This window comes from Frieseomelitta varia, unplaced genomic scaffold (genome assembly GCF_011392965.1).
Source record: "Frieseomelitta varia isolate USP_RPSP 00005682 unplaced genomic scaffold, Fvar_1.2 scaffold_978, whole genome shotgun sequence".
NCBI lineage: Eukaryota > Metazoa > Arthropoda > Insecta > Hymenoptera > Apidae > Frieseomelitta > Frieseomelitta varia.
The window spans coordinates 48195-120283 of record NW_025110787.1 but is presented as its reverse complement, the minus strand read 5'-3'; the positions used below and the strand labels follow the sequence as shown (position 1 = coordinate 120283).

Sequence of the window (72089 nt, the reverse complement as noted above, 5' to 3'; positions counted from 1 at the left end):
CGCTTCGATTTTCTCGTTTCGAAAAGATTTCACGTTTATGATGCGCGACAATGTAACATCGACTGAGAAATTTTTAAGTGACAGGGTGTAACGAAGCAGACTGGTAGCAACTTGGGAGGGGGATGGAAGAGGTTGAAGAGGAGAAGGGGGCGAGTGAACAACTACGAGAACGTAACTTATCTGCGACATGCAGGCGGTGCGCGTGCGTTTACTCGTGTAAATCGTTCAGTTTACCTTTGCGTCGGTTACTCCGTCTTCTTTTCGACGCTCGCGGCGTGGAAGCTGAATGGAGAGCGAAAGGGGTACGTGCAAACAAAGATACGTGACGTAAGTGCGACGCGACCGAACCCGTAACAAGCTGGCTGACTATCCTTCTGGAACTCTTCACGCACGTAGCTCGAACCTCTGACTTGTTGCTCCTCGTCTTCCTCTTTCGAGAACGATGGTTCAAAAATTCGTTCTCACCTTGAGTGACTTTTTTGATTTATTCGAATAAACGGGGGGAAATCCCTTCTTCGTTGTGCAAAAAGAGGAAAAAGAGATGAGAGAGAAAGTAACAAGAATGAATATCGCAGGGAGAATTAAGGATTAGCAAGATAAATTAATCGAGGATAGATAAATACAATAAAGTGCTCCAATTTCGTCCTTTCGAGCATTGTTCAAAACTGTTTCAATCTGAAAAGAATTGGCCTTTAATCAATGTTTGATAAGAATTCGCAGAAACAAAGAAAAAAATTAATGTGTAAAAAGATGCATTTTTGGATTACTGGGAAAAGAGTATTTCTCATTTTTAATTTTTCCCTTAGTTCCAGTGGGAAAAAATATTTTATCGATCAATGCGTATATAAACAAAATTGAAAATTTATAGAAAAATCGCACACAAATTTCTTTCTGCTGTGAATTGCAATTATGTCTGACAACTTGCAGCATTTATTAACAGAGATAAACGGGAGGGGACGAAATTCGGGCACGTTGCCCTGATAGTTACAGAAATAAAAATATTAGGACTAGGATATCAGATAGATTGAAAGCATAAATGCGGCAGAGAAATGCAGTGAAACAGTAAGCAAGGAAAAAAAGACAAAAGGAAAGGAAAAATCATGGATGATGGTTTTTTTTCAAGCGGTGGCTCCGAAATTGAATTATTCCCACTGAACAAAGTAGCTAGAGTTCGAGACTCAATTTGAATTTGGACAACAGAAAACGTGCGTATCGTTTGTTTAAAGATTTCATTGCTGGCGTAAGATTCGAACGCGACTAGAGCAAGAGGCACGCGTGGAATTTCTCGCAACTAATAACCGAACGCGGCTCTAATTAACCGAAATCGGCTCTAGCCGTGGCAGCATGAAGAGAAAAGTAGGTCGAGCCTCGTGCAGAAAGTTCCGTTAGCGGCGTTACATAAAAGATTTCTACCTATTACCGCTATAAATAGACCTAAATGCGCGGGAATCGATGGACAGAGGAAGAGAGGCGACCTTGCCGCGTCCATCTTTGCAGATTTCTCAGAAAAAACCATGATCGTCCCGATCATCGATCAACGTCCCGAAACCATGCAACGGGATCGAGATACACACCGCGTAAACGGGACGATCGATCGATATGATGCGATTCTATAATCCCGTATAAAGAAAAGGATGACACCTTCTTCGATGGAGATAGATCGAAACAGAAGATTGGAAAGAGAATCGAGGAACTTTTAAATAGGAAGTTCTATTTGAAACATGGATCGCAGAACTTTTCTTCACATTACAAATCTGTATGTATGTGTCTCGATGAGAACAAATGAACGATGAGATAGAACTTGTCAGAATATATAAAAAATAAAAAGTTTTCTATCGGAGGAACGACATGGACAATTTGTTCCTTCAATATTCGCGGCGGGATAAAACTCGTAAAGTATATAGAAAATTTTTCCGTCGATGCAGCGGATAATTTGTTCATCTGTGTTTGTAGCAATTACAATAACACTCGAAAAGCAATAATGGATCAGCCGTTCTAAAACGACCTGTTCCCACGGAACATTTATTATACAGATTCTGAAATATCTATTCCGTGAGAACGCTGTTCGAAGTTGTTCCCAAGTGTAATGTCTCTTTCTATATAAAAATTCCAATTGTTCTCCATATATATTTTTAACACATAAAATATGTTGTCAGAGTTCGAACAGAATTTTTCCTAAAGACAGAGAACAACCTGTCAACTTCGATCTCCGGAGGAGGAAATAGGAATTTTCAGCGTTGATCTTTTGTTGTTTTTCCTCTCGTTCGACAGATTGCGAAGAAGTTGCTCCTCCGTTCATGAATGATATAGCAATTTTTTGCTACAGCGAGGTTCCGCGATTGCGTTTCTTATTCATCCTTGACGGCGTTTGTTAAATAACGAAGTGAGAATCTCCGAGAAAGAGCCGGTGCCTGAATAATTAAACGGTTTGTCGTGCTCACTGTCAATATTGTATCTTTCGTTATTCATCGCGGCTCGTGCAAGTATGTCAACCGTGTTTCCGTGATTGAAGCTTATAAGAGGATGCCGGCAGTGTATTCTCGAGTCATTGAATTATGCTAATGTCCTGTCCCTCTCTTGCGCGCAATCAATTTGGACTTTTGTTTTTTATCGGACAGACAGTCTGTCAGCCAAACACAATCAACTCCCGTTCGAATTTTATCGAGCGGCTCGCGCGAGAAAAACACGACGTTTCTGCCGAACGTACATACACACATACATACATACATACATATACGTATATGTTTCATTTCGTAGAAGCAGAGAGCAAGTCGTAGTTTCTTGCGTACTCGTTACTACGTCTCGCTGTTCTTCCGAGTATTTGCAGGTACTCGTAACGAACAATGTCATCGAGTCACGGTCGTGGGACAGACAGACGAGCAACAGGAAGCGCTCTTCCCGTTTTTGTGTTGCCAGCGTCTCTTATCGCGTACTCGGCGCGATCTTGATCGGGGAACGATGACACCCGATGTGAATTCACCGAATTTTATCACCGAATGTTGTCAAGATATGCTTGTCGTAAACTCTCGAAGACGATCACAACTCCGTCACGCCCTCGTTAAATTCGTCGCCTTCTACAAACGGAGGAAGGGAAACGCTTTCGTCTCGTTTAACTTCTCTCATCTTGATCGAACGTTGCTCGAAACGCTTGGCGTTTGCAATTTTTGTCAATTTTAGTATATCTTTATATAATAATCTATGTTGTTAATATCAATTTAAATTTCACCTAAAATTAATATAACATTTAATATATTAATATAATAACAATTATTATATTATGAGTAATTATAAAATTATTAAATTAATATTAATATTAAGTAATTATTATATTAAATATATAATATAATAATTGTTATTTAATATAATTATTATATTACAAGTAATTAAAAATTATTAAATTATATTAAGTAATTACTATATTGAATATATAATATAATTGTTATATATAACAATTATTTTTATTCTAATAAAAAATTTATAAATTATCAACTTATAACATAAGTTTGACCGCTATTGCTGGCACTTTAATTTATCATTATTAATTTTAATTCCCCTATTTAATTATATAGAATTTTTTGTTATATTTTATGTTATGTTATTGTTATGTTATGTTACATTTTATCATTATTAATTTTAATTTCCCTATTTAAGTATATAGAATTTTTTATTAATTATATTATATATATATTTAATGTAAATAAATTATATCACAAAATATTAATTTAATTAATAATTCAACAATAATTATTCAGCTTGGCGTACAAGAAAAGAAAAAAGAGAAAAATTATCAGACGGGGGCAAACTGAAGGCGGAAACGATTATCTTTGATTGTAACCCGCCTTATCGGAGCAGCCATCGGTTTAATCGCAGGACGATCACGATCTCTTTACGCGACTTTGCAAAGTCGATTCGTTACGTCTGGCGTCGATCTTGCCTCTATCGTGGCAAGGAAATGAGGAAGAGAACGCGAACAGCGACAATTATAAACAGCCGCGGCGATATTAATTAATCGATCGGTTGGCAACTCGAAGGAGAGTCAATCGCGAGGCTCCACTTCCAAGATGCTCGGCGACGGGATCGATCGTCCCCGAGGTGACTTTTCGCGCGGCGGTAAAACACGGGAGAAAGGAAGGAAAAATGGAGAAGGAAAAGAGGCGAACAGGGTGTCGAGGAAAATGAGACGAGACTGGTGGAGAAATCCTTGAGCGCCCCTTGAGCAAACTCGATAACATCGGTTCCCTTGAGTGTAAAATTAAAATCACTCGCTGGCGAGGCCAATATTAGCTCGTCCCGATGGATCTTCTCTCTCGGCGAGAGAAATTTATAATTCGACGGAGGGGAGAGACGCGTAGACGCGATCGGTCTAACTGCTGACTATGATTCTGTTGTCCCTTGTTCGTTGCCTCTCTTCTCGCCGCGCAGACTGTTACGTTACGTCCAGCCTTGCGCTGAAAAAGTGACAACGTCACGTTGTTTACTACCGAGTAAGAGTACCGTCATACTGTTTCCGTGTCGGGCTAACGACAGAGGTAAAGCACACAGGTGTATGTTATTTACACACTATCGATCGTCTCGCGTTATGTCACCGTCTCTCGAGTTGTGCCACCTGGCAATAACAAATTCCAACGCCACGTTCAATCGAGCAGCCTCTTTAGCAAAGATGACCGATGGAGAACGGCCACGAGGACCGGGGAATAATGAAAGCAGGTGTTCGATAACCCGAGATAAAATGATTCCGACTCCATCAGGAAGCTAATCTCGGGAGAGTTAATCAGTACCTTACGAAGGCCAAGGGACGGCGAGCTGACTTTCGAGACGGTAAACTTATTCCGCGGACGTGCCAACTTCAAAAAGAAGAGAAAGAGAGAGAGAGAGAGAGAGAGAGAGAGAGAGAGAGAGAGGAGGCATCCGTCTAATTACTGACTGGATGAGAGAGGCCCGTGTTCCCGTGGGACACACGGTGACAAGAGGGCAGCCGCTGTCCCCTGCAAGGGAGAGGGATTCGATTCTCTCTGCGTCACCTTCGAGTCCATCTAGCGCCGCGTCTAACTAAATTCTCCCTGGCCAGACGAGGAGGCTTGTTTTCTTTCCGGGAGGGAAGGGAAGGGAAGGATAATTTATCGGGCCGCGTTTAGCCAACTAGTAGAGAGCCGGTAGCGTGGCAAAAAACTTTCGAACGTAACTCGACGGGAGGGGGATTCGTGCCGCTTCTGTCCAACTGATAACGAAGACGTCTTGGCGTCTTTGCGCGGCTGGAGCGAATAGATAAAGGAAGAAGAATGCCTTCTGCCATCTCCCGCGAACCTCCAACTTCCTCTTGGTCAGCCTCCGACTTGGTCCGGTGCTCCGAAATTTCTCTCCGCTCCAGTTCGCCGATAGAAACGGCCGATAGGGGACCGTAGCTGCGGATCGACCCTTGATCGTTACGTAGCTGCAAACAGATTCTTCTTTTTCCGCTTCGTCGATCGGAATCGAAGGAAGAAAGAGGGAGCGAGCAAAGAGAAAAAAAGAAAAAAGAAAAAAATGGAAAAAACAGTGCCAGAACCTGTTGAACGTTACGATGGAATAATCAATTTAGAAAGGATTGGACGATCGTCGGGAATGTTTATCGGCAAATGTTTATCGCGCGTGGTTACATCAGCGCGAAAATTGTTTCCGATTCGAAACGTACATACGTACTACGCAGCATCGTGTGTAGAAATCGCGTAACGCAAGGAATTCTGTTTCGTAAGAGAGTTCCCGCTTCGGGGGGGGTCTGTCCTTGCCAGGTATTTCGATTGATTCTCGGTTATTTGATCGGCTCGAAGAAACGCCTCGCCTAAACGCGGAAAGTTAAACCTCGGAGAGGTTAAAGTGTCAAAATTTTCTTGTCCCTCTTCGCGTATTCGCGCGGACATTTCTTTCTTCTTCGAGACTTTCATCTTCCGGTTCTCATCATCGTCGTCGTCGTCGTCGTCGTCGTCGTCGCTGAAACGCAATAATTGTTGCGTAACGCGATTCCCTCCAGACACAATACCGTTTCCGAACGAGTTCTCTGTGTGTACACGTGTACCGCTCACCCGGCCGGATAGGATAGCACGATTTATGCAAAGTAACGAGCAAATTAGATAATGTTTCCTGAACGATAAAATAATAGTGCGGAGCACGTAATGCCCTGGTAGAGCAAGGATTCATTTACGTGCGCCTTCCACGACGCCGTACTAATGGATACGTGTGGCATTAGCGTCGTTGTTAATATTAACCCTCCCCCCTCCCCTCCCTCCCACCGGACTGCACGGGAATTTAAACGGCGATGACGTTTCATTTACAAACAGAGGGACGGATGGAACGAATGCTTTTACATACTGTTTACTAGATAATCACACCTGTACGAACCTGGACACTCATGAGCACGTGTCCTTAGCAGCTGAACCATCGAAACGCCTGTACGATACGTAAACGAAAGCTCGAATCATCGAAGAATCATCGTCTCGAGGCGTATGGAACCTCGAGATCAACGTGTGCGATGTGTCTCGTCCGATCGAGAGAAAAATGCCTGCTCGTGCACGGAGTTACGTTTCGTAGTTGTTATCTAATCGGGGCAAATTTGTCGGTTTCGCGCGATCAATGAACAATCGGCGAGCACGAAGCGAGGTGTCCAGTCGATTGTACGTGTTACATGTGATTACGGCGAGGTTTAATTAAGCGCGTGCAACGAACGACGCGAAAGGAACCTTGACACGCGGCACTCGGTTCCGTCTGGTGTTATGCGCAAACAGTTGGCCCCGTTTCACCGTTTCCTGTGTGTGCGTGCGTGTACGTTACGTTACAGGAAATGGAATCGTCGCTGCCGCGTTTCTGCGACATTCGCCGAGATCCATCGTTTCAGCTTTCCGAAACTGTGGCACAACGATCGCTCGACTGTTGTCGAAAGTGTGCCGGGGGAAAATCGAGAGAGACTCGAAGGGGAGTGTTTCCACGTGGAGATAAATCTAAGTAGATAGAACAGTGACGGTGAACCTTTTCGAGAAGTAGGTCAAATTTTGTTGCACGTGGGTCACTAAGTCAGTGGCGTCACTTGGAAAGGGGGAGAGGAAGCATGGTTAAAAACTACTTTCTTTTTGGTTCTCACTTTTATAATCCTCTAAAAAGTTCACGTTTCCTTTTTGTTTTACAACTTTTACTTTTGCAAGTGAAGAGCAAAGAATAAATCTCGACGTCAAAAAATTGATATAAAAGGGGTGACATCATGCCCAGTCACCACTGCACTATACATTAGATATATATATACTTTATTTCTTAATACTTTTCATCGTCTGTTCTCTCTTTTATTATATAAAAACCTAGCAAAGCTACCCATTCTGCGAATGGGATCTAGTGTGTTTTTTTACTGATTGTTACATGTTATAAAATTTTTTGGACACAACTAACTCGTATAACATTTAAGACTTAAAATACCTAAAATATGTATACATAGTCAAGTCGTAAATCCTCCATAAAATACAATTATGCATTTATTTATACACTTTTAATCTCTAACCGAACACTTGTAATTTTCTAAACATTTTTTGAAAAGAGGGGTTTGAAAAATAATTAAAATTCTTTCATATATATGATAATAAGTTTATAAAAATCAACGCGTGGGTCATTTGAAAAGCCTGCGTGGATCAATGTCTGATCCGCGGGTCATAGGTTCGCCATCATTGAGATAGAAGGAATTCGTCATTGTTGCGACTTACTTGCTGCTGTACTCTATTGTTACGATTAATAATTTTGCTCCTGAAGTATGTCTTACAATTTTTACAATAGCGCAAAAAGGATAATTAGCAAGAGAAGTGTCTAGAGTTTAAGATGCATTGCAGAACAAAGCAATGAATTTAATTTTAAGGTATTATCTTAACAAACAGGTTTTTAATTTCAAAATTAATTTAAAACAAAGCGTTTTGTTCCAAATATTAGTATTATTATCTATGTACTAAATAATAATAAATAATAATAAATTATATAATAGACTTGGAATACTTATTATATAAATTATATAAACGTAATGCTATACTGAATACTAATAAGTAACATTTAACGTTTCAACTTTTCAACTTTTTATTTTTGTAACAAATTTTACAGCGTCTTCTTACCGAATGTAGTCGATCTTAACAGACAATCACGCCGCACGGGATAGGAATCATCGCGGTATATCCGAATCGATATAGCAAAACGCTTTTCTTTCACGAGTCAAAGGGATTAGTCGCGCGCAATTTCTCGGTACGAAACTCGCGGCGAAACAATCCCAAAGCGGGCGTAATCGAAAATTGAAAGTGACAGGAGCGCGCCGTGTCGCAGAGAGACGAAAGTAAAACATTTCACAGAGTTTCTGCGTGCGGAGGAGAACGATCAGATTAGGCGGCCGTTAGCACGCACCCAGCCACGGGATTTTTGATAAAGACGACTTGAAATGCGGCGCGCGTCGCCGTGATCGACGCGCGCGCACGGTTCCCATACGGTGTCGCGTGCAAATAATCGACCTTATTTACCCGCGGTGCGTGCACTATCTCCAGGAAGTGAGCCATACGCCGCTGCTTTTCCACAGATTTGTGAACTGGAAGGGTTAGATAACGATATCGACGATCCCTCCCCCCCTGGCGCATGCCGCTTTTCACCGCGATTATTTCTTATTTTCGTGCCAGCGCCACCCCCCCCCCGACAACGAAACATCGACCATGCTTTTTTTTCTCCTCTTTTTTTTTGTTTTTTTGTTTTTTTCCTTTTATTATTATCGCGTTCGTACGCTATCGTACGTTTTCATTCGTCGCCGGCACGGGTCGCGTTTACTCGCCCGAAAATGCAGAATCGTTATCGCGAAATGTATAATTTCCACCGGCTGCGCAAACGCGGAAATTTTCTCGTTGCGTTTATTCTCGTTTAACCCGAGCGAGATAAATTACCGCGCGGGGCTATAGACGTCGAACAATGAAACCAGGAGAGAGAAAGAGAAAGAGAGAGAGAGAGAGAGAGAGAGAGAGAGAGAGAGAGAGAACGTGGAAATGAAAAAAAATGATCGGGGGACGAAAGGAAAGTGTTTTCGACGAACGGAATACCGATCAACGGGGCGGGTGAAAACACCTGGAGCGAATCGGGTCGTGCCGGGGGCACGGGCGATTACTTATTTGCTCTGTTAACGAAGTTTCCACGAGGGGGGCGGGGGCGAGAAGTCTGGCGTGGCTTTAACGAAGCTCGCCGGCACGTACGGCTCGGGCATTAGCCGGTGACGGGACAGGCAAAATCGAAAACACGATGCACTGTCGTCGGTGCCGGTCACGTATTCAACCGCATTGATCGCCCCGTTCCGTCGGTAATCTTATTGCGTCGTCGTTGCGGCGTACGCGGAAAAAACGCCGTGGAAACGGACTGGTCAGCCGGAAAAATGCCAATTGGAAACACCCCACGCTGGAGGGAAAGAGGACTTCGTTACCCGGCCTCGAGTGAAACAAAATGGCGACAGCCGCGTTTCAGTGCATAGTCGCAAGTTGTTAGCGCAAAAGTATCAAACATACTTGAGAAGTCTTGGATGGCGAACCTATGACCCGCGGATCAGACACTAACCCACGCAGGCTTTTCAAATGACCCACGCGTTGATTTTTATAAACTTATCATCGTATATATAAAAGAATTTTAATTATTTTTCGAACCCCTCTTTTCAAAAAATTCGTTTAGAAAATTACAAGTGTTCGGTTAGAGCTTAAAAGTGTATAAATAAATGCATAATTGTGTTTTATAGAGGATTTACGACTTGGTTATGTATACATATTTTAGGTATTTTAAGTCTTAAATGTTATACGAGTTAGTTGTGTCCAAAAAAATTTTGTAACAATCAGTAAAAAACACACTAGATCCCATTCGCAGAATGGGTAGCTTTGCTAGGTTTTTATATAATAAAAGAGAGAACAGACGATGAAAAGTATTAAGAAATAAAGTATATATATATCTAATGTATAGTGCAGTGGTGACTGGGCATGATGTCACCCCTTTTATATCAATTTTTTGACGTCGAGATTTATTCTTTGCTCTTCACTTGCAAAAGTAAAAGTTGTAAAACAAAAAGGAAACGTGAACTTTTTAGAGGATTATAAAAGTGAGAACCAAAAAGAAAGTAGTTTTTAACCATACTCCCCTCTCCCTTTCCAAGTGACGCCGCTGATTTGGTGACCCACGAGCTAGTACTAAAAAAAATAATGAACAAAATTTGACCTACTTTTCAAAAAGGTTCGCCGTCACTGGTCTAGTCTGTATTTCCGTATTGGACATTCTTTCGATTGTTTCCCTTTAACCCCTTCTGACATCTATAGACTGGTTTAACTTAGTTCGATTCGCTGGAACGAAAGGCGCTTATAAGCGCTCGCTTGCCATTGCTCGAAACAAACTATAGGCGGCTATAGGCAAATGTTATCGACAATAATTGCAGTAAAGCTCACGTTGGGTCAGACGTAAGTGAATTCTAATTCAATTACACGATTACACATCTTTCCGTTGGTCGTGCATTATTTAAACGTGATTATTTTATAGTTATTTCGCTTAATACTCTTATGATGTAAAGGTGTACTAATAAAAAGGCACAAATGTATAGTGTGTACAAAACGTAATAATAACGGGAAGAAGGGAGACACATTACGAACGTTACGTGAAGAAATGTGATGTAGGATTGTGTATTGACCGACGTTTTTTCGGAATTGTATCACACTTTATTAGATATATTATAAAATAAAGCTCTAAAGGTTGCTGTTAAATTTTTAGTACGTGCACTACAGAATACGAATGAAGAAATAATATTAATCGGTTCGATACAGTGTTTCGATTATATCGGTGCTTTAACTTCATCATTTTTAAATGATCTACGGCATTTGATTGGCTAGATAAAAGTAGCATTTGATTGGCTAGATAAAACATGCTCGCGAATCTCTATATTTATCAAATTCGCGAATTTGCTCTCTATAGACTGAAGAAGAATTTGCTCTCTATAGACGAATAAAAATTGTCACTATCAATTAGACAAAACTACAGTTCACAGTCCATTGCCGTCAAATTAAACACATTATGGAATACTCAAGAAACGAGACTCGATCGAGTTCGAGAAACACAGCCACGAATAAAAATGGCAACGTAGTCGTCACGCGAATATCTGCGCTCTGTAAAATTCACTCTTTCCCCCGGCTTTGCAATCGTCGCACTCGATAATGAGGGCGCGAATTGTTTCCACGTTGGACCGAACGCGAAGGAAACTATATCGATTAATCGCGCCGTTCGTGGAACGTCGATAGTTCGTAATTAATAAAGTTCCGGGGGTACTTTTGCTCGTAGGGGAGCGTCGTTCGTCGTGCTTTGATTCAGAGTGACTCGGTAGACTCGTAGCTTCCTCCCGTTTCCGCGGAGACTCCCTTTTTGCGTGATACTTCGATTCGAAATATAGAACGAATGCGAATTCTGGGTCGATCGGAAACTACCCGGGCACGGAGTTTCCATTCATCGCTATAAATATGAATGAACATCGCCGGGCTGCCGTTGAAAGAGTCGACGACCTTTTTTCGATTTTCCACCCGTGTGTGTGTGTGTGTGTGTGTGTTTGTGACGCTTATATATAGCTCCTCCTTCCTGCAGCGGCTGACGAACGAACGGAAAAAAATAAAAAGGAAAATTCACTCGCGCGGGACGATTCCTCTTTTTTTCCGAGGATCGATCGACTGACTCGAGCCGGAAGTCCAGTTTTGAACAGCTGTTTTCTAGGGAAAGGTTCTACTTTTTACTTACAGTCAGCGAAAATGCATTCGACTCGACTTCCATGTTCGCGACTTTGAAAGACCTTGCCTCACCGTTCGTCAAATCTGTCACGCGAGAATGACTGTTCGTACCGTAGAACGAAGGACGCGATGAGAACGATTTCGTAAGTTTCGTGTCACTCTGTAATTACCACCGTAATTCGTGAGACGAATCCCTCGAGGCACAGTTTTAATCGAGCAACAGGCTAATTCTGAAGTTCAGACGACTTTTGAATTAAAAATCTGACACGCTAGCTCATTCCCGGTGGAGGAGGGACGAGAATTACCAAACAAACTGCGCGTCGCAGTCAACGAAACTGCGACACCGGACGATTTCTCGGACACACAGTCTTGGCGTTTCCTCGAACGCAATTTGCCGTAATAACCGTGTACATGCGGTAAACGACGCATTCCCGTCCCCGAGGTTTGTTCCATGATTACAGCCGCTTACCTAACGCGCCGGACTTGGCGCCGGCGGAAAATTCGAAATTTTACGTAACCATTTAATCACCGGGCAATTATACGCGATGCAGGGGACACGCGCTACGTTTTTTCAACAATTTGCCCGATCACGGCAATTTTTTAAAATGTCGCGAACACGCGGCCGATTACGCGCGGTTCGTAATTACATGTTCGTCGGAACGTCGCTCGTAGCTCGGCCACGACTTGACTTTCGACACGACGCGCTATCGATCTTATCGCCGTTTGGTTTTTCACGTTTGGCCATCGGGCAGCCGATAGTCCACCTCTTTCCACGTGGCGTTCCAACGTAGGAAAGAATGCCTTCGACCGTGTATTCGCTCTTCGAAAGTATTCGCTGGCCGTCGAGCAAGGCGAAACACAGTTACGTGACACAGTTATGTAATTAGGATTCGCCAGCAACATTGTTATTGTAAACACGGAAACAGCGTGCGCGAAAGGACTGTCCCGTCGTTACAACCTATGATTGGCTGGAACGACGCAGCTTTTCTTCTTTTTTTTTTTTTTTTAGTACACTTGACATACATTCAGGATAGAAAGATAGACGAAAGAAAAGACCTGATAAGTAAGCGTAATATATGAAACGTCGTTGCATTCTTAACGCGTTGACTGCCACGCACTTTTTACATGGTACGTTCAGGGGGCCACAGTATAATTTCTATTGTTCTTAGCATATAATGGTAAAATGTACAATAATATGATGAAATAAAATCACTCTTATAAATAATGTGTTTATTTCGCTAGTGGTCACCCGTCTATGACCATCAAGGTAAGCTCCAGTCACCACCGTGGCAGTCAACGTGTTAAGAAGATTCTTCCAGTAAAAATGACTTCTTCCAAATGACTATTTTCTCAGCAAAAGCATACGCTCTAAGCGAACATCTAGTTTATACCGATTCTACGAGTATAGACAAGACTTTATCAAATACAATGAAAAAGGACAAAAATGGCACGATGAAAAGAAAAATGTAACCTGGATTGTACTCTCTCATTGTGACCTCAAATGCAACTTTAAACCTACACGAAAAAAAAAAAAAAAAAAAACAAAAATCATCGTTGCGTTTGCGTTTCTTTTATCACAATTTCTGATAAGTTACAATCAGGTGCAACTAATTTCTAATTAAACTATAACTGTGTTAAGGTCATTCACGACTAGTGTCGATCGTGCACCTTTGATTATGTTCCTTCTTTCCGAAGGACCACCCACTGATGTAGGAAATGAAATGAATTTTTCGTCTCCTTGATGTCGATTTTAAACCTGTACAAAAAAAAAAAAAATTCTTCCAGTTTTTACGACAGTCAGTCCGACCGCCATGATGGTGTCGTCAAAGACGAGCACGAGGGAAATTCTTCGAGGTAACTTTACAAGTTTACAAGTTTATCCGATAAAGGAACTCGAAATTAATTAATTAATTAGCGAAAGACAATTGGTCGCAGTGAGATATCGAAGGCAACTCCATTTCGACCTTTGATCGTGCCACCTGAATTCGAGCGGCACTCGCATCCAGGATACCTGCGGTATCACTCACCTATAAATAACGACTCCCGTGGAATTTCTCGTGCGTCACCGCGCGTTATTTACATCGCTGCCAATCAGATACGAGCGCCTTTCTTCCGAGAAGTCTTAGCGCCATAATGCTCCAAGAACGCCGAGCGCGTCAACGCTTTGTTATTAGCGGAATTGCCAGCGGGATCGCCTCTCTGTTCAATTGCGGCGAACACTCACGGCGATTAAAACGCGTCGCGGTCGTCCGTGTTCGAGAGGAACACCGCTGCGTGGCGCGTACCGAACTTTTCTGGCACATTTCCTTTGCCTTTTTGACACTTCGCGCACTTCTCTTCGTTTTACGTAACGTCCAATACGTCCACGATTAATCGAATAATCGCGAAGGTCGATTTCTCTCTCTCTCTCTCTCTCTCTCTCTCTCTCTCTCTCTTTTTTCATCGATTGGAAGAATTTACGCTCGATCGAGTTTCCAAGTTTTTCTTCGACCATTCGATGACGAAACTTCCTTTCTTTTGTTCGCGAGAAGTTCCGACATTGATACATTGAAATTGAGTGTCACGAGGATTAGACGTGTTGCATTCTGAAGTGAATACGAAATCGAATCAGCCCCTCTGAAACTCGTCGTAGGCACCCGGATTTAGCGTTCGTGCTCGTGACACCGTGATTCCACGTCCGCGCCGCGAAAGCGTAGCAATTAAACGACGTTCTAGCCGCCTGCGTGTTCCCGTTACCCTCGGTGTATATTTACAACGTTGCGTAGAGTCCTCGCGAAAGGAATCAGGCATTGTTCGACGCACACGCGGCATTCACCTGCCGCTCGTGATCTTCTATCGGGGCGATCATCGGGTTATCGGTCATCGACACGAGCCTTGCCATCCTTGAAACGTTCAAACGCGGCTGATTCAATTGACCGCGATTTAACTTCTTGCTGAACTTGTTTCCTTTCTAGAGATAAGATTCGCCCGGGATTCTTTCGTGCACGGCGAACGTGGACATCGTCAAAATAATAGCCCTCTTGCCCTGGCAACTGGTTCGCGGACCATAACGAGTGACCGAACCGTATACAATAATTCGTCGCTTTCTTCTTCTTTTGAACACTCGTCGATGTCATGATGTCGCTAGGATAGAAATTGTCGAAAAGTAATAAATTTATTATTTGTTTTGCCTGGGTTATACTTAGATATACTTAACACTAGAACTACCGAGAAGTAATGTACAAAATTAGAGTCAAAGAAATTAGAATACAAGGAACAGGAAAAGATTTATAATACAGACAGTGAGCACGAGCGTTTATTTATATATTTTACAAAAACCACTCGAATTTCTAAAAAATGTAACTGTAAATTGTAAATCCGCAAAATTACTCTAAAAAATCATAAATCATTTTGACTGCTTTGATAGTTCTAGTGTTAAAACTGAGAAAATGTTGCAATTTGGAACAAAAAATCGTAATTTATGGCACGGACGGGGCTTAGTTTTATATTTCTTAACAGAGAAAATGCAGGCACCGGGTCTACATCTCAAACATCTGAGAATTGTAGAATTGACAACGAACGGACTTGTCATAAATCTCGGTAGGGCTTCGAGGTCCATGTGATCTTCAAGGAAAATGAAGGTTTCACTTTCCTTTTACTCGCGCACGGTATTCGGTATCCCCTTGAGAGACAGTTTTCCTGGAAGGGGAGATAGACAAATCTTCAAGGCGTAGAGGATTTTTTCGTCAGATACGAAAAGACAATCAACTCGAGAACATGGGAGAGCTGAAAACACATTCCTCAACACGTCGACTTAAGGCAGCTCGGTCCCACATTGTCGTGGGTGGTCCTTGAAGCATAAGGAATTCGTTCGCAGTGGACTCAAGTCGGACACACACCAGTGCGATTGTAAAGAAAGTCGATAGTATAATAAAATTCACGTTAAAAGCTGATCATAAAATAATAGATACACAGGGTATCCTCCAACCTTTTAAAACCTGCGAGATCCCTAGAAGAAATAAGGGATTGCAACCTGCTATAAATGACACTCGGCAGTACAGACGAGGTCAATTGGATTCTATTCGAGCTATTGTTTTTCATGTAACGTCAGACTGTATAATCGTACAATCGTATAATTTTATAATCATACATGGTGTTTCGTAACTTGTAGGGCCCACTTCGGGAGCTGATTGTACGCCTAAAAATAATGAAAAAAAGTCATATAAACATATGTCCTATCTGTCTTTGTTTATGAGATATAATAAATTTTATAAACATAACAAACTCTAGTAAGCTTTAGTTTTACCACGGATGGTATATTCAATTTTCATAATAATCATAATTGGGATGAAGAAAACCCACATGTTATTGTGCATTCAAGANACGCGTTTACACGAAATATTAGAGGAAGTTCCAAGTCGATATTAGATTATTCGTATGCGGTTTATGCATGATGGAGCTCCGCCGCATTTTAGCCGAGTGGCTAGGCAATTTTTAAATCAACACTTTGCAAATGAATGGATCGGTCGTGGAAGTCCTATTGCATGGCCTGCTCGTTCTCCGGATTTGAATCCATTAGATTTTCACTTGTGGGGACATTTAAAATCTATCGTATACGCAACATCGATTGAACATGCTGAAATACTACGAAATAGAATAAAGCAAGGCTTCCGACAAATTCGAGAAACACCAGGAACTATAGAGAGAGTAACCAGATGAATGACAAGACGCGTGCAGGCTTGTCTTCAAATACAAGCTGGTCATTTCGAGCATCTTTTGTAAAAGTAATTAAAACAGAAAATTCATTATATCTCACAAACGAAGACAGATAGGACATACATTTATATGACTTTTTTTCATTATTTTTAGGCGTACAATCAGCTCCCGAAGTGAGTCCCACAAGTTACGAAACACCCTGTATATATCTCTTACATGATATTCGCGTCGCGAATTAGACTTACCATTTGGTCCATCGAGTCGGATCGGATTAGACTTGACAAGCTGCGTGGCATTCGACCACTCGATAGCATCTAATCTGAAGAATGGAGCCTGCACGATCGCGGTTCTTTCGCGCTCTGGACGCGTAAACAGCGTTACGTTAACGTTAATTACGCCTTTTGACCCGTTTAGCTTTCACCAAGTGACACAATCGGCTGCAGAAATTCACTGCCAACGGGGGGCTGATGCTCGCCGATCGTACGGCAACACGGCGTTTCACAATGTTTCCCAAGCGAGAGAGCCGCTCTATTCGCGTTTATCCCCCTGCGAGTAATTCTCCGTGGCTGACACGTCGCGGGTTTACCGGCGCAACAACGTCAGCTGCCGATTTCCAGCCAGCGGATACTCGGGGGCCGGCGCGATGCATCTCGCCGGATACATCGGCGATCATCGGCGAAATTCCTGACGGCTGGACAACGGCCACTCGATTCGAACAAGTCGCTGTCGAGCTTTGATAATAAGCCGAGCGATTCCCCTCGATAGGATTGGAGACTCCGGCCGATCTGGGGGGGGATCGACCGATCCGTTTGAACAGATGCGAACGTTTGAATTGGTCCTGGAAGTTTCTTACGATGCATACATATGTCGGTATCAAAGCAGAATAGGTACTTGCATCCAGAGTTGGGTGCATTTCATCGATTGAAGTCTTTTGACTGATTGGTTAATGTTTACGATTAATGAAGCTAATCGTCGTGAAATCAATCGACAAGTAAAATCGATCGTTGGTTAAAGGAAATTAATCATTAAAAAGTTGGCGATTGATTTCATCGATTAACAGTGTACAACCTTCACTCGGTAACTTTCAGAAATTTGTTAAATAAACAAGCAATGATCAAAAAAAAAAAATAAAATAAAATAAAATAAAATAGGCATCAGTGAGAAAATGCTAGTTACGCAAAATTAATTACGTAAGTAATTTCGCTACAAAAGAAAGTTAATCGTTAATGAGGTGATCCGACTGGCGATTAAAATTGAAAGGGACCTGAATAATCGTGAATAATAATTGATGATTAAAACAAGAACTTAACTCTCAATCGCAATTAACGACTGTAGGAATTTAATCGACCACCTCGATAAAGTTGGAATGTAATCGTTAATCGCGATGAAAGATTATTGGGAATGTTTCGTCAGTCGTTGAGATTTTTTTGCCCAACTCTGCCATTCGAATACTTAACTCTCAGGTTTTAATTTTAGATTTTTATTTAGACTTTTGATTACAATTTTTTAGATTTGTTTCGAACACGTGACACGACGCACTGGTTTGCCAATCTTTCGCGGCCGTTGGAACAAAAATTTGTCAGTATCAGTGCGTACAACAGAATAACGGCAATTAGAATTTTAAAAGTGGTTCGTTTTCGTAATGGAGCCAAGGTCACTTTGCGTTCTTCGTAAGCAAGATCAGATATCTTCTTGTCCCATTACGTTGCACAGGGGACGTTGGAACGAGCTCGGGAAGCGTATAATTTCATACTTTTTGTCAACACGGTGCTATCTTTACAATAATGGAAATTTAATGTTCACCTACTTTGCTACGTCGTACAAATTCACTAATAATCGCTTCTAACGGCCTATGTTTACGTTCTGTAATTCGAGGCTTGACGTTGTTTACGGTGTTCAAAATTAGAATGCGAGAGAAAATTCAGTAATTTCAATTCCCATTACCGCGGAAATAGCACTTTGCCAGTGAAGATACAAAATTGCATGCTTTCTCGTAATTTATTAGAGAACGTCTCGACTTTCTCGTAATTTATTAGGATGTCTCGACGGATGTAACGAACGAAACGAAAAAAAAAAAAAAACAAAAAAACATCGGACCCCGTTTGAAAAACGCAAGTTTGACCTCGGTTTCGCCACGAAAACGAACTATTTTTAAAATTCTAATCGTCGCTGGTTGTCGTATTCGCTCGATACATTGCTTTTCGTCAGATCGAACGCGAACGAACTGAAAAATCGTGCCTCGCGTTGCGTGCATGCCGATGGAAATTTCACAAATTCTATTCCTGTACCAAAATTTGTAACAATGTCCGTACGAGAGTGATCCCTCGGTTACGTAAACGTTACGATCGCCGAGAAACAGCCGAATCAGCAGAATCACCGGGACGACTGGATACTCCAATTATCTCGCGCTCTTGTTGCCGAGGAACGACGTTGCGCCAGTGATATTACGCGATTCCGCCTCGAGAGAAAATACTTTCGCCCATATTTCACGTCGGGCGTCGATAGGTGTGCCGTGACTATCCACGGTGACAGACACGACGGGTCGACTATCGTGCTTGCTTTGAAAACTCCGCTGATAACACCGACGATATCGTTTTCTCCGTTACACCATCTTGCGCAACGTTCCGCTGCGGGATCTGTACCTGGGTGTTTGAACTGGCGGCTTTCGATGTCCGACGAGCAACTTGCCCTTCAAGCTGCAAATGAAAGGAAAGTACAAAGTACAAGGATTCGACAACGCTTCAAGGGAAAGTAGGGTAAATATGTATTTAGCTTCGTGAACTAAAAAAGAGAAAAAAATTCTTGACTGAGATTGAACGAGAAAATGATGAAAATTTTTTTGGAAAAAATTTTTCGACTCGCGAGAAGATAAAATTTTCTGGATTACCACCCTTAGCGGTGGATAAAAGTGAGTACTTATTAAAAAACGTGCAAAATGCAACAAGCAAGTTATAAAATTTTTATTTTCATCAGTTAAAAAATAGTGAAATTATTTTTAACAATTTCAACAAATATAAAGTTATAATTATTTTATTTAATTTAAATATAAAGTTATTTAAAATAATTAAATATTAAGTTATTATTATTCTATTTAATTATTATATATAAAGTTATTATTATTCTATTTCTCGTTTTCTGTCTTATAAAAAAAATTATGTTAATTACTAGTTTAGGAACTTTTACCGTATTTGTAAAAATTTAAAAATTAACATAAATTTGTAAAAAATTATGTTAATTGCTAGTTTACCGTATTTGTAAACATTTTGTATTATTTTAATATATAAATATATGTACATTTTAATTAATAGAACAAAAATCGTAGATAAAATGTTCGTCATTCTCTTCGACACTTGTACATCCATAACACATAGTGATTAGAATTCGGTTCCCATAGCCAAATATCCAGTTTTGTCCCTAATATGTTAATTCGCTAAACATTAAATATTTATACTTCAGTATGAAATAGAAAGGTTAGGTAAAGCGTCAAAATACTTTATAATATACTATAGAATACAAATATTAAATGATATTTAACGAGATATTATGCTGTTCCTCGTGTAACGCATTCTCAAGCTTTTTTAGTGAAGCCGGAGAAGGGAATCTGTTTCTAATTTTGCTTTCGAGACTATATATTCAACCTAATAGAGACTAGAGAATCGAGAAAAGATTTCGAGAACAAAGTAAACAAAATAAAGAAGATGTTTAACTTCATTTTCAAATTCTTCAAACCAAGATTTCACAATCGTAGCTTCGACCATGACCGGAGCATTGTCGCCTTTAAAAAAAATACCGATTGCACCATTTTGATTGCTCAAAATGTTTAGACAGCCATTGGATCCGAGATGGAGCGTAATCTCAGTGCGAGCTAGTTCAAGGCGAACAATCGCAATGTACGCGTATCGTACGAAGTGTTTCCACTATTTCGTCTATCTACAGATGGTGCAACGAATGGCCGAAGAAAAAGGAAACGTCGTCTTAAAATAGGATTTCGACTCGCCGATTCCTATTTCGTCCGCGAACTTTGGTTCACGGTTCACGGTAGGCATCGCTCGAAACTAGACTCTAACTGGATTGATGGCCGCGTGAACTTCAACCGCCTGCCACGCGCCTGCATTTTTCTCCCCTCCTCCTCCACGATGTGGAGCGAACCTCGCCTTGTCTGTTGACATTCACGCGCAATGCCCCGACTTCGCTCCGTGTTTCGACGACAATGACTCGCGGTTGCAGCGAGCTGCGTAGCGGTTGCGCAATCGTGGGAATCGCGAGCGCGATAATCGTCACGAGGCAACGACGCTCGCCGGGTTCGGTTGTGTCGGAACGCATCGATCGATGCGTCGTCGCTCAAGTTGCGTAACATACGTGACCAGAGATCCATGCATCGCGCGACCCAGTGTCAAGGACCCGTACGATTCACCGATCGTTCGTCTTTCTCCTTTCCTTGCAGGTAAAACGTGCAATCGAACAATCGGAGATGACTGTTTTGCATATCCGTGATTGCATCCGCGGAAATCACGAAAGTCACACCCGAGCATAACGATGCTAGAAGAAAAATGTTCATCGAGCGGCAGGGTGGCCGGCTGAATCGCGACAATTAACCAACGATCTCGATCTCTCGTATCGGTGGCCGAGCTAGGCGCGCAACGGGGTTAGATAAACATAATCGTACTTGGGTAAGAACGTTGCCCGGTTATTGCTGTTGATTACCAGGTGCTCGTAATAACCGGCGCGCGGATCCGTTGCAGATAAGATTTCCGGATGCAGCGGGACAACCGGCTATTACAGGAATTAATGCGCGGCTGAAAACCTGATATCGGGAGCATCGACAGCTGCTCTCGTTTGTAATACCGCCGGACCCACGCGCTCCACGCAAGCGCTGCCAATCGTCGCTGAAACGATCGCGACATTACACAACGTCGCGTAATCGTGCCGCTGCGCTCGTGCCGCTTTCCAATCTTAAAGAAGAAGCTTCCTGCCACGTGCCGTGGTGACAAGCATCGATGACGTTTTCGTTTCTTGATATCTCGTCGACGATCTACTTTATTAGCGCTAGTTTCGCGGCTGAGAGAACGATTTGTTTCCCACTTGTTTATCTATTTATTTGTTCAACCCGTTGGTTTTTCCCCAACGAAAGAGAAGGATGATAACGATAAAACAACAAAATTGTACATTGTAAATTTTCAACGTTCGCGAAGGAGGATGCGTTGCTTTACGTTTCCGGTCCAAGATTGAGAGATCTGATTGTGAGAGACCAAAGTCTTTAATAATTTCGTTAGGTATATTCGAAACGCTGGATGTAAGGATCACTTGGTTTCGAATTAAGCTCGATTTTTTTCGTTGGTAAGGGGAGAGAAATCCCCGAGACATCTGGAAATTGCTGACAGAAGAAATTCCTGCAATAAACATTAATTTCAGCATCGTTAATTCAAGTGCGGAAAAAGCAAAAGACCAGGAGAAAAAAAAATTCAACGTCTATCCTCCAGAGTTTCCATCTGAGAAAGTGATCATTGGTCTCTCAAACTTAAACTGATCTAAGCTAGAATTTGCGTCCCGAGTGATGCAATTATCTCAATTGTGGGTTATATATTATAATATTAAATATTATATGGGTTATATATTAGAATATTAAATACTATATGAGTTATATATTACAATATTAAATATTATATGGGTTATATATTACAATATTAAATATTATGTGAGTTATATATTACGATATTAAATATTATATGGGTTATATATTTCAATATTAAATATTACAATATTATAATATTAAATATTATATGAGTTATATATTACACTATTAAATATTATATGGGTTATATGTTGCAATATTAAATATTATATGGGTTATATGTTACAATATTAAATATTGTATGGGTTATATATTAGAATATTAAATATTATATGATTTATATGTTGCAATATTAAATATTATATGGGTTATATGTTACAATATTAAATATTGTATGGGTTATATATTAGAATATTAAATATTATATGATTTATATGTTGCAATATTAAATATTATATGGGTTATATGTTACAATATTAAATATTGTATGGGTTATATATTAGAATATTAAATATTATATGATTTATACGTTGCAATATTAAATATTACATGGGTTATATATTAGAATATTAAATATTAATTGAGTTATATATTACAATATTAAATATTATGGATTATATATTAGAATATTAAATATCATATTATTATATATTAGAATATTAAATATTATATGAGTTATATATTATAATATATATTATAATCGCGATTTTATTATATGGGTTATATAATATAATATATCATATATTGTAATCACGATCATTGAAACACCACCATTGGTCTCCCAATTTCTAAACCAATTGGAACTAAATGGAAGACTCGACGTGGAAATCGCGACGGTGGGTACGATACCCAATTAGCGCATTCCCGACGAGAGTCACGATGGCGCAATCGATCGGCGATCGTCGAATCAATAGGTCGACGCGGTGCGGCGCGTTCACGGGGCTACGCTTACGCGATATTACGTCACCACGTTCCGTTCTTGCGACCTCTTCGCGCACATCGGTCTCGCATCCAGGTGGAAAAATGGTGAACGTCCATCGAATGATTTATCGGCGCGCGACCCACCACCTCTGGTTCGTTCTAGTTTCATCTAAACGATAACACGGACCTCGCTTATTTTCGCCTCGCGGCCTTCCTCGAACTCGACCTCACTCGATATTTCTTCCCCTGCGTCCTCGTCCTCGTCCTCGTCCTCGTCCTCGACCGATGCTTGAACACTGTTCTCCCAGAAGCTCCGCCGGAATTGCCTCGCAATTGCAATTCGTTCCGAGTATTGGAAATCGACCACGCTTCCAGATGGATCACGTCGTCCAGATGTCTATTTACTACAGGTGACAACCACATTCTCTGTAATAAGCGTGCTAGATTCGGACTGGAATCTTGAATCGATAGTCCATTTAACTTTCGCGTTCCCATAAGGACCGGTTGAATAGTCTCCGGCGCAATAGTTGCGTTCTCATTGCGGGGAAGTACGATCGATTTTAACCTTCTCACAGCCTTTCGACGTGTGCGGATCGATCGAGTATGCGAGTGTCGCACATCGACAAAATCGTTGTCATTACGCGACAAGAAACAAACGAAGCTGATTCTATGATCTATACTCTGTGTTCAAATTTGACGCAACGAGCAGAATGCGGCAACGTCATATTTATCATATTTTATCAGTTGCGTCGTTGTTATTAATATGATATTAATATTTAATTACTTAACACCAGTGAGACATATTTTTGTTAATATTTAAAACGTCTTGCAATAATATCGCGTATCACTTCGTCGCTTTTTGTTGTTTCATCGTTATCGCCGTCGAAGAATTTGCATATATATCCTCTTCGTTAGTCCTGCGCGCCGTTCTTAGATTTGAGAATTGTTCAAATTTGAATGTGAACTGAAGTAAACGTTACTTGGAACGAAACTCGTGCAAGCGATCTTTTTTAGAATAGAAATACTTACAATTCGTTTCTTACAGTACTACTTTACTGGTTCCCTCGTACTTTATCACTAGAACTGTCGGGATGGTCAAAATGACTAATTCATAATTCTTGTTAGATATATCATAGACGTAAAGCAGTGTATTTTTAGAGATTTAAATGATGTTTTATAAAATACATATTATAAATAACAGCTTGTGCTTTCTGTTGTATTTTACACGGTTTTTCTGTTTTTTTCGCTTCGATATCTCCGATAAAAATTCCATGCTTTTGGTCCTCGGTAGTTCTGGTGTTGAATGAACATAAATATCTTGGGGGTATCCTGGATGTACAATAGTGACAAGAAAAGTCACGTTGAAAAACTAGCCTCCGCCATCTCTTACATACGTCATCGGTGCGCCGCAATTTACCGCGTTCTCGCTGCAACTCGTCGTTCAATTCAACCCAAACCCACACCTAATTCGCAAACAATCTCAGAATTTTCGCTAAATCGCGTCCACCCACGGTGACCGATCCGTTCTCAATTGCCGATAGCGCGTGTCCGCATTCCGACGTCCTACACGCTCGAGACCAGAGGCACCAAGGGTTCTCTCGCCTACGAACCGCGTGCACAGAGAAACGCGCGCGTCGATAAGAGAAACGGCTTTCCCCTTGTTTATTTTCAGCTACGACGGAGCCCGGCTCCGCGCACTTTTGCGCGTTGTCGATCCACGATTTCGATTATTATTTATAGCGCGTTACTCGAGCTTGTTCCCTGTTTATTGGCAAGTTGTCTGTGGGTAGTGTCCCAAAAACGCCCGAAAAGAACGAAATTCCTCAGAAGCAATTGTTCACGCTTGATCTTCGATCCCACGTTGTAAGGATATAATAAAGAATTACACTTGACAGAACTATTTATTTGATAGAACAATTTGAGAAGACTTTCACTCTGGAACTACTATTGATGTAAAAATATTATAATACTAGCTTATACTTGCTGCAATGCTAAACTTTCTGTCTGTGCTTATGTATACCTCCTTTCCTATTCGTACTTTGATTCCTGGAACGACTCATAATACATGACTAATTCCTAACAACTTGCTGACGCCAACTAATTACGAACCAGCTAACTCTTCGTCGTCGTTTAACCGCTTGCTCTGGCAACCGATTGCTGACCATAACGAGTGACCAAAATCGTACGCAATAATTCGTTGCTTTCTTTCTTTGAACACGTCGGCATGACATCACTGAATAAAAATTATTGAGAAGCAATAAATTTATTATTTTGTTTTGCCTGTTTTGTTATACTCAAATGTAATTAAAGCTGAGAAGATATTACAATTTTGGAACAAAAAATTCTTCGACGTGCAAGAAGTTAACCACTTGCGCTGGCAACCGATTGCGGACCATAACGAGTGACCAAAACCGTATACAACAATCCGTCGCTTTCTTTTTTTGAACTCGTAGGTATGATATCACTGGATAGAAATTATTGAGAAGAAATAAATTTATTATACTTAAATATACTTAAAACTGAGAAGATATTGCAATTTTTGGGAACAAAAAATTCTCGACGTGCGTGGCATTCCAGCGCAAGAGGTTAAATGCACAACAACAGCGGATGCAACTTGAAACACGTATGAGCGAGCAAAGGTCCTCCAAGAGGTGAAAAATTTGAAACTGAATCAGTTGTTATTTGCGTGCAGGTACTGCAGATTACTCGGCGCGAAGCAGCCAGGCGGCCTCCTCTAGCAGATGCTACGCGGCCGTCATCACCGCTCCGAATCACCGCGTAAAAACATGGAAGTGGGTCAGATAGTCGGCGAAACCAAGTGCCCCCTCCCTCCTCAAGTCTACTAGGCGCTGCGACGCAATAATTTACCGTAAACTTTCAACGTGACGCGGCTCCATGATGCTTTCCTCCTTGCGTTCTCCTCCGGTCTCCTCGCCGTTCGATGCAATTCCCCCCTCGTCGTCGACCGCGAGATCGCGAGTCTCGTCCCTTCCCGCGAGGAACCCAAGTACGAACAACGTCCTCGAGAGGCGGTAGACTGTCTTCGAGTGTTGTAAGAATTCGTAGAAAGCCGAGAGAGTGGACTCGTCGCTGACAAACAGTGGGACACGACGCGCGATCCCGTGGCGTTCTATTATCGAGGGAAGGAGCTCGTCAAAATTTACGAGGCGTTCGTAAACGCGAGAAAGCGAACGAGATCGAGATACGTATTCGTGGGATCGAATACCGGGAATTTCGCTCGGGCCAACTGGATCCTGGGATCGTTCCATCGCTCCGCGCGGCAATCGTTTTAATATTCCCGGGGGTTAGGAACGATCGAGCGTTCCATTGTGAACGTGCAACGCTCGGCCGGGCAGGAGAAAGTCGGCGGGAATTTTTGGCGCGCGATTTCTTTCTATCGTGCGCGTGGGAGGGAAATTAAACGAGATCGAGTTGTTGTCGATCGAGCGGACGACCGATTATTCGCGATTCGGCGTTTTCGCTCGCCTTCACCCGCGGGGAATCGAAACGTTTGCCGATAATTCGGCCGGAACGTTTGGATTCCACGCGGCGACGGAGGAATTGAAACTTGTTGCGCGAGCGAACGGGCCAATTAATCGCGGCGGATCGAAATTTCCGTGGGCCCTTTGTCATGCGGGCGAAATCCGAGCTGGTTCGTGTTAATTAAATTTAATTGATCGTCGCTCTGGCACCGCGAGGTTTCTACGTGGCAGCGTATCAAAGAGAGAGCACAGACGCGTGCCAAGACGCGCATCTTCTCGCGACGCGTCGGATCCATAAATTTTTCTTCTTGTCCGAAAGAAAAACCGATCTTTTGCGCGCCATGTGATAACGCATCACTTAAACAATCTGTTCCTAGCCATTACGACAGCCACGTAATCGCTGTAAATATATTTTTTGTTTCCTTTCTTTTTTTTTTTTTTTTTTCTTCCATTTCGTTTCGTTCTGTTTGTACGCTGGTTTCTTCTTTGTCGAGCGTGCTTCAACCAGGTTGCAGTGTCGTCGCTTTAGATCTTCGTCCACCTCGCTGTTTTTACTCGCAGTTTACTTCGTATCTCTTCGTACACGAGGAGAGTACGAGTTACGATTTATTTAAGAAAGGTGGAAGCAAAGTACGTCGAGCGTCCTTATGGCACGTTAACGATTACATGTACGGAGAAATTCCTGCGTGTGGCGGTGGCAAAATTCTCGCTAGACGTTGGATCTTTCTGGTCCACGACGCAGCACGGAAGAGGGCTTAATTTATGGCAACCTCGAGTGCTTTCGCTTTCTCTTCCTCGAAGCCAGGCGAATTTAAACCTCACGTAAACGTTGTGTGTTTAGGTTAGATTAGATTTAGGCCACATTAGATTTAGGTTAGGTTAGGTTTAAGTTCGAATGCTTCAAGCGTTCGGTGCTTTACGTTCTTCTTCTTCGCATGTAGATTAGATTAGATTTAGGTCAGGTTTAGGTTCGAATGCTTGAAGCGTCCGGTGCTTTACGTTCTTCTTCTTCGCATGTAGATTAGATTAGATTTAGGTTAGGTTTAGGTTCGAATGCTTCAAGCGTTCGGTGCTTTACGTTCTTTTTTTTCGCACGTAGATTATATTAGATTTAGATTAGGTTTAGGTTCAAATGCTTGAAGCGTCCGGTGCTTTACGTTCTTTTTCTTCGTATGTAGATTATATTAGATTTAGGTTAGGTTTAGGTTCGAATGCTTGAAGCGTTCGGTGCTTTACGTTCTTCTTCTTCGCATGTAGATTAGATTAGATTTAGGTTAGGTTTAGGTTCGAATGCTTGAAGCCTCCAGTGCTTTACGTTTCTTTCCTTCGCATGTAGATTATATTAGATTTAGGTTAGGTTTAGGTTCGAATGCTTGAAGCGTTCGGTGCTTTACGTTCTTTTTCTTCGCACGTAGATTATATTAGATTTAGGTTAGGTTTAGGTTCGAATGCTTGAAGCGTTCGGTGCTTTACGTTCTTTTTCTTCGCACGTAGATTATATTAGATTTAGGTTAGGTTTAGGTTCGAATGCTTGAAGCGTTCGGTGCTTTACGTTCTTTTTCTTCGCACGTAGATTATATTAGATTTAGGTTAGGTTTAGGTTCGAATGCTTGAAGCGTTCGGTGCTTTACGTTCTTTTTCTTCGCACGTAGATTAGATTAGATTTAGGTTCGAATGCTTGAAGCGTCCGGTGCTTTACGTTCTTTTTCTTCGCACGTAGATTAGATTAGATTTAGGTTAGGTTTAGGTTCGAATGCTTGAAGCGTCCGGTGCTTTACGTTCTTTTTCTTCGCATGTAGATTATATTAGATTTAGGTTAGGTTTAGGTTCGAATGCTTGAAGCGTCCGGTGATTTACGTTCTTTTTCTTCGCATGTAGATTAGATTAGATTTAGGTTAGGTTTAATTTAGGTTCGAATGCTTCAAGCGTTCGGTGCTTTACGTTCTTTTTCTTCGCATATATGTTAAGTTAAGTTTTGGTTCAAATACTTCGAGCGTCTGGTGCTCTACTTTTTTTTTTTTCTTCGAGCACGAGTAAGCAAATAAATTTCGCGCGCGCGAAATTCTTAAAAAGCACGCGTTCGATGCTTACACATGGTGGCAATGTTTGGAGGAGCAAACAATACACCTTCGATTTCTAAAGTGTGTTTTCGCGCCGTGTGTTCCACGAAATCCCGAGTTACGCGTTTAATGTATTCGAACTGCGTCAACGTTACGCGAGATTCGCTGGAAGAGAGGCCTGTGCCGGAGATTCGTGGAAAAGTGGCGAACTTATCCGGTGATTATGCGAGTTGCTCGAGTTTGCGCGGGAATAGCGGGAAAATTAGCCGGTGAAACAGCGACGAAAACCGTTCGAGATTTCGAATCCCAGCTGCGTTCGAGCAATTCTCTTGCAACGTATTGCACAACGTCTTTGTCGATCGATGTCACGACGCGCGTCACGCTTTTTTTTTTTTTTTTAATTCGGAACGAAACGGCACCGGGAGAAAAATAAACGAAGAGAACCGAATAATTTCGTAAAAATCAGCGCGCTGAAAAATACGTAGAAATTTCGAAGGAAAGAAAATTCAGCGAAAAGGTGCTGGCTATCGATCGGCGAAGGAATGTAGGCGAAGCGGTCGCCCTTACTGCGCACTAGCGTCTACGTAACTCGCAATCTGATTGCCCCGCTAATGGGGCAGACGGGAAGCCACAGAAGGCAATTGACACGTGTAAACAACGGATCGCGTTCGGAACGTTCGCGACGGAACGACTCGACGAATTCCCAACTGGAGGTGCTTCCGCTAATTTCCGGTCTTGACAACCCCAGCAATCGGACTGCCTCGCCCGTCGTTTCGTCGCTTTGTATTCCGCTCGGTAGTTCGCAGAGACAGGTCGAACGTCCTGGACAGTTTTGCCAACCGTCATAAGGATTCTATAAATCCTTTCCGCGGGCAGAAGCAGCTCGTGGTATGCCGCCTGGACCGCTTGGACGGGATCGTGCAAAGCACGTCAGATCCTCGAAAGAGAACGGGACGAAAGTAAGCAAACGTCCAAAAGTAATCGGCTGAGTGGCGATTATCGTTAACAGTCGCTCGGACACCGGGTATCGTTCACCCGAACTGAGCTAAGCACGCTTGCGAGTCGTTTAGTCGCGAATACCTCGTAATTGGTGGACAACATTGTCCCAACGACGTAATTGATCTCTCCCGGCTTCCTCTGTTGCCGATAAAATCGTCGATCAGAAAGTATACACGATTATCGTTTTACCGACCCGCAAGATCGAATATCTTATCCTTTCGAGCACGATGGTTCTCACAATTGGAGCCGTTGCATAATTAACTCGCCGCTTAATTGCCCGCGTCCCCTGCCTCTTTTATATAATTATTATTTGACGAAACGTGACGGAGCTACGTGGAACGGGTATTGCGCAAGAGCGTGAAATTCGACGGAGAAACGAAAGAAAGCACGGGGATACGTACGTCGTCCTCTCTCTCTCTCTCTCTTGGTAATTTCTTCTAGTCATTAGGAATGAAAAACCTACGTTATCCTCCCCTGAAAAAAAGAAAAAAAAAAAAAAAAAATGAAAGAACGAGACGCTTGTTTTGAAGGGAACGGTACAACGTATGACGCAGAGAGCTAAGCACCCGGTTTATGTAATACGGTAGATATACGTACATACCTGTCCGCGTGCGGTGGTGTGCGAGCGCGATCACACGCGCACCGACACGCTTCGGCTCCGCGTCCGCTCGTCTAGCCGCGCACACGGACACAAGTACGAGCGTCGCGGTCTCGCGCACGCGAGCTCGCACCGCGAGAACTGCGCCGCGACCTACTTGTCTAGGCCACTGTATCTACGTTTCTGTGTACGGCTTGTGTTTTGTGTGAAATTCGCGTCCGCCGCGCGATGCGGAATCGCTCGCTCGCTCGCTCGCCTAGCCGCGCGTACACTTTCCTGCCAGATTCCAGGCGATCGTCGATCCTCAACGAGGCGGATACGTCTCGCGGAATAACCGCCGGCGAACATCCTCCTCGTGTCCTGCGTGTATGTCTAGAAACACGTGCCGCGCGTTTCTCTTGCTACGCGTTTCTCCGGTATCGATGGTATGGCTTTTGGACGAGGAGTGTTTGAATTTATAATGTCGTTTCCTGCTACTGTTAATTTTTAAGTATTTCTTTTTTTTTTCTGTTTCTCGATGTACCAGTGACAACGAAGAATTGTCAGTCTCGTTTAAACTGATGTAATTTCGTAAAATTAATCAGAAAATTACATCTACGAGGTCTCGTTTTAACGCATTTCTTCAGTATCGACAGTACGGATTTGAATTTCTAATGTACCAATGACAATGAAAGATTGCCAGTCTCGAACTGATATGAATTTCGTAAAATTAATGAGAAAATTACATCTACGAGATCTCGTTTCAAAGATCTCGTGAAACTCCTACTCCGACAGTCGAGTTTGTTTCTTAGAAGATTATTTCATACCACGTAGCGAGTTTCTTTTTGAAAGAAAGACTCAACTCTGCTCTCTACAACGACCCTCTAAAATTCATTGTATTGATTCTTCTTCGTTCTTTGAATATTTGAATTAAACGACGAAGATTGAAGAAATCGCGCGAGTTTCAAGGGGTCGTTGAAGAAAATTTCAATCTTCAAAGGCAGTAACGGATTTTTTTAATGTTTTCTACAAAAGCTCGTCGCGTGTCATTGTTGAAAAGAACGAACATACGAACGTACTGTCAAAGTAGAATCCTCACGCTTCAGAACGAGACCGAGTGGATCGTTTTTTTTTCATTGTCACTGGTAGAGTTATGCCTTTCACTGTAGTACCAGTCGCTCCGGCGACTGTGTACGACTGTAAAATACATCGTTAGACGCTTGCGAAAAGAAGGAGAGAGCGAGTTCGCTGTCGGGCGAACGTTAATGTTCGGGCGAGCCAGCAAATAGGAACGGATCGATAGGTGCTTCGGGAAATTGTCATCACAAGTTCGGGGTTAGAAACTTCGAACTAATCTGGGCAAAGTTGGACGACGCCCGGCTAGCTGGACACACACGTAGCCGCGTATTTCCTCGAGCGGGAAATTATCACGGCGAACTGCGAACCTCGGAGGGGGGTTGGGGATCAGATGTCGGGTTGAAGCTGGATCTGTTCGCAGTCGAACGATTCCGCGGGGAGGAAAATACGCGCGATAGGAGAGCGACACGTCTGGACGGACGGACGGACAGGTTGGCAAGGACTGGCAACTTCGTGAGAAGATCTCGACCCGGCTCGACTTGGTCGAGGCAATCGCCGTTTCGAAAGCAAATTGACCCTAAATATTCCAAGAGTACGTTCGTAATTTGGCGAAACGTTGGACTCGGGATAGGGTTTGGATCGTCGCGCTGGAAAAATCGAGGCTCGATCGATCGATTTTGAAACGAATCCAGAACGAATCCGGAGATAGTCGGCTCGCGTTTGCGAAAATTGTGAAATTTCTAGCGGCCACCGGAAGACGATCGCGCTGTCCTTCCGGTTTGTTTTCGGACCCGGCGTAGTAGCGCAGCGTACGGAGCACAGTCTAAACAACAATTAACTACAGTTACCGGTGCGCCGGATTCCGGGGAATCTGGAACGCGACTGTAAGAAGCAAAGTAAGCGGTGTTTCTCTCTTCGGCCTGTCTCGTGTCTCTTCGTCGTCTCCTTCGCTCCCTTTTCCTTTCACCCCTTGTCCCCACCTGGCGACGCCACGACGATATGAAGCGGATTCCAGGTTGTAACGGAGAATCTTGACTCGCGAAGAAAAAAAAAAGAAACAGAAACCATAGAAAAATCGCGCGAAACACGGCGTCTTTCGAACGGAAAGAGGGTAGAGAAATGATTTTTCGAGAAGCTCGTTTCGTCGGGAACGTGCTGCAATTTTGCGCAATGCAGTCTGGTGAGAGAAGCATGGCGCACGCAGCAGCTCGGTATAGTTCGGCACAGCTTAGTACGTACGTACGTACACTTAGTAAAAAACAAGTCTTTATACACCTAACGCTTACTATTAAAATCTTTTAATAATTTTGTTTTACGTGTTAACAAATAAATAATTCTTCTTTCATTAATGAAAGCGAACAATTTTAAATAATACCTCGACAATTATTACTACATATTACAGTTAGAATTCAAATATGATACTGTACGAAGACTTTTTTTTACTATAAATGTACGTACGTAGTTAGTTGCGGGGACCAGGTCGACTCGAGTCGATCGTAGGGGATCCCGACGAGGCTGTCGTCACCGGACGATCTACTACGTCTACGTGTAGACGGGGGCCTGCTGCCTCGAAAGGTGGGAGGATTTGTTTGTAAACAGTGGATGGCAAGTGGAGTTGCGGATCGCGCGCGCCGACGTGGCGGTGGGAAGAGCGCTGGAAGGACGCTGGCACGGGGACAGGAGGGGAGACTTTCTCCCTGCAAGGGTTACGTAACCTGAGCGCGCGGCTGTCGGCAGTCTGAGCATTGCGGGAACGACCTACTTGACCCACTGTCCCTAAGCGCGGCCTCGCGGATCGAGCCAAGGGGATCGGAGATCGGGGATCGGCTCTAGCGATCATCGCTTCGATGCACTCGACCCGTTCCACACCGACCGGGCCACGAGGGTCGCGTCCAACGATTGCCAATGCTCCTCCTCTCTCTCTCTCTCTCTCTCTCTTCCTTTCATTCGTTCTAGCCACGTCTCATACACGCCGATTCTCTCGACTACACGCTACATCTAGATGCGTTTCATCGCAGAATTCCGCGTCGTCTGACGTTTGTCGTTGGCCAAGTAGAAGAATATTTGCCGGCTACAGTGTCAATATTTGTCGTGTCGTTTCGACGACGGTACGGTTGCTCGGGTTGCCCGTCAGTTTTTCGGAAAACCGAAACTGCTTGTCCGGGATCCGCTTTCGGATCTGGCTTTTGAAACAGGCAGCTGACCGACGGCCGACGTGAGCCGGTTACGAAAAGAGAAACTTTCTGGACAAACGGCCGTGCAACACTTTCTTCTATCGCAATCGCGCGTACCCGGTGTCAGAATCTAGGATGGCGGGGTCGTGGCGTCGGCGGAAGCCTTCCAACGCAACGCGAGCCAACGCGGTTGGTAAACAATGACCGCAGTTAGATTTAAGTTCGACTTTTTTTCCTCCTCTCGCAGGTTCACGAACCGAGCTGGAAGAATTAGAGAGAGAGAGAGCACGTTCGAGCGTGACCTATTTGATCCGTTCCATTGGAGCGTACCAAGTGCAATTCGGGTCGCCACGGTCGACCACTGCGCTCGACCCACTCGAGATCCGGGCCCGGTCACATCCGGTCCATCCGCCGCGAATTCTTAAATAAACGACCCGTGAATCCAATTCGACGGCGCGGCCGTGATCAAAATATTTTAATCCTTCCAAGCGGCATATCTGCTACCTACTCTCGAGAACTACGTTCAAGATCGACGTGACGTTTCCGTTAACGAAAGGAAATCGTCTCGAGTCTCGTCGAAAGTTTTATTCGAGTGGAAAAATGATTATTCGAAAGCTCTCCTGCCTTGTTCAGTCGACGGAAAAAAAAAAAAAAAAAAAAAAAAAAAAAAAAAGAGGAAAAAAAAAAAAAAAAAAAAAAAAGAAATGATTGGAATCTGTGCCGCATCGACGATCGTGTCGAGGCGTGAGGCTTCGATGTGTTGACCTTGCGACGTGCGTGGGACGCGCCGGGGAGTAGAACAGGTTCCGTTACACCTTCCAGCTTCGAAACATTCCATCGGAGCCTCCTGCCTCCACTTCTTTTTGCCTCCTTTTCCCTTCTCGAAGGGTGACGGTAATTTTCGCACTGGCGACCTCTGACGTGACTCGTCCACTGCGAACCGAACCATGGCTGGCGCGACGTGAAAACGAGGAGAAAAGAAATTTCGCGTACCGTCGATGAACTGCACGGCTGTCCGCTATCACGGTGACATTTATATTTGATTGCCTCTTACATTTACAGGTAGTAAACACTGGTCGTGACTTAAATCGGTGACTGGACGTGGAGATTCGAGATCGCCGTGTGGACGTTGATTAATATTAAAACGAGGAACCGTTTTTTTTTTTCAGTACGACTTGAGCCTAGGAGGACTTCTCACTGTAGATCGACCCATGTTCTGCCTTCCACTATTCGATAGCTTGAGAATAATAAATGTTGCAATATCCGAAGGATCAAACGTTGCCCGAGGAATTGGCATTCGCTGACGGAGAACATTCTCAGGAGAACGTCTCGCTTGGAAATTTCTTCATCTTCTTTCAACGTAACGATCCGTCAGCGCTACGCGTAGATTACAGCTCAGTTACGAAGAAATCTGTTTTCTACAATTTGGAATTTCATCGTCGTTCAATATAGTTCCAATTCGTTAAAAACAGAGCGAATGAGCGACTTTTGCTGATCGTCGGAGTTTAACGGAAGTCGTCCTGGAATCAAGCGTCACACCGTGCAAACAGATACATCCCGCGGCTTGTGTTTCTGCATGATAGTCGAAGAGCGTTCGTTTACATAGATACGTGGAATCGTAAAAATCGTATGTTCTCCTATGCGATGCGCTAAATAAATGTAGAGTCCGAGCCGGGTGGTAAAAATATTGCTACGATGGTCACGATGTTTGCGATGTTTACGCGGGTAGCTCCCTCTCTCTGGACAGGAACCACACGTTCATCGGATCCGACTTGCCCTTCATGGTCACGGGTCCTCGGTACTCCAGCAAAAATTGGGGATCCTGATTCTCCGGCATGCACAGGTATCTGCAACGATAATGAAGAGTATAAATTCTTAAAAGTATGGAACTTTATTTCCGAAGAATCAACTGCAACAGCTTATTACAAACTGAATATAATGGAAATCAAAGCTCAAAGTCACAAACTTCCCTTTACACCTTAAGATATTCGCCATAAGCGTACATTTCCATAGGGAGCGTGCGTATCCATCTCAATTTCGAGGAACATGGTGGTAATTTATCATCGTAAGCGTATTAATTACCAAGACTCGACGCGTAACAACGTGTAATGCTGCAGCACTATTCAGCAAAGGTGAAAGCTTCACGAAGCTGGCCTCACGAAACCGTTGTCCCCTTCGATGGTCGAACAGAGGAAGCCCTTGGACTATACTTATTTAACGTCTAATCGAATTAGCCCTCTCTTGTTTCCGCGGTTGTCTCTCGTGTGTCAGCCGTCATTCGTTAGCGAGCAATGATCGCGATAGTTTGCTAGCACGTCTCGAATCATCGTTGCTGACGACGTATCGGGGTCCGTTCGAGGTACGAGCGTAAAGAAAAAACCGAGATGGAGGTGTTGATCGACTGTTACTTCGACAAACTGTTCGAGGAGATGGATCGCAGTTGCTTGGCCTCTCGGTACAAACGTCGCGAGATGGTCGACTACTTTTCAGACGTGATAAACAGCTGCTCGCGAGGTAATGGCCCCGCATTGTAAAATATCATTGTACTGTAACGATCGCGACGAGTTGAAGAACCACGGAGTGGTTCGTTTCAAAGAAGTGATTTCGTTCGTGGCGATTTACCGTAACGTCTAACGGAGATTCAAGGAGAATCGATTCGAATCGGTCCCGATGCGTGTCAACGCACTTGGACGAACGTTTTCGATCGGCCGATCGCGTTAGAAAATTATAGTGCGCGACCATGAAAGTGGTTCGATCGCGAACACCGGATAGAAAGTGATCCAAACGTAATGTTATACGCGGGAGAAACCTGTGCATCGCTTCGCTTCCACATGATTTTACTTTCTTTGAAAAATTATGCAAACCGACCACCCGAAGCGACGCGAATGGAATCACTTGTCCGTGAAAGTGTTTCGCAAGTCGTTCGATCACTCGCAGGATGATTTGAAAAAACTATATATATAGGGTGGGCCGGAAATTGTAGTATAACTGAGAGCAGAGGGTAATTCTACGTCAAAAAATAAGACAAAAATTTGGCATAACATTTTTTTATCCGGGGCTCGGTTTTCGAAAAAAATCGACTTTAAATTTTGTTCATCTTTGTAAATGATTTAGTTGTCTATACTTCTACCGCGGTTTACAAACATTATTTATTGTGTGGTTAAAGCAGTACAAAGTGTTCCTACTGATAATTAATTTTTTATTCCTTATTACTATTTTCTATTGCAATACTACAATACGGTGCACTGTTACAAGTATCGTTGAAAATGTCCTGCTCGTTGCTGCATACATAAGTTTGCTCGGCGAATTAGTGATATCTGAGGAGAATATAAGCTGATATCGTTTTCTAATTTCTCGAATTCCTCCATAGTCTATTGCTTCAAATGTGTAATATTTGAAATATTGTCTTTGTAAACTCTTTATAAAGTTCTTTATATGCTCTTATAAAGAAAGATCTAGAGACATGAGGTCCGGAGACCTTAATGAGATTTATATATATATATATATATGTGATAAAATTTAGTTAATATACGCGGGAATTCACTTTAACGAAAACTATATAAATCATTTAATCCGATATACTTATTTTCTATCGAAATAAATTTGAAGCTTTTCGAAATTTAAAGATTGACGACACGTTGCAAAAGAGTTTTACATTTCCGAGGAAGTGGAAGATCGTGCGGTCATCGTGAATTATTGTGAAACGGTGACATTACTATTAAGTTGCCGACTTTCACCACGACAACCGTCATACGTAACCATACTCGTGGTAATCGTTAATTAGCAGGAACAATGATCGTAAATATCCTTCGAACAACTCTCTGATTAGATCGTATCACGTTGTACGCCTGATTTACAATAACGAATCTAACCTAGATCTACCTAAACGTAGTCTCCCGTTCGACAGATTCCTTCTTGCAACCAAAAATTATCCTAATCCGATCATCTTCCAGCAAATAATACCTCGTGTCGTCAGACTAAAACTGAAACACGGTGCAAAAACGTTTTTGCTGAAAAGTAGTCTAATTTACAATTCACGACAACGAGTCTAACTTTTAGATTGATCTAAACACAGTCTCCTGTTCGATAGATTCCTTCCTGCAACCAAAAATCATTGCCATTTCAATAATAAATAACACTGAAACTGAAACAGGGTACAGAGGCTGGTCTAATCTGAAATTTCTCAAACTTTCAGCTGAGAATCTAGACAAGCAAGACGTGTGCGAGAGGATAGTGATGTCAGCGCTCCGCTACCACAACATCACGATGATGGAGAACGGGCACGTGTGCCTCCTCGGCAAGTTCCACAACGTGCTGTACGTGGCGGCGAAGCTCTGCTTCGACTGGAACCTGAACAACAACGAGATCGTTTCCAGACTGCTCAACGACATCTACTACTGCGAGAAGACGTTCGAGCGCATCCTAGTGGGCGCCATTTTCGGCACGCGAGTGACTCACTTCCTGTCCGGTTGGAAGAGCGACTTCGAGGACCGCGAGGAGAACCTCCGAGCGCTGCTTTACTTCCTGCATCACGCGACTCTAGGGAAACTGGAGTATCGTTGCACGTTCACGCCTGTCAAGAGACGGTTCATCGACATCCCCATGGAATCCTACGGGCAGGCGTTGCCACTGAGAGTGGCCATACAACACGGTGCCCCGGATATTCTTTTGATCATGCTCCGTTACGGGGCCTCGGTCGAGCCGGACAGGCTAGCTCCATCGCCGCTCGAGATGCTCCTGAACAAGCTGAGCGAGTACGACGCCCAACCGGGCCAAGATCGGATCGTGTATCCGGAACAGTTGCTCCTCTGTCTGAGGCTCGTGCTGAGGACCGTGTCGAGCGCGTTCTTCAAGACACCGGGGCACATCGCCGAGCAGAGCGGCGTGTTCAGCGTTTCCATTTACGAACAGTACCCGACGCTCGTCGAGCAGAAGCTGCTGCCGCCGGAGAGGAGTGGCTTGAGCCCGCCGGAATTGAGGCATCTCTGCCGATGTCGTATCCGTGAGACCTTGTTCGAGAATTGGGCGTTGCCGCACGGGATTCGGGAACTACAGATCCCCGAGTCGTTGAGGAATTACCTGGACCTTCTTCGTGATTGAGGACGCTGCGCGAGCAGGTGCGCGTACACCGTGGGTTCACTGGGTCCAGGCATTTCGTGAAACTTTACCACGGGGGAAGTCTTGCATCATATTTCGAAAGACTTTGTCCTCTTTTGCAACTGGGATCTTTTAAAATTTAACGATCGTTTCTTAAAACGGTAGACTTCCAAGTTTATGCTTTGAAAATATATATTTTGGAATCATTCGGAGTGTCTGCGTGTGGGTGTTGAATAAACGTAACGTAGAAACGTATCGGACAAACGAAGAAGAAAGTGACTTTTTAGATGTTTTAAAGGTGGAGCATCACGTGCCTATATTGTATACCGACAATAATACGATTAATAAATTGTACACGCAAACGAGAATTTCTCTCTTCCCCTTTCAGTTTTCGTAGATATAACAACTGTCCAACCTCTCACAATCTCTGACCGTCTCTGAAAGAAAGATGTGAGAAAGAAACGTATTTGCAGAACGAAATAGGTCACACGATACAGATTTACGAGATCCGCAGTTCGTTTCAAGTTCGATGAAATCGAACAGATACACACCATCCGAAGTATGGTTCGAAGAGTTTGACGCGCGAAATGCACGCGTAACATGTTGGCTAAAATGTTTCGAAACTTGTTCGCAACTTTTGATTCAGTTTCTTCTCACAATGCGTTTCAACGTTACACGCGTGTCCAACTTTCTGATCGAACACCGCGGTAACAGGAATTTTCCATTCTCGCGATATTTCACCACATTTTCCTGCCAAGAAATTCTCGATCGAACGCTTTAGCATTTAATAATATCTTTGAAAAGTCGTTCGCGCAAGTGAATTCAATTGATCATCGCTAATTCCACTTTTCTGTAGAAAACGATTTTATACTTAAAAGAGAGACTATTTTACACTCAAGTACCTGTGTGTGCCTGATCGAAAACATTTTGTCCGGGACAGTATTATAAACTCGCGATGCGACATGGTATTTCTCGTTTAATATTCGGGCGATATGTTGACATTAACGTGTACTCGGTTGAGAAGCAGGACGTAGCATTTTTAGGACACACAACGATCCTGGATGTTCGATTATTGGAAAACTTTGTCACGTAGCCGGCCATCGATATCGAAATTGTTAAGATAAATACTCGGCCGAGAGTGGTAGAGAACGATTTATTACGAACGTCTGCCAAACAATGGTCGAATTCCAAGCGCTGTTCCAACTTGGAACGTTAAACGCGGCAATTAAGAAGGGAATCTAGGTCTAGTCGACAAAAGCGATGTCGTTCTCCAACGACACGACAGTTTGGTTCAAATCGAGAAAAAGAAAAGGCAAAGAGCTAGATTTAGAATATAACATTCGTTTCTATTAAAATCACTTTTAACGAAGGATTCGTCATTGAAGGAAAAGTCAAGTTCAAGTTTATCCTGCGTCCTAGTGAATTTTAAAACTTGGAGCAATACTCGTAATACGTTCTTCAACGACACGACAGTTTGGTTCAAATCGAGAAAAAGAAAAGGCAAAGAGCTAGATTTAGAATATAACATTCGTTTCTACTAAAATCACTTTTAACGAAGGATTCGTCATTGAAGGAAAAGTCAAGTTCAAGTTTATCCTGCGTGCTAGTGAATTTTAAAACTTGGAGCAATACTTCAGACGCCAATATATTTTCGCGAAATATTTTGTCACTTTCTGGGGTAGGGGTGTGAAAACTCGGTTCATAAATTTCAAACTTTACGAACACAAGCTACACCGGTTGCAATCGAAAGTTCAGTTTGTCAGTGGATTATATTTTTCATAACTCTCTTACCCGTTGTTCCAGTTGCGCCACGATACTTCACCATCCGACTGTCGTGAATTTTTTGTCCCAAAATTGTAACATTTCCTCAATTTTAAGTACATTTAAATAAAACAAAATAGGTAAAACAAATAATAAATTTATTACTTTTCAATAATTTCTATCCAGCGATATCGTATCAAAAAGAAATCGACGAATTATATCGTATACGATTTGGTCACTCGTTAAGGTCCGCAATCAGTTGTCAGCGCAAGGGGTTAATCTTAACCTCTCGCGCTAGAGTGACGTGCCACATCGAGAATTTTTTCTTCCGAAATTGTAATATTTTTTTCAGTTTTAAGTATATTTAAGTAAAACAAAATAGGCAAAACAAATAATAAATTTATTACTTCTCAATAACTTTTATCCAGTGATATACCGACGAGTTCAAAAAGAAATCGACGAATCATTGTATATGGTTTGGTCATTCGTTAAGGTCCGCAATCAGTTGTCAGCGCAAGGAGTTAATCTCTTGCGCTGAAATGACGTGCCACATCGAGAATTTTTTCTTCCAAAATTGTAATATTTTCTCAGTTTTAAGTGAAACAAAATTAGCAAAACAAATAATAAATTTATTACTTTTCAATAATTTCTATCTAGCGATATCGAAGAATTCAAAAAGAAAGCGACGAATTATCGTATACAGTTTGGTCACTCGTTAAGGTCCGCAGTTGTCAGAGTAAGGGGTTAATCTTAACCTCTCGCGCTAGAATGACGTGCCACATCGAGAATTTTTTCTTCCGAAATTGTAATATTTTTTTCAGTTTTAAGTATATTTAGGTAAAACAAAATAGGCAAAACAAATAACAAATTTATTACTTCTGAATAATTTCTATCCAGCGATATCGTACCGACGAGTTCAAAAAGAAAGCGACGAATTATCGTATACAGTTTGGTCACTCGTTAAGGTCCGCAGTTGTCAGAGTAAGGGGTTAATCTTAACCTCTCGCGCTAGAATGACGTGCCACATCGAGAATTTTTTCTTCCGAAATTGTAATATTTTTTTCAGTTTTAAGTATATTTAGGTAAAACAAAATAGGCAAAACAAATAACAAATTTATTACTTCTCAATAATTTCTATCCAGCGATATCGTACCGACGAGTTCAAAAAGAAAGCGACGAATTATTGTATACGGTTTGGTCACTCGTTATGGTCCGCAATCGATTGCCAGCGCAACTGGTTGAAGAAGAACTAAGGTCTGCAAATAAGTAAGTGATAACTTGTTCTCGCGCAAGTTTCGACAAAGGAGGGACGTCGTTGGTAAAATCGTTGCCCCGAATGATTTATGCGAGTCGTTGCCTTTGCGAATTTAACGCGTCCATCAAGTACGGTTAACGCTTCGAAAAACAACGGCGATATTGAAATTTAAAATTCCCCGGAGATCGGTTGACGGACGTGTAGTCGTTTCAACTGGCGTTTCGCATTAAATTTTATCCCGGTGCGTTCAAATGAATTTCCCATGGGGATGATAGAACTCGCCGATTCTCCCAGAATTTCCTCGAGTTGGTTCGCGTAATTGAATTACTCTTTCTACCCCTGTCTTAAACAATTCATTCGCGCGATAATGTCGCCGGACACGATCCCGAGTTTGTCGTTTAGTCGAGCCTCGATATCATAAAAGAAGTATCGCAAACTTCTCGGCATGCAACGAACGCTACGAAGACGAGAATTGCAACCCTAGCGCTCGATTCGCATTCTATAATACGATCTCGTGCGCTAACAAAGTAATTAATTTCCAAGGAAATTTTAGCACAGCGTGGGAACTTTCTGTCCACGTTAATAAACATGCAAAGCGACGGCGCATTTTCACGACGGCGTTACATTGTTAATTACGGCGGTGTTGTTGCTTTCAGTTCAAAGGGCGCTGCAAATTGTCGTCGTTCGTTTCAGGTTGCAGGCGAAACTAGAATCTCGAAAAATTCCAGATGAAATATTTACGAGAATCGAGTGACGAGTTTTTTTTTATTTTTTAACTGGTCTCTTTCCGTTCTTAATCTCTTGCGCTCGAACGAGTACATTTAAGTATATATAACCCAGCCAAAACAGATAATAAATTTATAACATCTGTCCAGTGATACCGACGAGTTCAAAAGAACAAGAAAATGACGAGTTATTGTGTACGGTTCGGTCGCTCGTTATGGTCCGCAATCGGTTGCCAGCGCAAGTGGTTAAAAAAAAAAAAAGAAGGGACGAAACTCGCGAACCGGAAACGGCGAGAAGTTTTCCCACGTACGGAAATAATTTTAATTAAATTTCGCCGAAAGCCACAGCGCTCGAATTTTTCTCAGTGCCTCGAGGAAAAAACGAGTAGGCCGGTAAAAAATCACCATAAATCAGGAAAGTTAACGCAAACTTCGTTACCTGTACGCGTCCTCGGAGACGTTTATTTTGCCTGGCTCGCCGGTGGTCTCCGTTCGGCTGGTGAGATTCACCGTGTTCCCAAACAGGCAGTAACGAGGCATACGGTGTCCAATTACCCCGGTCACAACCTCCCCGCTATGGATGCCGATGGTGATTTTCTGCGAGGAAGAATTCGCACGTTTGTCAGACGGTTCTTCTCTCCATTTCTTCTTTTTTTTCTTTCTTTCTTTCTTACGCACGACTGGTGAGAATTCGCGCGAACGTTGCCGGCGGAAGCTCTCGGATGTGAACAGGAAGTGTGCATTCAGGAAGGGGAACAACAGTCTCTCTACGGGTATCCGAATGAAAGAGATCTTGCCGAGTACCTGGCTCAGTTTCCGCGAAATGCAATTGAGAAGTCGAGCAACGTTCAACTCGTTCAGCGGCATTTTCTGTTATTTAATCGCGTTCGCCGTGTACACTCTGGCGAGTGCCGAGTACCCGGAGATGAAAACGAATTCTGCACTCGCATTTTTCCCGGGCGTTCATTCGCGAATTTAAACTTTCCAACTCGCCTGTTCCCTATGAATTTAGCTAACTGCCAGAATAATAAAGTTTCTTCATGGTTGCTGAATAATTGTAGGTACGATTAATATATAATGTGAGTAATTATAGTTATAATTACAGGCACGGTGTAATATAACATAACGATGTAGGAGGAATAATAAAATTTCGAAAGAAGAAATTCTTGAGAATAAAGGCAGTTGATATTCATTATCATCGAATTACTATTCGAATAATTCGGGATAACTCACATAAACTAAACTTCTTACTGCTTCTTACGAAAGTTTGTAAAATGACGGGGAAAATTCTTCAGAAAATTGAAATTATGCTACACTTGATTGCTTTAAAGTCACGTACTGGAGAAATATAATCAACAAAATTTCATGCTAAATTCAAACAATTAAACAGGATGAATATTTCCAATGCTAAATCATTCGATTTGAAGTGATATTTCACTCGCTATTTCGTAAATAAATTGTTGCAACAGATGATACAAAAAAAAAGAGTAATGTTTCTCCCTTTGCAAAGAGTTAAAGTAACGAGCAATGTTGTTCAAAGCATCAATGTCGCGGTTGGATTGTGAATTTTCGTGCATCTGTTGCAGGATGTAATAAATTTCAGGATGCAAGGATGCACGGGAACATGCATACAGCGTGCAAAAACATAAAATGTATAAAATACCGAAAACAGAGTGCTCGTCAGTATTTAACATTGGAAATAAATTTTTTGCCTCAGCTACGCTCGAAGGAATTCCAGATTGCCGAAGAATCCGCATTTAATTGAATAAACGTCGCTGGCGAATAAACGGAAATCGCGTAACGCCTCGAAAGATACCGCAACGAGATATAACTTCGTCGGCCGTAATTTCGCCGGGATGGTTTCGCGAAAGGGGATCGTGGAATTCCATTTCGCCGGAGAGAAGAAAATTATTCATCGCATTTTCGTCGGTGCCGCGCCGGCGATAAACTGGTAACAGGAGAGATGATAAACGTATCCCCGGGGATTGATGTTATCATTCCGAGTGATTCCACGCGCGAACACACGAGAATCGAAGGCCGCGAGGCGGCAGCATAAAAATTATGGGGGCTTACCACTGGCTCGCCATCGATCTGCACCTCGTCCGCGGCTAGATCCATCATATCCAATGCGAGACGGGCGATGCATCGTGCATGGCAACGACACGGCTCCGGTAATCCGCTCACGGCCATGTATTTGTCACCAACAGTCTCGACCTAGTACGACCAAAGTGGATCAGCGCTAACAAGCCTTCTCGTAAATTCAAATGTATATTCGTCGCCGCCTCTGTAATCGTCCGACGCGAATCTTAGCGTCCCTGTTAACCCTTTGGCTACTGCTGGCGCCAAAATTTTAAAATTTGCTCTCGAGATTGGCAATAATTGCAGCCAAATCTCACTGAGTAAATGAACTCTAATTCGATAGTTACATCCTCCGTTAATCACACGTTATTTATACGTGATTATCTAATAGTTGATTCATTTATGAAATTTTATTTGGTGCAGTAGTAAATTAATCAGAAAAAGATGCAAATGTATAGTATGTAGACGAAGAGAAACGCATTGTCGGACTTTCCATGCAAAAAGGAAGTCCCAAGGGATGGAAAAGTTTCGTTTCTATTATTATTTAGAATGACCAGTGTTTCCAACAATGGTAGCGATTTGCTGCTGGTCGCAACCGTCCATTAACGGATTTTAAACGGCACGCGTTACGATGAAACTTTCTTTCCAACGTGAGGCCGCCTTTCGAAAATATATAGTACCGCGACGCGATCGCCACGAACTGAAACGGACTTTACAGACACACTTTCTACATATACTACCGCTATCTTTGTCGATCCGAGCTGCAACGATTCAACTTCCATTTCGGTGGAACTGTAAACATTTCGTTGCCTTCACATTTGCCTCCAATTGTTCTATAAACGTACCAAATCTTCAAACTGTACGATCGAGTTGTCGTCGAGCAATCGTAACCTTTTTCTCTTCTACAAATTAATACTCAAAAACGAAAAAAAAAAAAATCTTAATTCTATAGGGTGGCGACTGAAAAACTGAAGGGTTTGGAGAATTCATAAAAGAAAAATTCACACATAATACTGAAGAAAGATCCATCATTTGTGTTTCCAAACAAAATAACAAAAAATTTTAAAAACGTGTTTGTAAAAGTTGTAATTCTGTTTCATATCGCACCACAGTCTTTCAGCGACCACCCTATATTTAGTTTGAACATAGAATTATCCAGAGAAGCTGGCTTCAACAGGGATTCCTCGACGAGGCAAACGCTCACCTTGTACACGTTCGGATTCTTCTTTGGATCGGTGAGCACGTCGAACGCCGTGTACAGCTGATTGAGCATGTTGACGATTTTCATCGCGCCGCTGGAGTCTGTGTGAGCGGCGCAGTACGCCCCGAAGCCGACGATCCCGGAGAACAAGAGGGTCACGCAGTCGTACTTCTTCGCCGGAACCGGCCTCGAGTGCCTCAGCTCGTTCGCCACGGAAATGGGCAGCACCGAGTACAACAATCTGCGGGACACGAGCAACTTTTCACCGACAGCCTCCTTCGAATCGTTGATTTCGAGTTGGCTCACTTTTAACCGGTTCAAACGTCAAACACGAGCTTTCCCTTGCTTTTTCTCTAATTTTCGCGAATTATTTGACACGTTCGACTGGTCCGAGCGTCGAGATTCTGTTAAATTTACGATCGACGCGTTGGAAGACCATTGGCTAATGATACTTGCCATAATTAATGGATAAATCTTCTCTCTGTCGAATACATTCTCGGCTCCTTCATTTAGAAACGTTGAAACGTATTTCGATAGGAAGCGAAAATTGGAATCGTTCAAAGTCGCGGTTCGATCATTCGCTCGACCTCTTTCAATTTTCACGCCTGCCGTCGCTTTGAATCCGTCGTATCACTCGAGGTAAATTCACTTCCAGATTAAGACATCTCGTGGCACGCCGCGATCACCATCGTCGACGTTTCAAAGCGTCGAAACAGACAGAGGCTTGAGAAATGCCACACCTCTCGAGACGAAGGAGAAAGAGAGAGAGAGAGAGAGAGATAAAAAAGAAATCACGATCCAATTTCCGGCAGGGGAGAGTATCCTGTCAAGTAAGAAACCCCGAGGACGCCGAGGAAGTCGATTCCTCGGCAGAATTGCGTCAGGATAAATGGCAAACGAGGCCAATGGGGATTTCCTTAATCAGAAAATTACGGGAACGGAAATCCTTACCTGTCGGTTTTCTGCTTCTCGCCGTCGAGCTCGCGATACGTCTGTTGCAATTTATCGGTAAGCAATTCCAAGTTCCTCGTTAATTTGTAATCAGCCTCGAATTGCTCCGACATCAGCACGAGATCTCTGGTGGCGTCGTGAAGGGGGATGTCGCTCAGGTACAAGCCTCGCCTGACAATCAGAAACGCCCCGAAGTAAAAAGTAAAAGGGCTCACTGCCGCGTCGATTGAGAAACGCGCGAGAGCGTTAACGAGCTACGTTTGAGCGATTAGTTTGTTTGACGTGTGATACGCAATTTGCATCGCGCATCAGCGATGGCATCGAAATCTAAAGGAACGTCTTATTTTTAAATTTTTTAAATGCATCTTGCAAAGATTGTACAAATAGGCGATGAAATTGAAAATCTGTTGATTCTGTTTTTTTTGCAAATGAATTGAGTAAGTTTGAAAGTTTCGTTTTCCCTTTTTTTAAACAAAAATATGTTTCTTGAATCATATATTATATACATATGTAAAGAAGATCTCTCTTGCGTTGAAACGATTAACATTCCAATGTTAATAGTTAATATATGTAATAAAGCTGTAAACTTAAGTATCAATAATCTTAAACTATTAAGTATCGACAAACTTGGATCGTAGACACAATATTTTCCTGTAAAGTAGCGAACGACTTTTTTCAATATTCTAAATATTTCAATTTCGTATGATACTTGAAACATTCATAGCGTTTCTTTTCTTCATATCTACAAATTAAAAAAATAATTACAAGTATCATGTATGACACGTATGTTTAATATCCTCAAAAACGAAAAACCGAGAACGAATTTATCACACGTAACCTGACGTTTTTAATTTCGGAATCAAAATTATTTCCACGCGAAATTATATTTCATGACACTGCAATGCTTAAGATCTATTGTTCCTTCAAGAATACCAAGAGTCTTCAAGTTATCTGATCCTCACAATTTAAACAACCGATGCGACAATGAAAGATCCCATTAATTCCTTGTTCGCGGCGTTCAACGATATTCGTGACTTTTCGCGGGGATCGCGGGATCCTCTCAAATCCGACGCTATTTATCTCCGACACTTCTAATCGTTCTCATTTCGGATTCAGCATTTAATCATACCTAATGTATAATTCATCGTCTCCTCTTCTCTCGCGACGACGACGCGGCTGTAAAAATGCGCACTTGAGGTTCGTTAAAGTCGAGAGCGTCAAGTTACCGGCGACGATCGGGTAAACTTTGTCAGTTCCCTCCCGAGGGATCGTAATCGTACCGCGTGCCGAAAATAATGAAATGCAGTATAATTTTCGGTCGATTTCGAACTTCAACAGCTGTCGGGTTGTCTCACTTTGCGGGGAGAAATACAGGCAGTAAACTCGGAGATAACTTTAGATTTAACCCCGTGCGCTGGCAATTGATTCGCGGACCATAACGAGCGACCAAACCGTATATAATAATTCGTCGGTATGATATCACTGGAAATTATTGAGAAGTAGTAAATTTATTATTTGTTTTGCCTATTTTAGTTTACTTAAATATATAATTTTATTCATTATAACATGTTATGCTATAATATATAATATATAATATGTTATACCTAATATAACCTATATTCTAGTTAAGTACATTGACATTTACTATGTTTATTGTTAAATTATATTATAGATTAAAGCTGTATTAACTATTTAAATAAAATAAAATTCTCTATAGTGTCAGAAAACGACATTACTTATAGGTATCTTTAATCACTTGCGCTGGCAACTGATTGCGGACCGTAACGAGTGACCAAACCGTATATTCAATAATTCGTCGCTTTCTTTCTGAACTTGTCGGTACGATATCACTGGATAGAAGATTATTAAGAAGTAGTAAATTTATTATTTGTTTTCCCTATTTTGTTTTACTTAAATGTATAATTTTACTCATTATAACGTGTTATGCTATATAATATATAATATATAATATGTTATGCCTAATATAACCCATATTCTAGTTAAATACATTGATATTTAGTGCGTTCGCTCTTAAATTATATTATAGATTAAAGCCGTATTAACTATTTAAATAAAATAAAATTCTCTACAGTGTCAGAAAACGACATTACTTGTGAATATCCTTAATCACTTGCGCTGGAAACTGATTGCGGACCGTAACGAGTGACCAAACCGTATAAATAATTCGTCGCTTTCTTTTTCTTTTGAGCTCGTCGGTGTGGCATCACCGATTAGAAATGATTGAAAAGTAATAACATTGTCACTTGTTTTGCCTGGGTTATACTCAAATATACTTAAAACTGAGAAAATGTTGTAATTTGGGACGAACGTTTCTCGACGTGCGTGGCGCAAGGGGTCAAATTCAACTTTGCTTTAAATTCAAGTACCTCGACTAACGTCTGCCCCGCTGAATCCCAGTTGGCTCGTACTGCTCTAGAAGTTATTTAGAAGGTCGATCGCCGACCACAAGAACGAAGAACGCCATCTTTAGCGAAATAACTGCGTTCGCGATAGAATTTTTTCCGCGAGACTTCCCCGATCCTCCGGAGAATTCGGCTAGGAAATAGATCGGAAGGGATCGGACGCGTTGTTTCGTGCCGTTTCGCCGCAAAGAACGAGAGGAAATGGGGGAAGAGCGGTCGAGCGTAAGGGAGAGGGGAAATTACGAGGACAACGAGAGCGAAGATTATTCGAACAGAGGCAATTCAGTGGCAGCGTGACGAGAATTTATGCTGGCAACGGAGCACCTCCAGACGCTAGAATCACTGTAATTACGCGAACCGTCTATCGAATGGCCACTACACCCGTTACTTTATCCCGAGGACAAATATTTTCCGCGCGGTGAGACAAGGCAATAGGTTACGATGAATTAATAGGGAAAGTCAGCCGTTGGTATTGGTACACGCTGCGTCTATTTCTATTTACGATAACGACCTAAATAGCCGTCGCGTTTCGGTAGCTGGAAATCGACTGACGAGTTGAGAGCTTTATATACGGATTTCTTGTTACTTCAAAGAAGGTACTTCTATTGTCTTCTACAGGGGATACTCGTATTTCTTATTTATTCGTCAGATTTTATTTCCGCTTGTTTCTATATTTTCTGTGAGACACTGTAATATAGAAATCGTTCACTGATCGTGAGAAGAAAGGCGATAGCTTTGGACGAAAAATGATCGAATAAAGATAAAATTGTATTTTTAAATAAATATTATACGATAAAATTTTTAAATACACGGGGTGTCCTCAAAATTTAAATGTCAAAACTTTGTGAGCGTGTAGAAGTTTTTTAAAGAAAAGAAAAAACAGAAAAATTTTCATTTTCTCGTTTCGTTCAACAAGTTTATTTATTCGATGATAAACGATTATTCGAGAAAACAACTAGGAGATCAAATGTACTGCGATTGTACCAAACATGACGAGATAAATGTCAATGTTTAAAGTAATGGCAGCTTACATTGCTGCCAGCATTTTCAACAGTATCTTCATTGAAAGTAGGACGATGTAGACGATAATAGATGATAATACGAATCATAAAATATATAATAACACGAATAATTGTATTAATATAATTGACAATGAAAAATAAAACTAAAATAACATATAAATAAATAAAATAAAAATAAAAATAAAATAATAATTAAAAAATAAACAAGTAGAAAAGAAACGAGAGATTCTTGTTCCTTTTGGCGCGAAATCTCTAAAGGACTTTCTTTTCTTAATTCATCAGTCCTCTATATATACTTTTAAAGCGTTACACCCTGTATAACATGTGAACGTCTGCATTATTACCGAAAGATTTCTCTCTTCATAAGTGAGAAATCTTTCTCGACAACCAAGAAAAAGAAAACACACGATTAACAATTGTTCGTTTGGCGTCGATTTCGAAATGGAAAATCAAAAAGGAACACTTTCGTCCTACTTTCGACGAAGGAAAAAGTATATAATAAAAATTTATCCGATGTGTACGGTGAAGAAGCCTAAGAACTGTGTCAGAATTGATTTATTATATTCCATTGCTGATGAGGACATCATTCCAATCGTTCTTGGAACTCTCTGTTTCTCGTCGAAAAAGATGAGAACTTTTTCGAACGTGAAATCATGACTGAGTAATATATTAATAAAGTGTTTGATTCTCGTAAAAAATTTGCCTTTAATTTGTACGCAAAGAAAAAAAAAAAAAAAAAGAAACATCAGTTATTTTTTGATCGACTTAATAACCATTTTTATCTCTCATTTTTCGCTTCGTAAGTGAGAAATCTTTCTCGACAGCCTACTAGTTCATCCGCGCAGAGACATAGTTGTATATCGTAGTCGATTTTATAGAATTCAGGGCGTTCGTCACCGACGGGCGCAACGACGATGAATGTTGTGACGTTCTCGTTCCTGCTATTGATCATAGTCGCACGTGTCGTGCCATTTGGTTCGACTGAAATTCAATTTAGCAACTATTCGATAATTGCTGCACGATGTACGGATCAATGTACGGCTGTGATGGTGGGTTTACGGATAACGATACGTCAATCGACGTGATACAATTGCCGCGACGACGCCCAGACAGTAAATTTTCGTATTGCCGTGCGCGTTTGCGGTATCGAACGGAATGCGAACGTTCGCGGCCTCTTCGATTTCTAACAAATCGAGGTCGCGCTAACGTGCTGGGGAGAAACGTGTCTCGTTAATCAACGCGATTTCGATGCGTTAATCGCGCGAAACGACGACGAGTGCCGCGTGCGTAGCGGTATACTAGCTCGGACGAGGTTTCAGCATTGGAATTTGATTGAATTTGGGTTCATCTCTCGTGATTTATCTCCATCATTCCGCTCGGTTAATCACAGTTAGTCGTTTCTTTAATTTCTTACCCTAATTTAGGCGAGCTAATTTATCTTTGACGCGAAATTTCATTCGATTTGAATCAACTGACAGTGGTCCGAGGCACAACAGCTGCACGAATTCGAAGGTTGATTGTTCGTGAGTGAGAAACATTCGTGTAGATAAATTCTTACCTAGTTAGATCATCCAAGTTCATAACGCTGGGATAACAGAGAAAGGTGACGAGGTCTGACTCCGGTATGTACAGCATTTGACCCTGGAAAAAGTAGCGTTCTTGCACGTGGCGATGAAACACGCTTATTTTCAAAACAAAAACAAAGTTTCTCGAAACCTTATTAATATATAATATATAAGAAAATACATAAATGCGATATAATATATAATATAATACGATATAATATATAATATATAATATAATATATAATATAATACGTAATATATAATATAATATACGAAAATATGTAAATATATAATACAAAAAAATTTATATATAAATAATTTAAATATAATAAAATTAATATATAATTAATATATTAATATAATTAATTATAATTAACATATAATTAATATATAATATTAAAATTTATATATAATAAAAAGAAAATACGTAAATATATAATATACGTAATATATAATATAATATACGAAAATACGTAAATATATAATACAAAGAAAATTTATATATAAATAATTTAAATATAATAAAATTAATATATAATGTTAAAATTTATATGTAATAAAAAGAAAATACGTAAATATATATAATATAATACGTAATAAATAATATAATATACAACATAATACGTAAATATATTAATTAATTAATTAAATATACAACATATAAGAAAAGACGTAATTTAGAGAAGAAAATAACAGAAAGCAACCAACCGGGAAATAACTTTCAACTGGCGTAAGTCAAAAGGTGTACTAACCTTCAAACGGAGATAGGAGTACTCCTCCGAAGCGTCGACTCGCATCACTCCCTTCTTCGTTCGTAGCACGTAAACTGTGTTTATGTGTGACAGTATGTTCTCGAACGTCAGCTCTAAATGCGGTCTTACCTGGAAACGAATAGTCGAGAGATTTATTTTCTCGCGACGATACCGGCAAATACACGCGCGAAAGCGTTTTATATTAGAAAACAATGTTCAAGTTACATCGTCCGACGCTTTGCTTGGCGAGTTAAGTAACAAGTCGCGGTATATGGAACGCGTTTATAAATATGTATCTGGCTCAACGAGACGAGATTCCTGATTCGTTATCGATCGAGCTCGTCGCATGCATTTATGCACGTGGCAACGGCATTCTGTTTCGATTTCTGCGGAGGCAGCGGTCGCGGAATATGAACGACGATCGAGGGGGGTCAGGGGAGCCAACAACGAACGAATAATTGCGCGGGCAAATGGATGAAAACGAAGTTAAAACGATGCCGTTCCCGCCGGCGCGTGTCACGTAGCGCCGCTTGGAACAAACCGCATTTAAAAGATACACGATTACGCGTGCATGAATCCGCGGGAATTATGTCGTCGGTGGCCAGCGCTCGGTGCACAATAACGCAATTTCCGCGTGGTCCGCGTCGACTAATACGCTGTTTTTCTCGTGGACAAAACGGCGCCAGCCCGATTCCTCGCTAACGCCTCGACGCGATCAATTCTCCCGCAATTCAGTGTTTCAAACGACACTCTCTCGCTAGTAATTTATAAACGTAACTCCGAGAAAAATTCTATAATTATCAATGGCAGGGTGAGATATTTGTGTCGTTGAGAATAATAAAACGTCACGTGTATGTCTATATTTGACATGCATGCATTTACAGATGTATTAATGGTATCGATATATCGTAAATTAACTTTATTATTTGTCATTGTCGTACCACAAGCACTTTGGCCTCTTTATCACGTCACGCTCCTCTCAGATTAATTACTCTGGATAGAAGAAGAATATCTGCTTTCGTTAAAAAAATCGTCTCGTGCTTTTTCCCGTATTTATATCGCAAATAACGTCGAAATGAAATACCTAAACGATGAATGTTGGATGGCCGTTGGACTGAATAAATTAAATATTCTCAGATGGAACGTGCCACGAATTATTTTCACTTTATTTTTATTCATTTATTTATTTATTTTCTTTTGAACAAAATGTTTGAACAAAATCTTCCATCAGTGACCTATTGTTATTTGCGTGGCTTTCGAACGAGGTTAATGAGCGAATATATTTATTGTTTGTCGATGAAATCAGTACGACAATAGAAATTATAATCGTTCGTTGAATGCACAGCAACACAGTCAAAATCTAAATGTTTAACATGCTCTCTATCAGTGACCAAATATTTATCATACACGGATAGACTTCACAGACACAAAGTCGGATCCAAATTAATATTAGTGTTGCAATTTCTGTTTATGGGTGGTATTCTACGAGGTAATTACAAATGCAACGTATAATTGGATGCAAGATTTGCAAAATTTCCATGGCCGGAGATATAGCGAGGACGTTGGTAGCACATGACGCATCGTTCATGCGAGTTATAATTACAGGAACTTACGGTCAGAAGGATGTCGTTCAGCTTGCAATTACCAGAGCACACTTGAGGGATAACACGGGTTATGGTGCATCCAGTTTGAACTATAGTGAGGTCTCGGTTGAACATCAGGTGGAATGGAAAAACTCGACAGAACGTCATCGGGCTCACTTTCGGTTCTACGGCACACATCATGTTTTTGCAATAGCTTTCAACAAAGCTTTCCATTTGTTCTTCGTTCTTCATTCACGTCGGTGCTTCACCGATTTTAATGTACGATAACATTTACTTTATCCCTGATATTATAAAATGTTATGCCGAACACGACTAAATGGAATTAAATGTTTTTTTATCATCTGGAAAATTTCTCTTTCCCTTTTTATGGAACCGACCGCGTACATATAGCGAAAAAACTGAATTAAAATCTCCATAAATGTTTCACAAAAATTCTAAAAATATAAAAGATAAAGCACGCTCGCTGTATCCATGAGAGCCTGACATCGATATACACCTGGCGTTAAATTTATTACGAGCTAAAGTACATTATATTCAATATTCGTTCTTTCAATTCATTTTTTTTTTTTTTTTTCAATAGCACGCTTCTTGCTTTTACAGTCCGCTGTAATTAGAAAAACTGAACGCGTTGGAAAAATGATTTAAGAGATCTCGGGGAGGTAGCCCCCATTGTCGGAGGGCTGCATTCGTTAAACCAATTTTTTTTTCGTGTCATATTTTTATCATAAATTTTCAATGAATTTGTCTGCGAATTTTCCAGCGAGTGTTCCAGATTTTATTTGAGCTTGAGAGAATGTTTGAAAAATTATACGTAATAATAAGTTTTGTTACTCACCGACGGATAAAGTTTCAAGCTCGGCGATCATGGGATTTGACACGACCCCAGGACCGGACGTGTTCGTGATCAAAAACTGCACATGATCGCACTCGTTTTTCGTCTTCAGTATTCGCATCTCTATGTCCGTGCCGTGAAGCTTTTTCGCCACGGTCTACGGCGAAAGACAAAGTACAATCGATTCAGTCGCAGTTCGTTTTAGCCCCGGATGAATTTCGTCGGGATGGAAATTAAATACTGCAAAATTTGGTTAGTTGACGCAGCTGTTCTCTTGGAAATATACGCGGTTCGAAATGTCAGAGCGTCACGAAGGTAAATTGCGTTTGAATAATTACTACAGAAATCCCGACCTTGCGTTGTAACTAACAATTTCCTTTTAAAAGTAAATGACACGCTTGGTGCAATTAACAAGCGGAGTTAACAAAATTTTTGTCGAGCAAACAACTGTATGTTGTACAATTCTGCGTCGTTAAATTTTCCATAAATGCGTGAACATTCGCTCTACGTACGTATTGAAATCTTGAAACTGCAAATCACAAGATTCGTTATTCATGTATTGATACATTCGCGACCGTTGAATTTACGTCTTTTCAAATTCTGTTTCTTCTTCATTACAAACATCAGATCGTTAGAAGACTAATATCTCAAAACAAATTTTCTAATTTTTGTCAAACCTGTCAGAAATTTGCGGCAATTGGCTTGAGTATTAGAGAAGAAAACAGTTTGTCGGTCGCAAATGTGTTGAGAATCTTCGTAGTTTTTGCGTTTCAAGTCCGATAAATAAATAAAATAAAATATGTAAAATATATATATAAATAAATAAATAAAATAAAATATATAATATATATATAAATAAATAAAATAAAATATATAAAATATATATATAAATAAATAAAATAAGATATATAAAATATATATAAATAAGTAAAATGAAATATATAAAATATATATATATAAATAAATAAAATAAGATATATAAAATATATATATAAATAAATAAAATAAAATATATATATAAGTAAATAAAATAAAAAATGTAAAATATATATATATAAATAAATAAAATAAAATATATAAAATATATATATAAATAAATAAAATAAGATATGTAAAATATATATATAAATAAATAAAATAAAATATATAAAATATATATATAAATAAATAAAATAAAATATGTAAAATATATATATATGTAAATAAATAAAATAAAATATGTAAAATATATATATATATATATAAATAAATAAAATAAAATATATATATATATTTTTTTCAAGCGGTAAAAGTACCTTGACTATGCCAATCACAATGTGCTCCAAACCAGGTCGATCGGAGTAATAATGCAATATAAGCGCTCCGTCCTCGGGCCTCTCGGTACATCGGAAAGAGGGTGCCCTCATTCCCGGATACAAAGTGCCTAAATGGTCGTGGAGGGCGTCCAAATTCTGTAATTAAAGGTTACACGACTCCCCCTGTCAATCTATCGCCGCGTGCGCCATTATCGGGCATCGCGTTCCGCTTAAGTAAAACATTCCTCTGCCCCTAATTTATTTCCGATTGCCAGTTCGCGTTTCAACCGGCCACGGTGATCAGCGAGCGCCCGCGCCATTTCACCGTGTAACGCTCGTTACGCTTTTCCAATTCAATTTCTGCCATTAATTTCCATCGTCGATGCGTCGCGTGTCGATATCTCAGGACGGACGCGAGAATTTTCCAAGTTGGAGCGCGGACGTAGAATAACTGGCCGTGCGTGACTGTCTCGAGTCGAGGGAGAACCGGAAATCAGACTTGGCGATAACGATCTCGCCTCGCTGGCAACTGACATTTCGCTTGTTAATTGATTCGTTCGTCGCGAACGAAGTTGCCGCTCGCGCAGGTCGCGGATGATTTTTTAATTTCGCGTCTCGCCGAAATTTTGAGATTACGCTCCATCTTGCGCAGACTCTCGAGAACTTCAGCAATTATGTTCTCGTAATTCGTTGTTATCGAACAAATTGAAAACCTTTGAATTTCCGTGACGTCGCGCGTATTTGTGATAATGACGCAGACGTTACCTGCAGGTAAATGACGCAACTGCGGAATTGTCTCCCTGCAAGATCCTGTTTCAGAACGTAGCCATCCCGCAGGCGAGACGCGTATACGCGTGCACACGCGATTAAGTTGAGATTCCGTATCTCTCGCACGTAACCGCGTAATATATGTCTTTCGTAATTATACGAAAGCAAAACCGTATGTTCACCGTGCCAGAGGTGAATTCGAATGTGAATGACTAAACACCGCGAGATGTTAAACAGAACCCATGAATTTATAATTAATCCGAACGCCGCTCGCTCGCGTTTCTGAATGAACATATGCAAACGAGCACTCTGTCGCGGTTCTTTTCTCCCGTTCGAGCAACGGAATTAAATTGCAAGATAGTCGAAATATGGCGAAGTAATCCACTGTCTGAACGTACTCGATGGTCTTTGACAATTTTGTTATCTAAATAGACACGCGGGTGCAGCGTGCGATAATTAGTAGGAAAACAAACGAACGATTGGACCGTTGAAACGCCGTAAAGAAATCACGGGTAATTTATCGGTTAGGCGGGCGACGAAAACATTTTCCAGCGAGACTGGCAATATACCGCGGTATTTCGGCCACATGAACGGGTTTACGCGCTTTTTGTTTGATCATTCAGCCGTGATCATTCATTTTGCCGCAATCGGCGCGGCTACTGGCGCGACGCGTTTCTCTCAAACGAGTGCATCGCGAACAACAAGCCCGTGTACATACGTACACATCGCGAAGACACTGCGTGCCTGATACTACGAACAGTATCGTGAATTGTCCGATACGAACGTATAATGAGGACAGAAGTGACGAACGAGTGGAGACTAACAATAAGTTGTCTCGAATCGGATCGCAAATGGTCTTAAAGTTTGTGAAAGAATTCTGGAGCCTTAAACAGTTAAGTAACGTGCAACTTAAGATGTGGATTTCGTTCTAAACTGAAAATTCATTGCATAATTTGATAGCTGATTGTTCAAGATTGATTTAGAGAAAGAAAAATGTACGGTCTCGTCGATTTCGAAGTGGAAAATTAAAAAGGAACTTTAGTACTCTACTCTACTTCCGAGAAGGAAAAATTAGTCGATGTGTACGGTGAATAAGCCTCAAAACTGTAAATTCCTAATGAGAACATCATTATTCTAATCGTTCTTGGAACTGTTTCTCGTCGGAAATAAATGGGAATTTTTTCGTACGTGGAATCATAAAGTTGCCAAACGAAAGGTGGTAAAAAGTGGTCGAACGAAATGATCGACATATTTGTTTCTCGTGAAAAATTTGCCTTTAATTTGTACGCGAAAAAATAAAACGCAGTTATATTTTGGTACTTATACTTTTCATTATATTTTATATTATTAATAGTATTATTAATTAAAATTTAATAGTAATTATTTTTATTATTAATAGTAAAATTTTAGTATTATTAATTTATAGTATTAGTATTATATTTTAACTTATACTTTTTATTATATTTTATATTATATTATAGTATTATTAATTTAAAATAAAATTTAATACTAATTATTTTTATTATTAATAATAAAATTTTAGTATTATTAATTTAAAATAAAATTTAATAATAATTATTTTTATTATTAATAATAAAATTTTAGTATTATTAATTTACAATAAAATATAATAATAACTATTTTTATTATTAATAATAAAATTTTAGTATTATTAATTTATAGCATTAGTATTATATTTTAACTTATACTTTTTATTACATTTCATATTATATTATAGTATTATTAATTTAAAATAAAATTTAATAGCAATTATTTTTATCATTAATGGTAAAATTTAGTATTATTAATTCACAGCATTAGTATTATATTTCAACTTACACTTTTTATTATATATTATATTAATTTAAAATAAAATTTAATAATAATTATTTTTATTATTAACAATAAAATTTTAGTATTATTAATTTATAGCATTAGTATTACATTTTAACTTTATACTTTTTATTATATTTTATATTATATTAATAGTATTATTAATTTAAAATAAACTTTAATGACAATTATTTTTATTATTAATAACAAAATTTTAGTATTACTAATTTACAGTATTAGTATTATATTTTGATCAACCGATACGTTTTCTCTTTCTCATTATCATCATCAATATACTTAAAACCTTACAGTCGAATTATTATATATTGGACGCAAACGTTCCACGAGTTACGCGCAAGTTTCATTTCGTCCACGCGTTTCTATCCAATCTCTTTCTTTTGCGCAATCCTATCGCATTACGCAATGGAACGTCCGCGCGTAAGAACGACAATCTACCCACATACGTATGCACGTGTCATCGTTTTAGAAAACTTTCACCGCAATCCGCAGTCGGAGTCGCGCCGGGGAATCCACCTCGGGGCAATCTCGCTCCGAAGGAAAGCGAAGGAAGCGAAGGAACAAAGAAGCGTCGTGACGGAAGTGTAGGAAGGTATCGAGGCGCGATTTTACCTGCAAAAAATCTCTGGGCGTCGCCCCGAGCACCTGCAGAATCTTGTCGTAGCCGGAGTCCTGGCAGAACTCGAAGAACATCCGGCCAAACAGCTCGAGGATCTCGTTCGCTGGAATGTCTGCAAGATTTCGCCGGGTATATCATCGGCACGGGAATTTGATTTTCGGGGTTGAACGACGTTTGCCGCGTTAAATGGCTGCTGTCGATACCGGCGTCGTTCAAGGGATAACGTCACAATTTCCCAGAGACACCGTGCGCCGCACGCTCTCCAACGAGAAATGACAATTTTCCCGTTGCAGAGAAGAGATTAGCTCGAACGTCGATGCCTCGCGACAAATTGCTCGTCGAGGGAGATTACAGAGTTGAAGGTTTCCAAGCGATTGGCTCGTTTTTCTTCTTTTTTCACTCTCTCTCTCTCTCTCTCTCTCTCTCTCTCTCTCCCTCGTTTCCTATTTTCAGTCGAAGATTTATGGCGCGATACGCGGTGGGTGTGTAACGTCGTTGTTATTCCGTTTTTTGTAAAATTCACCACCCGTCAAAGTGAAAGAAGTGAAAAGACTTTGGATTCGCTTACGACCGCGTCATAACTGCGTTTAGAATAGAAGTGGTTTTGTGCTTGTGAGAGATGTCGAAAAAATATTTCGCTCCGATCTCGTGTACACGGTATATCTCGGGAAATACGATTAGCCTTGTAGAAACGATGACTGGGACGAATATAATTCGAGGACGAGTTGCACGAAAATTTGAATAACAGCGACAAAGGATAAAAATATTTGGAAGATGTTGGCGGGATCTTAATGAGATGAAATATCGTTGGGAATTTAACTGGAGGAAATAGATAGAAGATAATTGTTTGGATATAGGTTAAGAATCTCAATAGGATTAAAAGATTCGGTATCGAAGCCGCTGTTAGGTCAAACTTTCGTGTTCCATTGACGCCAAAATCGTTCGAGTTTCGTTAAAAATGGACCGGGAGCTGTATACTGTTTTAGCGAAATAGAGATGTAATTAGAAGCTGACATTTTCGAAGGAAAAATACGTACTGAGTCGATTGACAGCTGCCGATATGATGTTGTACGTGATTTCATCGTCGTATATCTGACGGACCAGGAACTGTCCTTCCATGTTAACCGCGGCATCTTTCCTGCGTAAATGAGACATTAATAAGCATTGGCCTTTACTTGAAACTCAGCCCCCACACATTAATCTAATTTTCGAAGGATACATGCAGGATGGATACACAACAGAAACAACTGAAAATCGAATAGCGGTGTGAATTAACATTCCGAGAGTTTGTACTTCGTATACTCCGCTAGTTTCGCAATCAATTAAATCGCCACCGTATCTCCCGTTTCCGCGTTTCCATAATTCGATAAATGAATTCAACTGCGACGCAATGTCGTTTCACTGAAAAAATCCAAACAGAGTTGCGCTGCTACACGATGTAACCTCTTGCGCTGGAATGGCAGCACGTCGAGAACATTTTGTGCCAAATTGCAACATTTCCTCAGTTTTAAATATATATATTTAAATGTAAACCGAGCGAGACAAATGATAAGTTTATTACTTCATAATCAAACGAAATAGAAAGCGACGAGTTATTGTATGACGGTTCGGTCACTCGTTATGGTCCGCGAACCGGTTGCCAGCGCAGGGGATTAATTATCACAAAAAAATTTTCGATTACGAAGCAACAGCCCGCGTTTCTTCGATCAACACTTTGTTCAGGGGATATTTATTAGCGGGTGCGTCGAAAAGTTGGCGCGGCCAAGCATCGATTTTATTAAAATCTAGAAAGGTCGGTTAACGAGTCGTTTTTATTCTCTATCGGAGAGGGGAGTGGGAATGGATTCTCGGGAAATTGAAAGTGTCGTTGTGTAATCCAGCAAAGGCGCGTTTCTTTTACTTTCCTCTTTCTCTTCTTCCTTTTTCTCTCGTCTTTCGCCGAGAGGTTCGGAGGAAAATTAATTGGTTCTTGCGCGTCGTATTCGAGACAAAGTAAATACTTCTCAGCGGCTGAAAGCCGAGCATTTCGCAGGCCAGACGCTCCTGACTGATTCACTGTTAAACTTACAAAGTACAGTTTAAAGACACTCGATCGTTTGACATGGATATGAGCTGTCACTACGGTCTCGCCGCAGCATTTTCGCATAACTTCCCGCCGGGAAACTACTTAACGTTCGACCAAAAGCCACGATACAATCTTCACCATTCACCGAGATTATTTCTGCTCTGCTACGAGCTCGAAGCATTCTAGGTGCTTTGGAAAAGCTAAAAATTCAAGTGAAAGTCTCTGATAAATTCTCAAATTAGAATGCGTACACGTACACTCTCAATGTTCAATTTCTGCTTCCATAAGGCACAAAAAGGAATCTTTGTCTGAAATTTACTTTGTCTCGAATACGCTGCAATGAAAAAAAATAGCACGTTAAAGAGTAAACAGCTAATTACTACCGAAAACAGACGAAAGAAAACTCCTCTCGAATACGGTGTTTGACGTGGCCGATAATTGCGTCGACTTTTGCGTATGAATTTACGGGAAATAGGACGCTCGACGCGTGTGAGAAGCTCCGTGAACCGAAACACGCCAACGAGATGGCGGAAATTACATCGCGCAACTTGCAAACACACCGGTGACGACGAAACGCGATTTAGGACAGGTTAAAGTGACCCTTTCCTCCCTCGAAGAGACTTCAAGAGAGTCATCTCGTGATATCTTGAGGGTAACCCACATTTTCGTAACCTCCCACCCGGATATTCCCGGGACAAACATCGTCCAACCGAGACTCCATCACAACCGACGGCCGCTTCTTTTATTTCGAAGAGAAGCTGATATTGATTCTGCCCACGACTCTGTAGCAAAATTATCTCTCAAGAAAATAAAAAAAAGTTGACCTCGAAGTCGTTTCATTATTATAAATTATTTCCGCGAATTCTTTGTTCTATTCGTTACGTACACGACAAGATTACATTTGTAATGTAATTTCCATTTGCGTTGGTGCACGTTGAATAACGGACGATTGTTATCATTTAATAATGTATCGACGTTAAATGACAAAATCACCATTATTTGGAATAAAGCAGAGACACGCGAACGATTAAACAGATCCGTTTGTTCAAACGAATTTCGTTCGTTCGCTGTTGCTCCGTTATATTCGATTCTGACCACCGACGAAACGAGGCTTTCGAGGGAGAGAAAACGCGCAACAGCGGCGAATGCTAACGAACAAGCCGCACGCACCAATTTCCGCTAATAATAATTATCCTCCGCAGGCAACAACCTGCGTCTCGCTAATAAACACTGCCGCTCCTGTGAAAGCGCGGAAAACTAGACTTTCATGGAACAAGTTGCGTAATGGGCTAATATTCTTGGCCGAGTTGACTCCGCGATAAATTATTCCCGAGCATTAAATCGCCGGCCAGGTTCAATTAAATCTCAGCAAATCGCGGAACTCGTGCCGTACCGACTGAGCAATAATTCTGTGTCTATTAAAAAAAAAAAAAAAAAAGAGAGAGTACACACAAATCGTAATGTAACGCGAATATCATATATATAGTCAAGGTCGTACGAATATTCCAAATCCATCAAAGAAATTTGTATGAAACGATTGTTAAGATCGAACGGATAGTGCAAGGATACGATATGTGGAATAATATGTATAAATATTGGGTAAGTAAGGGAAAGTTCCGTCATTTTCTGCAATATCGACTTTCTGAGTTTTCTTTTTTTTTTTTTTTTTTTTTTTTTTTTTGGCTAATAGATACTGATAGCTATTGAAACAATACTTGGATCAGTTTAAAAGATACTTGTCCTATTATATCGAGCAGTAGAAATTACTCGGGTTAATTAACTATTTTTTGTTTTCGCTAGTATTACAATGTGCGATTCGAAATTCATCATTTGCATTGTATACTGTAAGTATAACAAAAAAGGAAATTGTGAAAATGGCTATTGACGAGTTCTCTTCGCATGAAGAGATGATAGTATCTGATGAAGTGAATATATAACAGAGTAATTTTTATGTAAGAAAAAGTAAACGATTTCAATATTAAAAAAAAAAAAGACAGAATATAATTACGATATAATATAAATATGATTTCTCCAATACTTGTGACTTTTGTATAAAAGCACAGTTTGCACGTTAATTAAATTTGTTCAAACTTCGAACAACGCTTCGGGAAACACTTGCATCTCGCGTATATTTCCTCCAGCTCACGGCGCACAAACTTATCCCTTCGTCCCTTCTTTCGTTTCTCATTACTTCATCTTTTTATAAATTTCTCCAAGCAACCGGCAAGAGAACTTTTAAGAGAAGTTTAAAGAGAAAACCGTCGTAAGAAGTGGTTTCTACTTATAGTTATTTAGAAATACAATCGGGGAAAAAGGATTCCTCGTCTCTGTGAAAAGTTCATCCTCAACGTGAATCACGCGATTACATTTTCACAGGAAAACTGGCGCTAGAGAAACCAGCGGAGGGTTTGATAGAGAAGATGCCACCGATGTAGCGAGAAAATAAGGCGTGCGAGACGATTCGTCCCGAAGGAATCGTTCGATCGGCAAAGAACGATACGTTTATGCAGCCTGCTCGATCGAGCATTTAAGGGCCACGGCGACTATTCTCGGCAAACAGCGAAAAGCGTGCCAATATTTCGTGGACTGTGTCGCTGAATCAACAGACCCTGCAAGGATCGGGGTAAACAAAAGTTTATTACGCGAACTTGTTGATTCAATGAGAAAAGAAAAGAAAAGAAAAGAAAAGAAAAGAAAAGAAAAGAAAAGAAAAGAAAAGAAAAAGGGAATTTCCCGAGGCTCGACTCTTTCAGTTCGTTTGACACACAGTTGAACGTGCGCTGAATGTGTGCCGTTTCCACGCACGCTTGCCTCTTCGCGAGAGTGTGAAATTCTTTTGGATGTGATACGCGTCGGTATAGTTTTAGAGACGGGCGGTATAGTTTCTGAGGGTGAACAGGGAGGGAGGAAGGGTGATAAAAGGAGGTTTACGTAAGCGTAGGTGCGAATGGTGCTTGTGGGTGTGATTGACGTACTCGAAGGGAAAAAATGGCAGCGTTGAGTGCATTCGAATGGAAGAAAGAGGAATACCGAGCGAAAGGAACTTAAGGTCCGAATGTTAACGGTTGTAGCGCGACGATGTAATTACGTCACAAAGCACAACGAAATCGTTCGCGATTTGGATAAAGGCGTCAGTAGCTTCACAAGTATCGGATTTCGTAATTTCGATCGCTTTTTGTGGCCGATCGACTCGAGTTTCGTTTCGCGCTCGTTTCACAAATATTTCGAAAAAATCCATCGTGCGTTCGATTAATTTGAGACTGAACAATTTTTCAGCGAAAATAATTAAATTAAAAAAGCGTCGCAGAGCGTTATCGTTTGAAAATTTAGACGATAAATATTGCGATCTGTTTTCACAGAGGGAGAGAGAGAGAGAGAGAAAGAGACGCGAAACGTATTTCCCTTAAAAATATGCAATGCATATTTATGACTATCAATAAAGGGATGCATAAAATATCAAACATTTCGAAATATAATCATGAATCTTTAAATACCAAACAAACCTTCATGAATAAAGATGCAGCCCAGGTAGATACCTGTATTTCCATACCAAATTCAGGAAGAAATTGCTCGGAACCGTCGTCGAAATTCATTTACTTTCATTCGAGTTTGTTGAACGGAGATTCAGACTTCGAGTTCTCGCGAAAAGTTTTACGTGGGATTTGTACGTGATTACATTGACCAGAGAATCCAATGCGAAGCCCTCTCGTGGTAACGAATTTTCTTAAGTTAAAGAAGAAGATTCTTTAGAGAGAGAGAGAGAGATTCGATCGTCAACAAATCCCACGTCGATGGTACATCCACGCAGATCGGGACGTTAGAACGGAATAAAATAAAGCTAGGCAAGCATGGAGTCGCACCACGTGGCCTGGCGAAGCGTCTTCTTACCTCCGAGCGACAAACGGAATCGAACAAGGTCTACGAAATCGAGCCAACAGTGCCACCGTGCGAATATCGTTTAGGATCGCGAGCTAGGAGGAGGTGAAGGAAACAGAAACGTCGGATTCGTGCAAGCCGCGTGTATACAGAGCAAACGTGACACAAAAGATAGCGCTAGAGGGAGAAGAAGGAGGTGTTGAGGGTGCGAGTCGGCGCGTCGTGCGCCCACGTTTTACCTACTTTATCGCCTCCCACGTCTCGCTGTCAAAGGTCTTCACAACCAGCAACTCGAGGGCGTAATTCACAAATCCGTACTGCACATAAGACAGAAAAAAAGAAGAAGAGCCGATAGTTTGCGAACGAACGGTCGAACGAATATACGTCAGACAACGAGCGAACCGGTCGTTGCGTTTTAGTCACTCGGGTACGCGCGATTACAACTGACATCCACCGATCCGTCCGGTGTGTCGTATCTGTCCGGTTTCGTCTCGTCTGTCAGTCACGGTCCGTTCGACGGTCAGTCCTCGGGTCGTCGGCAGCCAGTCGGTCCCTTCTCGATGTCTGTCTCTCAACGTTGCAACGTACCATTGTGATTCAAAGAGAAGCGGACTGGTCGAGGCTTCCCCACGTATCATTCCATTCTAATTGCCATGGGAGCCGTGTTTACCTCGTGCACACGAGCCGCGTACTGGAAAGTCGGCCTGCCGTTCGCCGGAGACGATGGCTATCGATTTTCTGCCCTCGCAGCTGCGCCACCTAGATACAACCCTGTTACCCGTCTTCAGCTCGCCCTCCATGCGCCTCCTACACCCTTTCCGCTTGCCAATCCGCTTTTCCTCCTATTCTCGCTCTGCCATCGACGAGGATATTATTCGTCGGCCGAAAGAACTCGGAAGAGCTTCATGGAAAGCTCCGGGGCTTTCTTCTCCTCGGACCGGGCTATTCCCATTCCTTCTCCAAGTTTCCTCTTCCCATTTTCCCAGCTACCATCCGTAATACATTCCGATCGCCCATTTTGAAATCTGGAAAGTTACTCCGTTGTCCATTATCTAAAGTATCCGAGGACGCAGACGAACGCCATTGTAAGAGGTTCGAAAAGTGTTTTATGCCTCTCTTCTTTCCAACGCGAAGAAGATCTCGTTGCAGATCGTTGCAAAAAGTCGAACGATAAGTGAAGAAACTAAAGAGAGAGAGAGAGAGAGAGAGAGAGAAAGCTACGCGTGATAAATCTGTTTGTTTTTAAATCTAAGAGAACACCTAGAGCCCAACCCTTTTCGTATCAAGTTTCTTCTCCAATCTATTTTCATCAATCTCTCTCGTCATTCGGAGGCGATCGTCTTAAGCTAGAATCCTCTTGCGCTAGAATGACTTGCCACGCACGTCAAGAATCTTTTGTCCCAAATTGCAAAATTCTTTCTGTTTGAAGAATATTGAAATGTAACCCAGGTAAAACAGATAATAAATTTATTACTTTTTTATTCCTATCCAATCATTTCTATCCAGTGATATACCAACGAATTAAAAAGGAAACGAAAACGACGAATTATTGTATACGGCTCGGTCACTCGTTACGGTCCGCAATCAGTTGCCAGCGCAAGCGGTTAAACACTCGTACGTCAAGACCTTTCCCGCCTTCTTCGAATAATCGAAATATTCGAAAGCGCGAGACGTATGATTTTTATGTAAGCGAATCTAAACATGATGCACCGTGCAATTGCTAGTTCTCTTGAACCTCTTGCGCTGAAATGACAGCGCTTCGAGAATTTTTTGTGTCCGAAATTGCAACATTCTCTTTGTTTCGAAGTATATTTAAATGTACCCAGGCAAAGCAAATGATTATTACTTCTTAATAATTTCTGTCCAGTGAGTTCGAAAGGAAAAGAGAGCGGCCAATTCGGTACTCGTTATGGTCCGCAAATCAGTTGCCAGCGCAAGCGGCTAAACACTCGTACGTCAAGACCTTTCCCGCCTTCTTCGAATAATCGAAATATTCGAAAGCGCGAGACGTATGATTTTTATGTAAGCGAATCTAAACATGATGCACCGTGCAATTGCTAGTTCTCTTGAACCTCTTGCGCTGAAATGACAGCGCTTCGAGAATTTTTTGTGTCCGAAATTGCAACATTCTCTTTGTTTCGAAGTATATTTAAATGTACCCAGGCAAAGCAAATGATTATTACTTCTTAATAATTTCTGTCCAGTGAGTTCGAAAGGAAAAGAGAGCGGCCAATTCGGTACTCGTTATGGTCCGCAAATCAGTTGCCAGCGCAAGCGGTTAAACACTCGTACGTCAAGACCTTTCGCCCCTTCTTCGAATAATCGAAATATTCGAAAGCGCGAGACGTATGATTTTGATGTACGCGAATCTAAACATGATGCACCGTGCAATTGCTAGTTCTCTTGAACCTCTTGCGCTGAAATGACAACGCGTCGAGAATTTTTTGTATCCGAAATTGCAACATTCTCTTTGTTTCGAAATATAATTAAATGTAACCCAGGCAAAACGAATGATTATTACTTCTTAATAATTTCTGTCCAGTGAATTCGAAAGGAAAAGAGAACGACGAATAAGGTCACTCGTTATGGTCCGCGAACCAGTTGCCAGCGCAAGTGGTTAAAACGTACATACGTACATTTTCTTCCAATCCAGTCTTCACTTACTATTCCAACGATCGACGTTACTCGCTATAAAAAAAGTCGTTACCTACTTTCGAGTTCCGATCGAATTTGAAGATTCTTAGAACTTTCGCCGAAAAGCTCGCTCGACAAAGGAGCTCCCTCCGGCTATTCTATTAACTTTATGCTTCCTGGGAAACGGGGATGCACCGAGGCAACGTCTCGAGAGACGTCTCCAACGAAACAGAGCCGACTTCGGGGTGAAAGAAAGAGGCTCCAGCGCTCGAGGCTAGGTTTCCTTGTGAAAAAATATAACAGCCGACGTTTCTACAGATCGGGGCGAATCGGGGCAACAGGTTCAAACGGATTAGCCTCGTATTAGCGCACGGCGGAAGAAATTATACGGAGCGCGATATTATATTCCGGTCGGGCGATCCGCGCTTGGAAAACGGTGACTTCGGCGCGGCTGGGAGCAAGCTCACGGCTTAAATTGTAATTAGAAACGAAGGCAGGAATTCGTGGCGCTTCAGCTACTTTCAGAGCCCGAGCTTCCGTTTCGAAACGTCTCGAACGGACGAGTTTCAGGCTGGTGGCGCGCGAAGAGTGGGTGATCCAAAGAAATCGGAAACCACCAGTGCCTCGTATCTCTCCAGACGTGAAAAGACACTAATCCTTCAGATAAATTTGATTTTCTTTTCTCTCACTTTTCGCTTGGCCTGGATCAGGGTTAGGGTCGACACAGATTCGCAGTGACGTACGTACTCCTGATCAGATTCAGGAAATTTCAAATTAACGGCAATTTATCGAGTAGCGAGATTCAATTCGTAACAAACAATTAATAAATCCCCAGCTCGGGTTATTTAATTTTTCCGTCAAGTTAATCTCGCAGCGACCGCGGGAGATTAAGCTTGCACGCTGCATTTCCATTCCTCGTGTGGGCACGGCACTCTCGAGTATTCCGCTAATCCGCCGCAAATTATGCTCATTATACAATTACACACGCACAAAAAGAAAAAAGGAAAAAATCGTAAAAATTTTAATTGAGCTTGAAGTACGTGCGGACGGTAATTACACGCGGGTGCACAATCCACTTAATAATTTAAAGTAATAATTTGAAATCGTCTCTATAACTCGTAACGGTATTCCAAACACGAAATTCTAGTTTAACAACTCTCTTTTCAATTCTGGCTGTTTCTTTAATTTTATCACCATAACTAGTTATCAGTTATATTAGTTACTTAAAAAAAAAAATAAAAAGTCAAATTAATAGAATTATAAGAGACAAAAGAATAGCGGAAATTAAGAGAAGTTACCAAACTAGAAACTTACCTGGAAGAGCCGAGTCGTCCGGTGAACTACAAAACTGCAAAGCAAAGGACAACGTTTGATTCGTTGATTCGAAATTCACTCAACTTTCGTTCTTTTTATGATTAATTTACGCGGCGAGAAGGCGGGGAGCAAGCTAATAAGACGACAAAGAGCCGACTCTTGGCGTCCAGTTCCTCCTCAACTGCGGAAAGATCGTCGAGGGCGAATGAAAGTTTAACAGGGCCGCGACGTACTGAGAGTTACTCCTCCGAGGCGGAAGGAGAATTTGAAAATTTCGAATCAGCGATCCCGGGAACGCCGAGGACGCGTAAATATTCAAGATCCCGCCGGAGATTCGGTCGAAGTTGGCCAAAGAGCTTGATCGCTCGAATTGGGCGTCGACTCGTTTAACGTTGACCTCTTTCCCGTGGTTCTCGCGGAACATGCGTCGAAGCAATATTCACTTTTATCAACGCGCCTCCTGTTTCAAGATGGTTTTTCTGACCTCGAAAGTTTCAGTTGTCACTAGTTTCACGCATCGCGGCCGTGATTCCTCCTTACGATCTATATACATTCCCTCGCAGCGCTTCTTTTACGCGAGTCTTTTACCATAATTTGATCACCAACACCCATGGAACATTAATGTATGGTATGCAAATAGTTCCAATTTGCAGCTTTCATCTTCGAGACAAATTGTTCCTTAACCATTAAGGAGATATTTAGGACCAATACTTTTTTAATAAGTTAAATATTTTAATTTTATTTCATTTCTAATGGAATTTTATATTCTTCCGATTTATGATGAAAAGAAAGTGTAGCCCAATTAAAAATGATAAAGGTGACCTTTGAAAGTTCGAAACCTTTCAACACACGAAAAATTAATTAAAAAAAAAAAAATTTACTTCCGTTTCCTGAAATGTCATTATTATTATTATTCGTTTGTTAACCTACGTGAAATGAAATAAATATGTGTTCCTGTAACTCGCACCAGCTTCTACTTCCTTTCAATATTTGGTTTCCTTTCGATTTCCATTTACGCGTAAAACAAGGGAATGGAGTGACTTTGGCGTGGTTGCCAAATTTTCCCTCTGTTTCTCCGTCGATCGTCGTTGTTTTCGCGGCGGATTATCGGCGCGATCAGGCGACGCGCATCCGTGATGTCGACACACTTTCGGGCGAAAACTGCCAGATGTTTACTCCCGCAGCTGTCGCGCAGCTTCAGAGATGAACGGGCCACGTCAGACTCGCAATATCGGTATATAGGGCAGCGCGAGGGAATCGCGAAGACCTCGCCCTGATTGTGAAAGGCCAAAAGGGCACGGTTGATGCTCGAGCTCCGACTGATCCCAAGCGAGAGCCAACCGCCAGGGATCCGTTTCAGAAACGATTCGTTTACGTTAATTTCGTTGTTTCGCTTCGTCAACGACGCAACGAACTCGAATTTCAGAACGAGGTTGACGAGTCGATGTCGAGCTGAATGATCGGAGAGATCTTTCGATTGTTTCCTTGAGCGTGCAAGAAATCATCGCGCCGCGGATATGGAATTTAACTAGCCCAAGTTTCTCTCGAACAAGTTATTCCCCCTCTCCACCCTTTCGCGTTTCGTAGCGAGCTTCTGCGTTTATCGTGCAGAGTTGAGTTACCCTCGAGGGACGAGATGAGATAACCGAAACCGGTTCTTGGCTCGATAAGGGAGGTTAACGCATTTACAACCCCTGGTACAGAGACAAACATAACGTCTATACAACGCAGAGTTGGGGATGTTTTATTTGAACGACGAATAACGAATAAAACTGTCAAATTTGTTCGTAGATAACGAATGACGATTTTATTAGAGGAAAAATTATTCGCTATTTGTGAATAATGATTTCATTCGAGGAAAAACTATTCGTCATTTACGAATAACGACTTCATTCGAGGAAAAACTATTCGTCATTTACGAATAACGATTTCATTCGAGGAAAAACTATTCGTTATTTACGAATAACGATTTTATTCGAGGAAAAACTATTCGTTATTTACGAATAACGATTTTATTCGAGGAAAAATTATTTGTTACTTACGAATAACGATTTCATTTGAGGAAAAACTATTCGTTATTTACGAATAACGATTTTATTCGAGGAAAAACTATTCGTTATTTACGAATAACGATTTCATTTGAGGAAAAATTATTTGTTACTTACGAATAACGATTTCATTTGAGGAAAAACTATTCGTTATTTACGAATAACGATTTTATTCGAGGAAAAACTATTCGTTATTTACGAATAACGATTTCATTTGAGGAAAAATTATTTGTTACTTACGAATAGCGATTTCATTTGATGAAAAATTATTCGTTACGAATAATGATTTCATTCGAGGAAAAACTATTCGTTATTTACGAATAACGATTTTATTCGAACAAAGATTATTCGAACACAACTTTATTCGTTACACAGAGTTCAATGATGAGTAAATGTAGTCGTATACCGAATTGATTATTTCGAGGTTTCACAAGAAACGGCTTTACGGCCTCTTCTCTGCAGCTACAGTTGGGCATTATTCGAAATGTTATTCGAATAAAATTTTATTCGAGGAATTTATTCGAAATATTGTACAAATAAAATTTTATTCGAAGAATTTATTCGAAATGTCGCTCGAATAAAATTTTATACGAATAATGCTCAACTCTGATAGAACGTATCGTTTATCTTGAAATTCGACCGAGTGCCTCTAACTAAAAAGTAAATATGAAATGTGAGAACCTTCGTTTGAAGGAGAAAAAGTGACAAATGTGTCGATCTCGATTAACCTATCGGCGATCATTCTTTTACGACTTCGGCGCAATAAGTTTAAATTCTTTTAATCTAGGAATCACAAGGATCCAGGGACGTATCGAGGATCACATCTGACGTCGCCTTGACCCGTCGAACCTCATGAACCAGCACCGAATGCAGGTCTCCATGGACTATATGACGTGGCGTCTGCCGCGATCTTTGCCATCGAATGGAAGCCCCTTGGCATATTGAACGATCGAGGCACACACACACACACACACATATACACACTCGGGATCGATGCAACCGACAGAAGATTTACGAGGCTCGCGAC

At 41.2% G+C, this 72089-nt stretch overlaps 2 protein-coding genes and 1 long non-coding RNA gene across 4 annotated transcripts; 1 reads left to right on the top strand and 2 right to left on the bottom strand.

The window, feature by feature from the left end:
• Positions 1-17968: 17968 nt before the first annotated feature.
• Positions 17969-30376, bottom strand: LOC122538282. The gene is made up of 3 exons (XR_006308826.1): positions 30099-30376; positions 29899-29971; positions 17969-19159 (listed from the first exon to the last, which is right to left on the bottom strand). It is a non-coding gene; the product is annotated as an uncharacterized LOC122538282 (long non-coding RNA).
• Positions 30377-34339: 3963 nt separating this feature from the next.
• On the bottom strand, positions 34340-65769 carry LOC122538280 (guanylate cyclase soluble subunit beta-1). Its single transcript, XM_043672219.1, has 14 exons — positions 65655-65769; positions 65310-65383; positions 60163-60263; positions 59119-59237; positions 55888-56043; positions 54596-54749; positions 53770-53924; positions 52157-52285; positions 51398-51480; positions 46395-46565; positions 45447-45684; positions 44237-44377; positions 42603-42760; positions 34340-35172 (listed from the first exon to the last, which is right to left on the bottom strand). The coding sequence occupies exons 1-14, from the start codon at positions 65655-65657 to the stop codon at positions 35043-35045; spliced, it is 1812 nt and encodes a 603-aa protein (XP_043528154.1). The 5' UTR covers positions 65658-65769; the 3' UTR covers positions 34340-35042.
• On the top strand, positions 35206-39183 carry LOC122538281. 2 transcript variants are annotated; one of them, XM_043672221.1, is made up of 3 exons: positions 35206-35665; positions 35699-35839; positions 37521-39183. In XM_043672221.1, exons 2-3 carry the CDS (start codon positions 35710-35712, stop codon positions 38423-38425), a joined length of 1035 nt encoding a protein of 344 aa, XP_043528156.1. In that variant the 5' UTR covers positions 35206-35665; positions 35699-35709; the 3' UTR covers positions 38426-39183. The 2 variants fall into 2 exon arrangements, with proteins under 2 accessions (XP_043528156.1, XP_043528155.1); XM_043672220.1 differs by having other exon boundaries at positions 35207-35839.
• Positions 65770-72089: the final 6320 nt, after the last annotated feature.

What these genes read in the sequence shown, in the direction of transcription:
- LOC122538280 (XM_043672219.1), bottom strand. An exon ending in TTGTGATTGGCATAGTCAAG is followed by an intron (nt 54,750 to 55,887) that starts GTACTTTTACCG and finishes CTTTCGCCGTAG; the next exon opens with ACCGTGGCGAAAAAGCTTCA. An exon ending in AGATCGATGGCGAGCCAGTG is followed by an intron (nt 42,761 to 44,236) that starts GTAAGCCCCCAT and finishes TCTTCCTCGCAG; the next exon opens with AAAATCACCATCGGCATCCA.
- LOC122538281 (XM_043672221.1), top strand. Translation starts at nt 35,710, where the DNA reads ATGGAGGTGTTGATCGACTGTTACTTCGACAAACTGTTCGAGGAGATG. An exon ending in GATAAACAGCTGCTCGCGAG is followed by an intron (nt 35,840 to 37,520) that starts GTAATGGCCCCG and finishes TCAAACTTTCAG; the next exon opens with CTGAGAATCTAGACAAGCAA.